This window comes from Gossypium hirsutum, chromosome A08, assembly GCF_007990345.1.
Source record: "Gossypium hirsutum isolate 1008001.06 chromosome A08, Gossypium_hirsutum_v2.1, whole genome shotgun sequence".
NCBI lineage: Eukaryota > Viridiplantae > Streptophyta > Magnoliopsida > Malvales > Malvaceae > Gossypium > Gossypium hirsutum.
The window spans coordinates 8,030,395-8,102,483 of NC_053431.1; the positions used below are offsets into that span (position 1 = coordinate 8,030,395).

At 34.0% G+C, this 72,089-nt stretch overlaps 1 protein-coding gene, 1 long non-coding RNA gene and 3 other non-coding genes across 5 annotated transcripts; 1 reads left to right on the forward strand and 4 right to left on the reverse strand.

The window, feature by feature from the left end:
- Positions 1-10,275: 10,275 nt before the first annotated feature.
- LOC107888737 (interactor of constitutive active ROPs 2, chloroplastic) lies at positions 10,276-11,494 on the reverse strand. Its single transcript, XM_041075912.1, has 2 exons — positions 11,149-11,494; positions 10,276-10,889 (listed from the first exon to the last, which is right to left on the reverse strand). Exons 1-2 carry the CDS (start codon positions 11,492-11,494, stop codon positions 10,276-10,278), a joined length of 960 nt encoding a protein of 319 aa, XP_040931846.1.
- A 17,244-nt stretch (positions 11,495-28,738) lies between these two features.
- On the reverse strand, positions 28,739-30,379 carry LOC121204944 (uncharacterized). The gene is made up of 4 exons (XR_005900088.1): positions 30,232-30,379; positions 29,389-29,456; positions 29,004-29,187; positions 28,739-28,919 (listed from the first exon to the last, which is right to left on the reverse strand). It is a non-coding gene; the product is annotated as an uncharacterized lncRNA (long non-coding RNA).
- A 9,010-nt stretch (positions 30,380-39,389) lies between these two features.
- On the reverse strand, positions 39,390-39,496 carry LOC121205868 (small nucleolar RNA R71). Its single transcript, XR_005900941.1, has one exon. It is a non-coding gene; the product is annotated as a small nucleolar RNA R71 (small nucleolar RNA).
- Positions 39,497-50,225: 10,729 nt separating this feature from the next.
- On the forward strand, positions 50,226-50,332 carry LOC121205830 (small nucleolar RNA R71). The gene has a single exon (XR_005900903.1). It is a non-coding gene; the product is annotated as a small nucleolar RNA R71 (small nucleolar RNA).
- Positions 50,333-58,997: 8,665 nt separating this feature from the next.
- On the reverse strand, positions 58,998-59,103 carry LOC121205430 (small nucleolar RNA R71). Its single transcript, XR_005900508.1, has one exon. It is a non-coding gene; the product is annotated as a small nucleolar RNA R71 (small nucleolar RNA).
- Positions 59,104-72,089: the final 12,986 nt, after the last annotated feature.

Genomic DNA, 72,089 nt, shown 5'->3' on the forward strand with positions numbered 1-72,089 from the left:
CTAATGATGGGATATTAGAAAAGATATCTTGTGTATAATTTGGGGACCATAACTCTAATATTTATAACTGTGGTATATTAATTCTAATCAAATTCTAATTAGCCCATCATTAATTAGAATTTGATTAGAACTGAATTACTAGAGTATCTACACATATTTGACCCATACTTTATTTAATAATTAAAGCCCAATAAAATTTTAACCAAATTATATCACTTTTAATTTGGGCTAACCTATCATGATAGTAAATAATAACATGTAATTACCCTTATTATATATGTGATGTCCATATTTTCTAACAATCTCCCACTTGGACCACATATATATACTAATTACTTTATAATTACATGTCATTATATAACCTTATGAGCTCAAAATTTTACTATCATATCCAAAAGGCATTCCGTACAATCTCGTCCATTAATTATGTTAACATAGAACCAAGGCGACTTTCGTTACATATATCGTAACTAAAGCCATCCATGATTACGTATATTAACACAACCAAATGACATAGATCAAGTATGGATGTGTAGCATGGAAATTACATGCAATATGATCTAAACATGTCTATTTCCAACTGGTCCTCCTTAGTGAGATCAAACCTTACCAGAATCAGAGTGTGAATAAACCAAATAAACTTTATTTCTGCAGAAAATAAACTTATTATCTTTAAACTAAAATAACTGAAAATGTGTCTATAACATAAAAGCATTTAAAAATACAAACTCCCACTAAAACAAAATATCCTTTAAATGACATTACACCCATATGAGCAATGTGCTCCTATAAAACCTTAGGTGTAGTTCCTTAGTAAGCGGATCCGCAATCATGGAGTTTGTCCTAATATGCTTTGTAAGTACCTAACCACTTTGAACTTTTACTTTAACAACTAGGAATTTAAAGTCTATGTGTTTTGACTTTAATGTGCTCCTATTGCTATTGGAATAAAAGACTGCAATTTGGTTTCACAATTTGCACCTTAGTGACAAAATCTTGCATCCATATTCCATCAAAATCGGAGTTTATATACCTGATGATCTCTAACAAATTAGATCTCTGATATGTGAGCCTGTAATCTTTTGTTCTCTAAAAATACCTTATAACCCTTTTGGATGCTATCCAATGGTCCAAACCGGGGTTGCTTAAAATATCTGTCAATACCCCAATAATAACATTCATTCTTGAAGTTGTTGAGTTTGTTCTTCTTGAACAATTACCTCATCTTGAATAGGGAGTTGTTTAACATTTTCTTATTAAGGTTCTAGATTCACTTCTTAATCAATGATAGGTACGAGAACCTAAACATCATCAAAAGTGATAGTAGTAACTAAGTTAAAATTCAATTCCTTCTTAAAAACAATGTCTCCAACCTTATTTCTCCCTTCAAACTCAACATCCTAAAAGAATGTTGCAATTCCCGTCTCAAAAATATTCCTAATTGTGGGATCATAAAATTCATAGCCCTTAGATCGCTCAGTATTTCCTTGACCCTTATACTTTATAGACATCAAAGAAGTTAGAAATGATGTCATTTTAACTTTATCGTTTTTAGCCAAAGGTTTCTTAATTTCATCAAGGAAACCTTGGCCTGAGTAATCTTTTCAGATTCTATGCCCTTAAAGCCTTCTAAAATGCTGTGCTTCATTATCATTAGACTCATGCAATTTGAACGATTCCACCTCTCAAAATCCCTTATACCATAGGGGGTGCTTTCTGCAGTGAGAGGTGCAGGTTGTTCTTCCCTTAGTGCAAAGTCTATGTCCATATAGCCAAGCACTATAAGTAAGTGCCTTTTCCATTCATTGAAATTAGTCCCATTAAGCATGGGTATAGAATTTATATTAGCAGATATTGTGGCAGTAGAATATGAATTAGTTGAATATAGAACAAAAAATAAGTAAAACTATCACATCAATATTCATAAGTAAACAATAAATTCAGGATAATGGCTAATCCCATCTCAAGATACCAAACACTACATTAATATCAAGTCTTTGGACAAAGCGGTACTCTTGTTGTAGCAATCAAACATTGACAATAAACTATGTCAAGCAATGAATTAATATTTGGACTAACTTATTACTCACATAAAATACCTTATAATTGTCACACATTTATCACCATAGATGTCGTTGTAATTCTGTCAAATATTAACTTACCTTTGGGTCAATCAATAAACGCATGAATTACAAAAACATATAACCATCTTAATATTTCAAATAAACTAATCTACACAAAAGAGGTCACTTTAGCGGCATTTTGTTTCAACTAATTTATTTAAAATATTAGATATCCTTAATTAAAAGCCAAAATTTGAATTTATTTGTTTCAAAATTTATTTGTTCCAAAATATTTACCTTAATTTCATCTTTCAATCAAATTAAAAGATAATAATATATATTTATATATATATTTATCCCAAAACAACATATAGTGATGTTGGCAAATATAATAATAGCTGAATAAATCAAAATAATCTCAGATAAGACTTTAAATTTAAACTAAAATAATTTGAATAAAGGAAAACCTCATATCAAGATATTGGACACTCCATTAATATTTCATCTTTAATATTTCATCGTTGGACAAAATATTAACTTGTAAGTGATATCTTGGTCGAATAATTAAACATTGACAATAAGAACATGTCGAATAATAAATCTTCCTTTGGGCCAATTTATTACTCACATGTAAAACAGAATAGCCGTCACATGTTTATCACCATAATTGCACATGTAATATTATTAACCTTCATTTGGGCCAATCAATATTAACATAACTTAAGTTACATGCACACAAACTTTTATATTTTAAAACAAAATAATTTATACAAAAAAATCACTTTGGTGACTTTTTGCTTCAGTTAAGTTATATTGAAATATATATACCAATATTCAAATTTAAATTTCCCCAATAGTCAAATGTCAAAACTATTTTTTTATTACTTTATAGACTCTGAAATAACCCAAAATAAGGTTGTTTTAATAATGCAATAAAAAACCGAAAACTTTAAATTTTTTTTTGTTCCAAAATCATATATATCAAAACCAAACGAAAATAATGTAGTGGTTCAAAGCTAAATAATTAACAAGCACATGTATTCATAATTTTAGCTGGAGAAAAGCACCAAAGCAATTCATGCTTATACATGTATTCATAATCAAATAGAAAAACTTACCATGAATGTACCATGTAAATCCAAAGTTGTATTTATGATTAAACAGATATTCACATAAATACTTGAAAAATATTTTCAAGCCAATAAATCTCAAAAAACAAAATCATAATAGTTGACATATCCCACAATTCATACAATAAATCATATCACCATAATTTAACCAAATATTTGGAACCATAAGATGCCAAAACCTAAGATTATATAACTAAATTTAAAACCAAAATATTTAAATATGTATATAGTTGACATGAATTTTCACCAAACCCATAAAATTGAATATATAACCATAACAAAAAAATAAAAAAATAAAAAAATAATAACTTCAATGATATCCATCAAAACTTAATTTCACCAATTAAACTATAAAAGATATCTTATTGAATAATGGTAATAAACACTTGTTCACACAAACTATAATCATGCATTAATCCTCAAAATCATTGATATGCATTAATCCTCAAATTCAAGATAATAAAAAACTTTAGTATAGATCTTCAAAAAACAACATATATATCCGAAATATAAAACCCATGAAATTTCATGAATCAATTATTCAAATGAAGAACCTGAATCAATTCCCAATGATTTGATATGACGAGGCTTTGATACCACTTGTTAGATTTATAAAATAAATCTAAAATAAAACTTAATAAACCAGGATCTATCATGTCAAATTATCAAGAATAAATAAATAACAGAACTATATGCGGAAGTGTACCTGAATCCATGGATTCCTTGAAACTTTCTGGAACTTGGGGATTTGATCTTCCAAATTAGCACACAAGAAATTCAGAGAATATCTGTTCCCTCTTTCCTAATGATGGGATATTAGAAAAAATATCTTGTGTATAATTTGGGGACCATAACCCTAATATTTATAATTGTGGCATATTAATTCTAATCAAATTCTAATTAGCCCATCATTAATTACAATTTGATTAGAGCTGAATTACTAGAGTATCTACACATATTGACCCATACTTTATTTAATAATTAAAGCCCAATAAAATTTTAACCGAATTAGATCACTTTTAATTTGGGCTAACCTATCATGATAGTAAATAATAACATGTAATTACCCTTATTATATATGTGATGTCCATATTTTCTAACAAACAGTATTAGTGTTAAGTAGGGGGCAAATACAAGTACAGATAAACTACAGTTATAGTTTCGTAATCAGGAACATGATAGCTTGTTTAAAAGACAGTGGGTGATTAGAATCCCCCTCACGCTTCCACTCTCCCCGACCTTTAGTTAAATATGATGAAACGACATCCATGCCAACATTAATAAATTTTTTGAGGTCTAGATTGGATAACTCGTCCCTTCTATATTGAGGGACGCCATAATAATCACGAATGGAGTAAAAAAAAATTATTCCTAACAAACACATGATTTTTTTTAAAAAAATTTAAATTGGAGTAAAACTCTAAAACTACTGATATAACAACCGGTGTTGTCAAGAATAAAGAGAAACTCATCCAACCATGAAAGCATACAAGATCCCATATCTCTTCACAGTGCAATGAGGTCGAGTGGTTAAGAAAAAAGCTTCGGCCTCTTTTGTTTTGAATTTAACCGAAACATACTTCAGCGATGAAGGTGGTTCCGGTTGGTATCTCGCTCCCTTTATTGTTCTTGGAGGCATGTTTTCTATCTTTTAAATTTAAACTATCTATTAAATATACTAACCAACTAACCAAAATCCAATAACAACAAAATTAAACTACAATAAATTCAAATAAGCAAAATAAAAATAACAACAATAAAACTTAAACAAAAGTAAAAGAAGAAAGGAACTGTAAATCATTATTAATGGTGGTGGCAAAGTGGATTGAATCGATGAAGCACTATTTTTCCCAAGCTTCTTGAAGAATAGAAGAAAAACAAAAAACATTGGTTGAAGAAGATGGAAAAGAAATTTCTAACACTAAAGCAGTCATTGCTCTTTCCTCTAGTGCATCATCGAAGAAAGGTTTCCAAAAGTTTTCACTTATCTTCCTCTTTCTGTCTCTCTCTATATATAAATATTCAATGCTCTTTTGGTTAATTTATGTATTATATTTAGTAAATTTCTCATTCTCGGGTTCCTCTAGTTTACAAAGTGTTTCTAGTATTACTGATTGTAAACATTTCAATATGTATTATATCTTAGTTTTGATATGAGACGAATTATAATTTTACATATATAGATGTTGAAAAAAATGGTAAAGTATATTCCAAGCTATTGGAACCTATGCATGAAAATTTTTTACTAGCTGATTCTAAGGTAACATTTTGTTGTTTGAATAATGGTGCTTTAAGACTTTGTAGTTAGTAGAACAGATGTAATGTTGATGTCTTTTTTCATAGTTTTCCAAAAAAAAAAAAGAAGCATGGTAGATAAGATATTGTATGAACTTCTTCAAGGTGGTGATTCAGCTAAAAAATATTTGTAAGGATCTAGAAGTATTAAATTCAACAATCGAATCCTTCTTAATAATTTCGTGAAAGGTTGACTTATGTTTATTGGCCCTCAAATTAGGGCTTTGAAGAACCACTCGAAGCTCTCTAAAAGACATATGTCGATAAAGCAACTTAAGAAGTTTGGAGTATTTGAGTTGCCTTAAGCTATGCAAAAGTGAGTATTACAACAAGGATATAGTTGATGCTCTTTTCCCTTTTTCTATTGTTGTAGAATTATTATATGTCATTGTGTTGCATTGTTCTTCACTTCGCATTAAAAGAGTGAGGATATTAGCAAGTGTTTACATATGTGTATTTGGAAATAGATTACGGGGATATTTTTGTTCCAAATATGAAGAAGAATAAGGATAAAATAACAAATCAACTTGTTGATTGTTAAAATGAAAAGGAAAGGAGATTAAAACTAAAGGATTTTAGTTAGTATTTCTTTGTCAATGGTATACTTTATTTACTTTTTATACATTTGTGGTTTAGTGATGATGTTCATTTCTACCATTTATTTTGAAAATATTTGGCATGTCTTTGATATTCAGATTTGATACATTTAAACCAATGCCTGAAATGTGGAAAGGCTACATGAATCAACTTCTCAAAGCTATTGGGTGAGATATCATCTCATTTTACTTATTGTTGAGTGTTCATTTCTCTCTCCCTCCTTATAGAGGTTCATCTTTGTATTTATAAGGCATGGTACACTGATGTGACGTATTACGGCTAACTATGAGCCATGCTTGGGGACACGTTACAATAAAATGTATATAACAAGCCTCAACTGCAAGACTTGTTCGTGTAAGCTTGTCTCAGAAGAGTCATTTTATAATTCTCCTTCGACAAGGCGGGGGAAGAGTTGTTATATATAGGATATAGAGCATGCTATAAACTGACTGAATGTTTGACCCAAACCAACTTTTCTATCAAGGACACGTGTGCTCATCACTTATCCTAGTCCACAAGGTATAGTTCAGCTAGCCACTTTCGTGCTCGCTCTCCCCTATTCACCAACATTTTCTTGAGGGCACCTAAGGATATGTGTCACCCTTAAGGGGTAACGTGTTTCCACGCATGGCGCCTAATTACCCCTAGTATGTCACATCAGTGGACCATACCTTATAAACATGAAAATGAGCCTCTATGAGGAGGGAGAGAGAAATGAACACTCAACACTTATATTGGTTCCTCAATCATGTGGAGGTGAAGGGTATTATTTATTATTGAAGCATAAGATTGTTAAAATGTTTTTAGTTCAATGATACATCTATTCCTCACTCAATTACGGAAAAAAACACTTGGCTCAATGTCTTATCGGTGCAGATCTACATGTTGCTATAACACCCCTCACCCGTATTTGACGCCGTGATAGGGTTCGAGGCATTACCGGGGCTTTACACTTATAACACACTATTTGGGTCGCAAAATTTTTTTTGCTCAAGTTTAAAACCTTTCAACCATGAATATCTCATCCCTTATTAGGCCTTCGAGGCCTATAACATACCTAGAGGCAGTGCGGGACAAATTCGGGCACGTTCGATAAACCTTGGGATCCTCAGAAAAATTTTCCTTATCTTAAAGTGTTACACGCCCGTTTAGATGGGCCGTGTGGACTCACACGCCCGTGTGACTTGGGACACGTCCATGCCCTTCTGCCGTGGGAAACACTGATTTATCAACACGGCCGTGGCACACGCCCGTGCTGCCTACCCGTGGACAACACTGTCTTTTAGACACGGCAAGGACGCACGCCCGTGTGGCATACTCGTGTGCATTTTTTATTTAAAATTTTAAGTGCAGGGGACACACGGCCATAGCCCACACCCGTGGAAAAGAACCGTGTGTCACACACGGCCTAGACACACGCCAATGTGTCCAACCATGTGGACCCTAATAGGCTATTTTCCAAGCCTTAAGTCACCCCTTTCTACTCCTTATACCTAGTAGTTACCAAGTTCGAAGGAAAACATGATTATACACTTGTAAATAATCTTGATAAAACTAGTTATATGAAAACCTCATATCATTAGTTTCATACATGAAAAGTTATTTCCCATTTAGTGTTTATGGGTTTCTATGTCACTTTAATTCGTCCGAAATTTGCTCGTTCATGTAACTCATTGCAAATTGGTAACAACCCATCACTTGTAAATAAAACCATACAAAAATTCGTAGATCATAGCCTACTTTAATTAAGCCAATTTTCATGGCCATATACAAAAAGATAAACATATTTTTACATGCCTTCATTTGGCAAATCAAATGACACATATATAACAAAATACTCAAATATCCTATACATACCATTGAACAAAATAAAAATGTCTTTATAACAAAGCTTGACTAGTTGATAGTGTGTCGACTCTCCAATTGTCTTCCAGTCCTTATGAGTCCTCGAGCTCTGGGAGATAGGGAAAAAGACAGGGGTAAGCATTTACATACTTAGTAAGCTCGAATAACCGAAAAGTAAACTTACCGAATAATTATCATACATCCATATTTAAATCATGAAATCATCAATTATGAAATGATTCCCTATCACATGCACTTAATCAATGAGTTAGTCACATAACAAAGCATCACGCAATTTATGTAGATGAACTCATCATTCATCATCTTATTGACATATATCATATTAATCCTGATTAGTTTCTAGGAAATCTCGATGGAATACCCATTAACCGTCAATTCTTACGAATGATCATTTCACATATTTGCACTCCCGCGAACCTCACATTTTATGGCGGTATTACCAGTCCAGGCTAAATCCCCCATTTTATGAACTCATAAGGTGATGTCAGGATTACCAGTCCAGGCTAAATCCTTTAATATGACAAACACCCTTACTGAGCTCAGATCTGAATTACCAGTCCAGGCTAAATTCAGACCCTAATCAGATTACCCGTCCGGGCTAAATCCATAATGCACACATATTCTTTGGGAGGCTCGATCATTTAAGGAACACCTGTCCGGGCTAGATCCTTTTCAGAATTGAGATCAATGGATTACCCGTCTGGGCTAAATCCTTACTGCAACACATACAGGATCTCGTTACACATATCAATCAGGGTTTATCCATCGAATTCCCTTTTTCAACCTCAACCGAGACATTTTTCACATGTTACCATCAAATATGCATTTCTATGATATTTCATGCCAATAATAAATGCAATCATCATGCATTCATAAATCATATAATTATGCATATTAGGGGTTTACTTTAAATTATCCGAACTTACCTGGTATTTGTTTCAGAGTTGTGTTTCAGTTATTCCGAAACCTTGCGTTTACCTCGATCGACCTCCGGAATTTGTTCCTCAAGGTCTATAACAACAAAATTATATCATTAATACCCAAAATTATACATCACAAGTCTAATTCTCACCCCTGGTCCAAATGACCATTTTGCCCCTAACCTTTGATATTTTTACGATTTAGTCTTTAAGCTCGTATAATGAAACACATGCAATTTCTACCTTACCCAAGCCTAGACGAACACTTTTCCTTCTTATGGTAGCCCTCATTTTCCATTATTTTCACACTTCTACCACACATTTTACAACTTTTGCAAAATGGTCCCTACAAGGGTTTTTCATGAAAATCACCTTGGAAAAGATGTTTAACACATATTCATCTTTCATGTTCCTCCATAATCCATCAAAATACAAGTGACTCATACATGGGTAAATTTTTAAACATGAACCTTAGCATGAAATATAGGTAAAAATGGATAGAGCAAGCTACCGGGATTTCAAAAATATAAAGAATATTAAAAACGGGGCTTACGAGCACTTACTATTGAGCTTGGAAAGCTTGAAAACCCTAGATATGGTGACAAGAGAATTTTGGCAGCATGGAGAAGAAGAATGGCTGATTTTGGCTTGATTTTTCCCATTTTATTTCATTAAAAAGCCAAATGACCAAAATGCCCTCATGCCCTTTCTTTAAAATTTCATCCATGCAAGCCCATTTTTGTCTAAAAATTTAAAAATTGGGAAAATTCTCTCCAAGACCTTGTAATTCATAACCCAAAGCAATTTCATGCAAATTGCTTCTAGAATTCAAGTTTTGCAATTTATTCAATTTAGTCCCTAATTTCCAATTGAACACCTTACTCAAAGAATTTCTTCATGAAAGTTTAACATATGTATATAGTCATATTCTAAGCCTCATAATAATCATAAAATAAATAGTTTGATGTCGGATTTGTGGTCCCGAAACCACTATTCTGACTAGGTTCTATTTTGGGATGTTACAGTTGCTCTCATTCTAGGTTGTCTATACTTTACTTTTATAGCAATAATTCATATTATTTGTGCAATTTATCTTTTATGAAGTAGTAAATGCATTTAGACTCTACCCACTTCGATCAACTTACAACTACGTAAACTGTACCAATATATGTTAATTTGATAAGAACGATTAGGTATTTGAATGAATGCAATATATGTTTTCAATGTAAGAGGATGTGGGTTCAAGTGCCCTTAAAGTATTACCCTCCTATTTATGGGTTAAAAAGAAAAGCAAATATGATCAAAACTTATGATTTACATTGTTTTAAAATAAACATAATTTATACCAAAATTATATGCAAACTTGAAATGCAAATACAATAATCTTTATTTTTGACCTTTCTTCTATAACACACCAATCTTTCTCAACATATTGTTCTTCTCTTTCGATAAATAATCGCCATCATCGTCGTCACCATCGATGCTTTCCCATTTCGGTGATCTGATGGTTATATCGAAAGGTATTGTCTTGTCTGAATATTTCCCATTGTTAGACAACATAGCAGTAGCTGCTTCTCTCCATCGATTTGCTTGCACTTTAAGTCTCTTCAACTCGGCTTCCATTGATGTGTTTGCTGCTTGCGCTGATTCAAGCTCTTCAGTCAATCGAGCTGCTCCTCGGTTAAATTTATCGATTTTTTTAGTTAAATATCTGACTCTTATCAATGTTGCTTGCTCTACAACTTTTGATGCTTCTAACGACACAACAACCGATTCATCACTCTTCATTTTACTCTCGATTTCCCTTTTGAGCATTTTGTTTTGCTTGGTCATGGTCTTTAGTTCTGTTTCATTGACGATCAAGTTATCTTTCAGTTTTTTCAAATCGAACTCTAACTTCTTCAACTTCGCCGCAAGTTTGGATTCTCGAAGACCCTTATTTTTTTGTCTCAATTCTTTAACATTGGCTTTGGTTCTAGTTAATTCGGCCCTGAGTTTGGCTTCTTTTTGGGACAACTCTGTTTTTATACATTCCACTTGTTCATAAGCACTCCTAATTTGCAATGTGCTTTTGATATATTCTTCTAGGTATCTCACTTTAGCTTTATCCAATGCTGATCTCAATTGACTAATTTTAAGTTTCACAAAATTAAGCTCGGTTTTAACCCTTTTTATCTATTATTTTTTTCATTTTGTTGTTCTGGATCCTTAATGCAGCCATTACCAACCAGTTCTACTTGTAACTTCTAACAAGTCCTTCTAATGACTTAACTCTACCTTTTGATTGTTCCAACTCCAATAGTAACATGTTGTAAGCTTCAGTTTCTTTGGTTGCATCGGAATATAGATTTTCGATCATTTTATTTGCTACTTCAAGTTGCATTCGGGTTTTGCTAACAAGTTCAAGACCCTGTGCTTCAGATTCTTCACAATCAGTGAGCTTGGACTTGATTTTTTCGACCAAAAAAAGAGTTTTGGTCAATTCAATTTTCATATTCTGAATATTAGCATGTGCAGATTCAGTATGCTTCATTTGAGTAGATTCAGATTTATAGACCTTTTCAAGCTGAACTTTAAGCTTTTGAATTTCGTTCATAGCAGAAACCAATGCATCTGAATCCATTGAGTGTTGTTTCTGGATAGCCTTAAGTTCGGACTGCCATGCTATATCTCGATCTTTCGAGATTTTACAGATTTCTTCCACTCAATCATCCTCAAAAACAGAAACTTCCATCAATTGTCGTTTGGATTCTTCAAGCTTAGCCGACATTATCGATACCTCTTTCTTCACCTCCTCATCCTCCTGTAAGGCCAATCTCTTCTACGACTCAGATACAGTTAGCTTGTAGCACCCCTTACCAGTATCCGACGCTGGGATAGGGTTTGAAGCGTTACCAGACTTAAACACAAGCATTCGTACAAAGCCGAGACATAGATTTCAGTTCAAATTTAAAAATTTTCATTCACATGCATACCGTCCCTTATATGGGTCTTCGAGGCCCAAAACATACAATGGGTGTGGTTCGGGACTAAACCGAGAACTTTCGGAACTTTCATATTACTTAAAATTTTTTTCTTCAAAACAGGAGTCACACGCCCGTGTGGGTAGGCCGTGTGGTCACACACGCCTGTGTGGCTTGGGACACACCCGTGTCCTCAGTCCGTGTAACTCTCTGTTTATGATGTGATCAATTGAAATAGGGTCACACGGCCAAGTCACACGCCCATGTGCTAAGGCCGTGTCCTCTACACGACCATGTCTTTGCCCATGTGGCTAAGAAAATGGCTATTTACCAAGTCATTTGTCACCCTTATTTGCACATACTCAAACACAACTACAATAGTACATTTCATGGCATAAATAAACTACCACTAGGCAATAACGTATCATTTTCACACAATCATCTATCATGCATTACAACATCATGCTTTACCAAATCACTCCATGCTAAATTCACACTCAAAAGGCATTAACATATGAATAAATTCATATCCATTATATATATATATCAAGCAAATATAAATCACATCACAAAACAATGCCATATGCACATGCATAATTATATGGGCTTACAACCAATTAGCCAATAAAGCCAATTTGCATGGCTACAAATTACATCCAACCTTTAGCCTTCACAAGCCAATACATTTAACCAATTCAGAATGACTCATACAGCAAATAACCAAGTCCCTATACGTGCCATAAACTTAAAGGGATTTGGATTCACTTATACCCAACATGATAGCTTAATAGTGTGATAGCATATCCGACGATCTCCAACCCGAGCTAGCTAAATTAACCTATAAGAGATGGGAAAAGAAGGGGAGTAAGATTTAAAGCTAAGTAAGTCCGTATGCGTGCTTCTACAAATTCTCACAACATGATCTCAAGGTAACACAATCATATTTGCACTTTTTACTTATATTCATGACAAGCTATCCACTCGAGTCATAGTCACTCAATTCTTTATAACTTGAGCTAAAAAATTATAAATTAAGATCTGTTAAAAGAACTTAAAACTAGACTCATATATCTTTCTACCATGAAATTTTTAGAATTTATGGATTAGCCAATAAGTATATTTTATTCTTCAAAGTTACCCCTATTCTGCTATTTGACAGCTTTGACCTTTCTTTACTAAAAAATAATTATATCTTAATACGAGATTCAGATGATGTTCCTGTCTATTTCTCCTGAAAATAGACTCATTAATAATTTATTCATATAAATTCTAACCCATAATTATTTTTTTACAATTTTTAGTGATTTTCCAAAGTCAAAACAAGAGAATCTGGAATCATTCTGACCTTGTCTTACGAAAATTCAAATATCTCATAATATGAAATTATTTTGCTTACAAGGTTTCTTCTATGTAAGACTAGACTCAATAAGATTTAATTTAATATTTTATTTAGTCTCTAATTCGATTTCCACAATTTTTGGTGGATTTTCAAAGTCAAATTACTGCTGTTGTCTAAAACTATTTTAATGCAATATAATGATAACTATCATAAGTTCATTTTCAACTAATCATGAACCCACCATATTAGGATTCCATGTTCAATTACAATGTAATTTAGCATGATATTGCAACAAAACTCATAATCATAATTCATACATCTTAGCTCACCAATGTCTTGACATTTAAAAATCTCAATAACCATAAACTTAGCGTACATACCTATACCCTTTCAACATTTTTCACATTTTCATTCTTGTCTTTGACATACCCTTTTTGGGACTATCATCAAATCATTATTTGAACTACCCGTTGAACATTTGGAATGCTATTAGATACACGGAAAACTTGCACATAAGTGCCATACATATACACATAGCTAAAGCTACCTCATAACATGTAACGCTCACAATGGAGCTACTCACGGGCCTGCTAGCATAAGCTATAGGTCAGGGTGTAATTACGCGGGCTGCTCCCACAAGCTGTCATGTATCCGAACCACTCAGGACTACCTAGCCACCGGTAAGACACATAATGTAATGGCCTAAATTCAAAGTTATCGGAACAGTGGTTTCGTAACCACAAATACGATTTAAAGAGAAATTTATTTAAATATTTTTGCATGAAAATTGATATGATAGGAAAATCGTATGAAAATATTGATAGAAAAATTTTACCGATTTAGTGGTTAGTTAGAAAAAGAAATTATTGAAGAAATTGGGTAAAAACAAGGTATCGGGACCTCTATCTCGTAAAATTGAGTCAAAAATAATTTTATAAATATTTATGAAATGTTAGTAATGTGGTATTAAAATTTCGTTAGGAAATTTTAATGTTTGGGTAGTCAATTAAATGAAAAGGACTAAATTGTAATAGGTGTAAAAATTGTTAGAATGATTAAATAGCTTAAGAGTCTAATGAGAAAGGATTTAAAATGCAATTAGACCCAAAATTTATTTGGGCTGGACGGCAAGGGCATGAAATCAGCAGGAAAATTGATAAATTAAGGGCAAAATTGGAATATTGCAAAATTAACTAAATAAAACTAGGAATAGGAAATATCTAGATTTCTCTTCATTTCTCTTCAATTCCAGTAGCTAAAAACGCCATAGGAGGGTTCTCTAAGCTGGTATTTCATAATTTTTGTACCAAGTGAGTTAATCCTTGCCTTTATCTTGTAATTTTTGTGTTTCTAAGACTTTTACAACTACGTCCAACTATTAAATTCATTAGTTTTTGATTTCATGGATAAAATTGAAAGTCACCATGGTTGAGTGCTGTAATTTTATGATGAAATAGAATGAAACTAAAGCTTTAATTTGTTTATTAGATGATTTTATTAGGTAATTTCAATAGAAATTGATTTTTAGGACCTAATTGTGAAAATGCTTAGAATTAAAGTCTATTGCTGAAATTCTGATTCCTAAAGGTTTTTAAACTAGTTTAAGGTGATAGAATAAAATGTTAATTGAGAAAAATCATCTCAATTGAGAGACTAATTGAGTAGGGACGAAATTATCATTTATTAAAAGCTTAGGGGAAAAATGGTAATAAATAGCTTGCACAAAAACAGTTTGGACAGCAGCAGTAGACTAACTTTGAAAAATCACCATAAATTTTAGAAATCGAATTAGAAGATGAAAAAAATATTTAATTAAAGCTTATTGAGTCTAGTTTCTCATAGAAGAAATAGAATAAGAAATGGATTTGTAAATTTTGAGATATAATGAATTTTATTAGACAATGTCAGAATGAATTTGGGTTCCCCTTTTCTGACTTTGAAAAATCATAAAAAATTGAATAAAACTAATTAGGGGCTTAAATTTATATGTATAAAATCCTGAATGAGTCTATTTTTAATAGAAACAAACAAGAATATCATTTGAATCCTGTATGAAGAAATAATTAATTTTTAGTGAAGAAGGATCAGAATTGTCAGATAGCAGAATAGGGGTGACTTTAAAGAATAAACTGTACTTATTGGCTAAACTAAAAATTCTGAAAATTGTATGGTAAGAAGATATATGAGTCTAGTTTCAGAAAAAATTAACTGATATTAATTTAGAGTTCTGTAGCTCGAGTTATAAATAATTTAGTTACTATGACTCAAATAGACAGCTTTGAATAAACTATAAATAATAATAGTTGAATTATAGAGAATGTTGCATATGAACATGAAATGTATTAAATTGATAATTAAATTTATTTATTTAGATCCAGAAGATTCAAATACGAAGCTAGATCGAAGAAAGGAAAAAGTTCAGGATTAGTATATTTTTGCACACGAACAAGTATCAAGGTAAGTTCGTGTAACTTGAATTATATTCTTAAATTGCTTGAGATTGTATGTTATTGATGTGAATATGATTTGAATGTTCATTGTATGAAAATTAATGAAACATTGATATATTTGATAAAATGGGAAGAAATCTCGTTTGAATGAAAGGAAAATTCGATGGATCTTTGAAAAGGAATTGACGGTAAAAAGGATCTAGCCCGGACGGATGATCTTATCCTGATATAGCCCTCCCGAAGAATATATGTAAAATGGATTTAGCCCGGACGGCTAATCCGAATTAGGGTCTGAATTTAGCCTGGACTGGTAATTCAGATCCTCATTAGAGTAATTGTCGTTGGAGGGGATTTAGCCTGGACTGGTAATCCCGACAATACTCTATGAGTTTATATTGCAGGGGATTTAGCCTGGACTGGTAATCCCACTGCAAGGTTGAGGTTCGCGGGAGTGTGCTCTCTGAAATGGAAATGTGGGCACATGAATATGAATTGACGGACCCGGAATTGTACACTAAAAGTGTACCTCTGAAAAATCCATCGAAATTCCAATAAATTCAACGGGATAAATATGGAAAAATAACAAGGAAATGGAAATCATGGTATTGATGAGCTCATCAATCATGGTAAATATTATTGGTACATGGAAATTATTATACTAACTGGAATATTGAGTTTGTGCATATTAGGGTAATAATGCATTGAATGGATATATGAATGTTTATTGTATTGTATTGAAAATATTAGGTAAGTATAATTCTTGTTACAAGAGCTTACTAAGCACAAAGTGCTTACCCCGTTTCCTTTTTCCCTGTTTTGTAGTGTTAAGAGCTCGGAGGTCGGATTTGGTCGGAGACACATCACACTATCAACATCAGGATTTCGGTATATAAAGAAACTTTATTTTGGAAATCAATGGCATGTATAAGCTAATAAAGTAAATGATTCTGTGAAATGAATGTAGAATTAGTCATTGGTATAGCTAACAAATCTTGGTTTTGGGTATGTGATGACGTTATTTTATAAATATGCATGAATTTATCTTGAAAATATGTTGAATTGGATTGGTTGATGTGGATTGTTTTTGGTTTAAAATTTCAGGGAAGATTAGGTATCTATAAAGGGGTTATATTGAGTTAAAAAAAATTTAATTCGTAAACTCCGGTAATACATCGTACCCTATTTCGGCATTGAATACGGGTAGGGGTATTACATTTATTGGTATTAGAGCTATGGTTTAGCCGATTCTAGGACCGATGTAGCAAATACGGGATTAGCTATACATGCCATTTAAATTATTATTGATAGTGTGATATCTCCTGACCATTTAAGATGTGTTTTTCTTATAGTAAATGTCTACTGACCGAGCTCAATCTGAGGAAGCTGGGAGTCATGCTCCGGCTTCAGTACAAAGAGAAGAAACTAGCAGTAGAAGGCCCGAGACAGAAGGTCGAGGGGGGGAGGCAAAAACAACCTTCTTTCAAATGATGAATGAATGGTTTAGTCAATACTTAAGAACTAACCCTGTAGTGCAGCAAGTTCAAGCTCCCCCTCCTGCTCCTCCACCGGTTCCCGAAATCCCACAAGGTACAGCTACTGAATCTATCAGAAAAGGGAAAGCTCCAGTAGATAAAATTCGAAAATATGGGGCCAAAGAATTTCAAGCAGCAGTTGATGATGATTTCGAACGGGCTAAATTCTGGTTAGAAAATCCTACTCGGGTTGTGGAGGAATTATCTTGTACACCAGAAGAATGTCTGAAATGTGCCGTCTCACTGCTAAAAGACACAGCTTATCATTGGTGGAATACTAAAGCTTCAGTTGTTCCGAAAGAAGAAATTACATGGGAGTTCTTTCAGAATGAATTTAAAAAGAAATATATCAGCCAAAAGTTCCTTGACCAGAAAAGAAAAGAATTTCTTGAGCTGAAACAAGGCAATAGATCGGTATCTAAGTATGAAAGAGAATTTGTTCGATTAAGTAAATATGCTCGAGAATGGGTACAGTCAGAAGCTGAAATGTGAAAAAGATTCGAAGAAGGGTTGAATGAAGACATTAAGCTATTGATCGGAATTCTTGAAATTCGAAAGTTTGCTACATTGGCAGAGAGAGCTTATAAAGTATAAGATTGAGCAAAGAAAAGAAACAGGCTGAGAGGGAAGCTCAAATTTTTAGTAAAAGACCGATGGGAAAATCCTAGTTTTCTGCTTTAAAGAAATTGAAGAAGTACCAGGATCACTCTACCTCAGCCACTAGGTATTCAGGTAGAGAGCCAGGTTCTCAATGCATTAATCCAAGACCTTCCACTCCATTAGTGACCAGTGTTGGTAGTGTTGGTACTCCTAAGCCGAGATGCCAGTACTGTAATAAAGCTCATTTTGGTGAATGTCGATTAAAGAGCGGGGCTTGTTACCGATGTGGTTCTTTTGATCATTTCCTCAGAGATTGTCCAGAAAGGGGTGAAAAAGAAGCTGAACAGATATCGAAGCCGAGTAATCTAGTTTCGAGAGGTAGACCACCTCGACCATCTGGTAATGTCAGTGGTAGTCGAGGAGCTACGAAAGATATTGCAGGTAGGTCTGAAGCATGAGCACCTGCTAGGACATATGCCATCCGTGCCAGAGAAGATGCCTCAGCACCTGATATTATTACTGGTACATTTTCTTTACTTGATATTGATATTACTGCATTGATTGATCCTGGTTCTACGCATTCATATATATATATATGTGTTAAACTTGCAATTGTTAAAAAATTATCTATTGAACCTACTGAATTGTGGTTAAAGTCTCGAACCCCCTGGGCCAGTCTGTGTTGGTGGATAAAATTTGTAAAAATTCTCCACTGATGGTAAGAGGTTATTGTTTTCCGGCTGATTTGATGTTACTACCATTTGATGAATTTGACGTGATATTCGGCATGGATTGGTTAACCCAGCATGATGCAGTAGTAAATTGTAGACAGAAATATATTGTGCTAAAATGTCAGAATGGAGAGTTGCTCCGGGTTAAATCTGATCAGACAGAGGGGTTATCTGATGTGATTTCAGTAATGACAGCACAGAGGTATGTCAAAAAGGGTATGATGCTTACTTGGCTTATGTACTTGACACCAAGGTATCTGAGTCAAAGATACAGGCAGTGCCAATAGTATGTGAATTTTCCAATGTGTTTCTAGAGGAATTACCAGGGTTGCCACCAGAAAGAGAAGTGGAATTTTTTATAGATTTGTAACACCTTCTACCCGTATTCATTGCCGGAATAGGGTACGAGGCATTACCGGAGTTTACTGAACATTTTCAGATAATTTTGAGTCATTTATTATTCATATTTTGAAATAATCATAACATTGGGCCCTCGAAGCCCAAACCATACATTCGAAACCAACTGGAATAAAATCGAGATCATAAAAAAATTTCGCAAAATCTTAAATTATATTTTCATCTAAGTACTTACCATTTCAATGCTCCTTATAATTAAACATGTTACCATTCAATCAATAGTTTGGCACTTGTCTAAGCGTCAAACAACAACATTGTTAGTATACTTGCACATATTTCATATAAATTCAACATTGATATACCTATTTTCTCAACAGATCACACTTGAGTTTAATAATAGTCTTAACTTACATAATTTCCTTGTATCAACATATCAAAGATAATTATATATGTACATGTCACAAAATATATTATTCTCTTACTGAATCTTCATAAGCATATATCATTCATTTTGTTATATCAATATTTCATGCACCATCATTTCCTTATATCTTGTATATATTTATTTCAGTAATAGTTCGTATTAAAATTAACATAAATTAAATTCCATGTACCTATACTTATTTCATTTATCTATGTTCTTAATTATTTCATACAACTATTTTGTACATATATTTCCATATGACCAATTCCTGTAAACATTTCACCCAACCATTTCATATAACCATTCCATCTGATACATATTACCTGAATATCGATTGTTCAATAGATATCTTGGCGTTTCTCTTCCTCGATCTTATTTATCTTCGACATGATGTCATAGTATCTTTCAACTATGGTTTTACTCGTTTTCTGTCATGTTGCCATGGTATCTTTCAACCATGATCTTATTCATTTTCCCGTCATGTTGCCATGGTATCTTTCAACCATGGTCTTACTCAGTTCATGTCAGGTTGCCATGGTATCTTTCAACCATGGTCTTACACATTTCATATCACGTTGCCATGGTATCTTTCAACCATGGTCTTATTCATTTTCCCGTCATGTTGCCATGGTATCTTTCAACCATGGTTTTACACATTTCATATCACGTTGCCATGGTATCTTTCAACCATGGTCTTACACAATTCATATCAGGTTGCCATGGTATCTTTCAACCATGGTCTTACACATTCCATATCAGAGAGCACACTCCCGCGAACCTCATCCTTATAGTGGGATTACCAGTCCAGGCTAAATCCCCTGTAATATAAACTCATAGAGTATTGTCGGGATTACCGGTCCAGGCTAAATCCCCTGCAACGACAATTACTCTAATGAGCTTGGATCTGAATTACCAGCCCAGGCTAAATTCAGACCTTAATTCAGATTACCCGTCTGGGCTAAATCCATTTTCCACATATTCTTCGGGAGGGCTATATCAGGATAGGATCACCCGTTCGGGCTAGATCCTTTTTACCGTTAATTCCTTTTCAGATATCCATCGAATTTTCCTTCCATTCAACCGGGATTTTTTTCCCCCTTTTTTTTTTCAAATATATCAATGTTTCATAAATTTCCATATAATGAACATTCAAATCATATTCATATAAAAAACATACAATCTCAAGCATTTAAGAATATAATTCAAGTTACACGAACTTACTTGGCGAAATTGTAGAAATATCAAGATTAAGGGGCATTTTGGTAATTTACCATTTTCCCAATTTTCACCCAATCTTAAATTGAAAATTTCATTCAATTTATTAATTTAGATAATAAAAAAAATTCATTCCCTTCAATTTGGTCATTTTTGACATTTTTACAAAATTACCCCCTGAAGTTTTACTTTTGTTCAATTCAGTCCTTAAGCCTAGAACATGCAAATTAGCCATGCTAGCTGGATATTCATATATATTTTTCCTCCTCCTCCTCTCTATTCCACATCCTTAATGTGTATAACACACTTGTAAGCAACATTATCTATAATCTTTATTATTTACTTTTATGAATATTCAAGCTGTCCATCTGTGCCATAGTCACTAAATTATTTATATCTAGAGCTATATAACTCCAAATTAAGATCCTATAATTATCCCTGAAACTAGACTCATATATCTTCTTACCATAAAATTTTCATAATTTTTGGTTTAGCAAATAAGTACAGTTTATTCTTTAAAGTTACCCCTGTTCTGCTGTCTAACAGTTCCGACTCTTCTTCACTAAAAATTAATTATATCCTCGTACAAGATTCAAATGATGTTTTCGTTTGTTTCTATGGACAATAGGCTCATTAGGATTCTAAAAATATAAATTTAACCCCCTAATTATTTTTCTCCAATTTTTTATGATTTTCCTAAGTCAAAACAGGGGAACCCGAAATTATTCTGACCTTGTCTCATAAAATTTATTATATCTCATGATTCACAATTCCATTGCTTACATTGTTTCTTTTATAAGAAACTAGACTCAATAAGCTTTAATTTCATGTTTTATTCATCTTCTAATTCGATTTATACAATTTTTGGTGATTTTTCAAAGTTACACTACTGCTACTATCCAAAACAGTTTTAGTGAAAAATGTTGATTTCCATTTTGCCCCAAATTTCACAGTTTATACAATTCAGTCCTTGCTCAATTAACCCTCAATTGAGCTAATTTTTCTAAATTAATACTTTAGTATATCATTTTAAACTTCTTCATAACCCCTAAAAATCAGAACTTTAGCATTAGACATTAATTCCAAACTCTTTCTTAATTAGGTCCTAAAATGAATTTCCATCAATTTTACTTGATAAAATCATCATATACCAAAAGTAAAGCTTCAATTCTATGATTATTCATCATATTATTTCAGCACTCATCCATAAAAACTTTAAAAATTAGCCATGGAATCAAAAACTAATGAAATAGTAAGTTGGACCCAATTGTAAAATTCCAAAAAATAGAAATTTCAAGGAGAAAGCAAGAATTAAACTTACATGAAGCTTGAGCATGAAAACCAGCTTGAACCCCCTTCTATGGCTGTTTTTCAGCTGATGAATATGAAGAGAAATGAAGGGAATTCTAGATATTCCAATTTAGTCCCATTTTTATTTAGCTAATTTTGGCAATTTTCCAATTTTGCCCTTATTTCACCCATTTCCTGATTTTTCTCAGCTATTGCCGCTCAAAATATCTCATTTGGGCTTATTTTCACTTTAGGTCCTTCCTCATTTGACAATTGAGCTATTTAATCCTTTTAGCAACTTTTACACATTTTCCAATTTAATCCTTTTTATTTAATTGACCACCCAAACGTCAAAATTTTCTAACGAAATTTTAATACTACCTTATTGAAATTCTGTAAATATTTATGAAAATATTTATGACTCGGTTTATAACATCAAGATCTCGATACCTCTTTTTCTCATTTTCTTGACCAAATAAATCTTTATAAAACACAATTTACTATTCCAAAAATCTTTTAAAAACTACATTTGGCTCGTAAATATTAAATAATATAATTTACGAGTTCATTTTTCAGATTTGATGGTCTCGAACCACTATTTTCGACATCGTTGAAATTCAGGCTATTACAAGATTTGATTCCGGGAACTACTCCGATCTCCATAGCTCCGTATTGGATGGCTCCTACAGAATTAAATGAGCTAAAGACACAGTTGCAAGAACTTGTTGACAAGGGTTTTGTCCGACTGAGTCATTCACCTTAGGGTGCTCCGGTTCTGTTTGTGAAAAAGAAAGACGGGTCTTTGAGATTGTGTATCGATTACCGGTAGCTTAATAAAGTAACCATAAAGAATAAGTACCCGTTACCCCAGATTGATGATTTATTGGATCAACTGAAAGGTGCTACTATGTTTTCAAAGATTGATCTTCGATCAGATTATTATCAGTTACGAGTAAAAGAGTCAGATGTGCCAAAAACAGCCTATAGAACCAGGTACGGGCATTATGAGTTTCTGGTTATGCCGTTTGGGCAAGTAATGCACCTGCAGTATTCATGGATTTGATGAACCAGACATTCAGACCGTACTTAGATAGATTTGTAGTAGTATTCATTGATGATATTTTGGTTTATTCTCGGGATGAAGAAGAACATGCAGAACATTTGAGAATTGTGTTGCAAATTTTGCGAGAGAAGTAGTTATATGCTAAATTCAGTAAATGTGAATTTTAGCTCCGAGAAGTGGGTTTTCTTGGACACATTGTATCTGCCGAAGGCATCAGGGTAGATCCAAGTAAAATCTCAGCTGTTGTCAATTGGAATCCACCAAAGAATGTATTTGAAGTTAGAAGTTTCTTGAGTTTAGCTGGTTATTATTGGAGATTTGTACAGGGATTCTCTATGATAGCTTCTCCGATGACTCAATTATTGCAGAAAGATATAAAGTTCGAGTGGACTGATGAATGTCAGCAGAGTTTCAACCGATTGAAAGATCTACTAACGAAAGCACCTGTATTAGTGTAGCCTGAACCGGGTAAGGAATTTGTTATTTATAGTGATGCCTCATTAAATGGTTTAGGTTGTGTCTTAATGCAAGAAGGTAAAGTAATAGCCTATGCTTCAAGACAACTTAAACCACATGAAAGAAATTACCCAGTACATGATCTTGAATTAGCTGCTATTGTATTTGCGCTGAAGATATGGAGGCATTACTTGTACGGTGAGAAATGTTATATTTTTACTGATCATAAAAGCTTGAAATATTTGATGACATAGAAAGATTTGAATTTGAGACAGTGCAGGTGGCTTGAACTGATAAAGGACTATGATTTGATTATTGATTACCATTTGGGTAAAGCTAATGTTGTAGCTGATGTTTTGAGCCGGAAATCTTTGTTTGTTTTACGAGCTATGAATACCCGGTTGTCACTGACTAATGATGGTTCAATCATAGCTGAATTGAAAGCTAAACTGACATTTTTACAGCAAATATGTGAAGCTCAGAAGAATGATGAGAAGTTACAGGTTAAACGGGCACAGTGTGAGTCAGGTAATGATTCTGAATTTCAGATTGGTTCTGATGGTTGTTTATTATTCAGAGGTAGGGTATGTGTACCTCAGAATTCAGAGCTTATACAAAAGATTCTATGCGAGGCTCACAGCGGTACTATGGCTGTACATCCGGGGAGTAATAAAAATGTATAATGATCTGAAAAAGATGTACTGGTGGTCGGGAATGAAACGTGATATATCTGAGTTTGTATCAAGGTGTTTAATATGTCAGCAAGTTAAAGCTGAACATCAAGTACCTTCGGGATTACTTCAGCCAATTACTATACCAGAATGGAAATGGGAAAGAATTACTATGGATTTTGTATCGGGGTTACCTTTGTCTCCGAGGAAAAAAGATGCTATTTGGGTGATTGTTGACCGATTGACAAAGTCAGCTCACTTTATTCCGGTACGTATGGATTATTCTTTAGATAAACTAGCTGAACTGTACATATTTGAGATTGTCAGGCTACATTGAGTGCCTGTCTCCATTATATCAGATAGAGATCCCCGATTTATGTCTTATTTCTGGGACAAATTGCAAGAAGCCTTGGGTACTCAGTTGTATTTCAGCACTGCATTTCATCCTCAGACAGATGGTCAATCTGAGCGTGTAATTCAAGTATTGAAAGATATGCTCTGATGTTGTATACTAGAGTTTGAAGGTAATTGGGAGAGGTATCTACCTTTGATTGAATTGCTTACAACAATAGTTATCAGTCGAGTATTAAAATGGCTCCATATGAAGCTTTGTATGGTAGAAAATGTAGAACACCGTTATATTGGACAGAGCTCAGTGAAAGGAAGATACATGGGGTTGATTTGATCCGGGAAACAGAAGAAAAAGTAAAGGATATTCGAGATAGTCTAAAAGTAGCTTTCGATCGTCAAAAATCATATGCCGACCTTAAACGAAAAGAGATTGAATTTCAAGTTGGTGACAAGGTATTCCTGAAAGTATCTCCTTGGAAGAAATTTCTCCGATTCAGTCGAAAGGGTAAACTGAGTCCAAGGTTTATCGGGCCATATGAAATTATAGAAAGAATTGGACCAGTCGCTTATCGATTGGCATTACCACCGGAACTTGATAGAATCCATAATGTTTTTCATGTATCTATGTTACGACGATATCGATCAGATCCTTCACATGTTATTTCTTCGACAGAAGTGGAGATTCAACCGGATATGACTTACAGTGAAGAACCAGTCAAGATATTGGCACGGGAGACAAAAGAGCTTAGAAATAAGAAGATAAATTTGGTGAAAGTATCGTGGCAAAAGCACGGGATTGAGTAAGCGACATGGGAACCGGAGGAGGCAATGAGGAAACAATACCCAAATCTCTTTACTGGTAAGATTTTCGAGGACGAAAATCCTTAAAGGGGGGGAGAGTTGTAATGGCCTAAATTCAAAGTTATCGGAATAGTGGTTTAGTAACCACAAATCTGATTTAAAGAGAAATTTATTTTAATATTTTTGTATGAAAATTGATATGATAGGAAAATCGTATGAAAATATTGATAGAAAAATTTTACCGATTTAGTGGTTAGTTAGAAAAAGAAATTATTGAAGAAATTGGGTAAAAACAAGGTATCGGGACCTCTATCTCGTAAAACTGAGTCGAAAATAATTTTATAAATATTTATGAAATGTTAGTAATGTGGTATTAAAATTTCGTTAGGAAATTTTAATGTTTGGGTAGTCAATTAAATGAAAAGGACTAAATTGTAATAGGTGTAAAATTGTTAGAATGATTAAATAGCTTAAGAGTCTAATGAGAAAGGATTTAAAATGCAATTAGACCCAAAATTTATTTGGCCTGGATGGCAAGGGCATGAAATCAACAGGAAAATTGATAAATTAAGGGGAAAATTGGAATATTGCAAAATTAACTAAATAAAACTAGGAATAGGAAATATCTAGATTTCTCTTCATTTCTCTTCAATTCCAGCAGCTAAAAACGCCATGGGAGGGTTCTATAAGCTGTAATTTCATAATTTTTGCACCAAGTGAGTTAATCCTTGCCTTTATCTTGTAATTTTTGTGTTTCTAAGACTTTTACAACTAGGTCCAACTATTAAATTCATTAGTTTTTGATTTCATAGATGAAATTGAAAGTCACCATGGTTGAGTGCTGTAATTTTATGATGAAATAGAATGAAATTAAAGCTTTAATTTGTTTATTAGATGATTTTATTAGGTAATTTCAATAGAAATTGATTTTTAGGACCTAATTGTGAAAATGCTTAGAATTAAAGTCTATTGCTGAAATTCTGATTCCTAAAGGTTTTAAACTAGTTTAAGGTGATAGAATAAAATGTTAATTGAGAAAAATCAGCTCAATTGAGAGACTAATTGAGTAGGGACATAATTATCATTTATTAAAAGCCTAGGGGAAAAATGGTAATAAACAGCTTGCACAAAAACAGCTTGGACAGCAGCAGTAGACTAACTTTGAAAAATCACCATAAATTTTACAAAATTGAATTAGAAGATGAAAAAAATATGAAATTAAATATTATTGAGTCTAGTTTCTCATAGAAGAAATAATGTAAGCAGTGGATTTGTAAATTTTGAGATATAATGAATTTTGTGAGACAGGGTCAGAATGAATTTGGGTTCCCCTGTTCTGACTTTGAAAATTCATAAAAAATTTAATAAAAGCAATTAGGGGCTTAAATTTATATGTCTAAAATCCTGAATGAGTCTATTTTTAAGAGAAACAAACAAGAACATCATTTGAATTCTGTATGAAGAGATAATTAATTTTTAGTAAAGAAGGGTCAGAACTGTCAGACAGCAGAACATGGACGACTTTAAAGAATAAACTGTATTTATTGGTTAAACTAAAAATTCTTAAAATTTTATGGTAATAAGATATATGAGTCTAGTTTCAGGGAAAATGAACGGATCTTAATTTAGAGTTCTGTATCTCGAGTTATAAATAATTTAGTGACTATGACTCAAATAGACATCTTTGAATAAACTATAAATAATAATAGTTGAATTATAGAGAATGTTGCATATGAACATGAAATGTATTAAATTGATAATTAAATTTATTTATTTAGATCCAGAAGATTCAAATACGAAGCTAGATCGAGGAAAGGAAAAAGTTCAGGATTAGTAGATTTTTGTACACGAACAAGTATCAAGGTAAGTTCGTGTAACTTGAATTATATTCTTAAATTGCTTGAGATTGTATGTTATTGATGTGAATATGATTTGAATGTTCATTGTATGAAAATTAATGAAACATTGATATATTTGATAAAATGGGAAGAAATCCCGTTTGAATGAAAGGAAAATTTGATGGATCTCTGAAAAGGAATTGACGGTAAAAAGGATCTAGCCCAGACGGGTGATCCTATCCTGATATAGCCCTCCTGAAGAATATGTGTAAAATGGATTTAGCCCGGACGGGTAGGGGTATTACATCGTAATTCAAAGTAGCCCGAAGAATATGTGTAAAATGGATTTAGCCCGAAGAATATGCGTAAAATGAATTCGTAAACTCCGGTAATACATCGTACCCTATTCCGACAATGAATATGGGTAGGGGTATTACACACAAGACCAGTACCTGGAACCAAATTACATGTATATCATACATCATGAACTCAGACCACTCAATGAGCTCAAATGTCACATATATATCACGAACCCAGACCGCTCAATGAGTTCGGATTCCTTAATTCCTAGTGACATGTCACTTGTATCTTAAACTATTCCTAAGGTTCAAACGAGATTTTCTTCACTTGCACATAGCACCTCTATCACACTTGCTCGTGACATCGTGGATAGCAACCATAATATTATTCATAATTTCATAACCACTATTAAGCATGACATACATAATAATGGTAAAATATTTATCACATAGTATCAACACATCAAAACATGCTATAATGTCACATTATTTACACATGTACTTACAATTCTTGTAATATCAAGCATTAACATTCGAGTGTAACATTGCATTATTATTATCGTATGAACTTACATCAATACCAAAAATGGTGAAAAAAGTACTTAACAGTCAAATACTTGTTTTTCCCTGATCTAAGTCCGATTCTCGTTTTCCTTGATCTATAATATCACATTAGCTTACTAATTAGTCACATTATTCATTGTGACCCAAAAATTATATTATAAAAAAATTACGTTTTTTCCTTTAAACTTTGTCATATTTACATTTTGCCCCTAGGCTCGTAAAATGAAATTTATTCATTTTCTTTGTACTTTAAGCCTAGCCGAATCATTTTCACAACTATAGCAGCCCACAATTTCTATTAAATCACAATTATATGACAAATTTTATAACTTTTACAAATCAATCCTTTTTAGCGTTTTCACCGAAAACTACTTAGTAAAAGTCGTTTAACACACAAAAAACATTCATATTCCTCCCTTAAACATCAAGATACACACATGTAGCACATGGGTAAATTTTTAAACATCAACCCTTGTTCAAATAAATGGTAGAAATACCTAGATCTTGTTACGAGGATTTCAAAAACGTAAAAATCATTAAAAACGATGCAAGAACGGACTTACTATTGAGCTTGTAAAGCTTGAACAAAACCCTATCCATGGCGTCCATGCAAATTTCAGCCAAAGGTTAAATATGAGCATAAATTTGGCTTTTATTTTTCCTTTTTATTATTTTAATTACCAAATGACCAAAATGCCCCTAACTTAAAAATATTCTATTTCACCCATTTCATGTCCATTTTTGTCTAAAAAATTAACCAATGGTCTAATTACTATATAATGACCTCCAATTTAAAATTTCATAGCAATTAGACACATCTAGCTTCTAGAACTCAAGTTTTGCACTTTTACAATTTAGTCCTTTTGACCAAATTAAGTGCCCAAACGTCAAAATTTTCGAACGAAATTTTCACCCCATGAAATTGAAGGTCATAAAAATATAATAAAAATAAATTTTCTCAAGTCAGATTTGTGATCTCGAAACCACTGTTCCGACTAGACCTTAAATCGGGATGTTACATAGCTGATCATTTGTCTTCTTCAAATCACCTTGGAGTTGATCAAGCTATGCTTCAAGTTTAGTCACTCAGCTTGGTTCATTCTTCTAGAACACATACAACAAATGGTAATCACATAAGCTTGTGAAGAAATAACCAAATGTTTTATAATATAAGTGACTAAAGAATACCTCAGACACCGGACTTTTCAATGCTTTATGCTTAGTAACCTTAGGACTTCGGAATTTCAACGCCTTACTTTCCGTATTTGGCGATGAAACAGAACCCGAATTGGCTTCGGGTATCTTCAATTGTCGAGCAGTTTGTGGTGTCATAGGAGATTTTTTCCGAGGCACTACCACCGAGCTTATTCTACTGTCATAACATGAAAACCAATGAAGCCTATGGCTAAAAGCCTAAAACAACACAGTGCATCATATGGCTCGACCATCAGTTAAAACGGCTGGTCAAGCCAAGAAGCCGATGGTTGCACCATTTCTAACAATATGACATATAAATCTTTACAATCTAAATCATCAAAATGCAATAATTAGATCAACTGACAATTGATCGTACCTTGCTTTCGGAATTTGCATGAATCCCCCCAGTCGAATAAAAAAAAAGGAAGGATTAATATATGTCCTCTGCTTCAAAAACATGAAAATAGTTCAATCAACTAAGAAACTATATATATACATATATGCATGTATGAAGGACCTAACTAACAAACAAATAATGCAAATAATTCCTTCAAAGAAACTCAATGAGAAACACATCCACTACCACCAACCATAACCAATTGAGACAAAATTTAAAAACAAAGGAACAAAATAAGGTTGCCATCAAATGAATTCAATTAAATATCATTACACAAAACAAAGCAAAACAAAAGAAACATGTTTCCACTTTGTATTATCTTTTTTGGGTCCTTCCATTATTGAAACCAGAAATGAAAATCATGATTTTGGACCAAAAAGTGAATCATTTTGTCTTTAATGAAAATTATGTTTTATTCATTGAATCCAATCAAAGAAAACTACTCTTTTTTTCGCAATTTTTTAATGTAAAAATTTAAGATGAACTTGAAGAAAACAGAGTTTCAAGGATCAAAGAGCAAAAAAAGTTATCAGAGAAAACTAAACTCCGGGTAGTAGAGAGCTAGCTGTAAACAAGCTTTGCAGAAAAAAATAAAAAAAGAAAAAGGAAGCCATGAATTTTCTTTCTCGAGAAAATGGAATTTTCTTGGAAAATGAAACAGAAAAAAGGAGATAAGCAAAACCCAGAGAGAAAATCATACTGAAAGTATTGAAAACATTACCAAAAACATCAAATACTAAGAAAAGTACAATGCTCAATAATGAAATGTAACATGAAACAACACAAATATCAAGCAAAAAGAAAAAAAGACTTGACTTTTACCTGAAAGAATGGCTTAGCTTGAAAAAGAAAACGACTTGGAAAAAACAAAAAACAGACAATGTTAAGTTCTATTTGAGAATTCAACTGTTTGTCTCATTTTCCCTAAAACAAAAGTGTAATAAAAATCTTTCCTTCTTTATTTCCCTGTTTCACTTTTTCTTTTTTGGTAAGCAATGGCAACAATGGCTCTCATTGGGACGTTTTCATATACAGAAAAGCTTGTGAATTTTTTATTAAAAGAAAGGTGAATATACCTAATAGGTCCCTCTATTATAGGAATCTAATTAAATTAGTCCCTATAATATTATATGGATCAATTTAATATTTGTATTGTTAAAAAGAATCAAAAAAGATTAAATTGGAATAGATCTAACCTTTTACTATTTAATAGAGTTAATATTTTTAAAATTTTTATAGTTCTATAAATGAAATTTTTTATTTGAAATTTAATTGCAATTAAAAATAATAATTTTCAAGATAGTTTTTATACAATAAATATTAATTCTGTTATAATTTGGATTTATTTAGTTATTTTTAATAATAAAAGAATTAAATTGATATATTTAATAATAAATTAACTAATTTGATAAAGTTTTTATAACACAAGAACCTATAAGATACTTTAACATTAAAAGAAACTGTACACTACACTCTCTCACGATCCTCATCCACGTGCCATATTCCTTATTTTAGAACTCTTATTACAACCATTTCAAATGACATCTTACTCTTTGTCGTCTTTCCTCCTAATATTGCCAACATCAAAGATAAAACGACATTTAGGATATATATCTTCATAGAATGCAAGAAATTTAACCATAAAATTCTTATGTATTTATATATATTATATCCGTTTAGCATTATGATGAAAACTCCATTTTAAACTGTAGATGGTAATATTATTGAAAAGAGTAATCACAGACTTTAAAAGAATTAATATTCATGAATCGTATAATAGATATAAAAGATATCATAATTATTTTATTAAAACTCAGAATCTAATTCAAAACTTTTGATACAAAATTAGTGTAAAAAATCGAAAGACTCGAACAAAATGTTGAAAGATGTTAATAATGGTTAAAAGTGTTGGCGAATCATGAAAGTTGTTTGAGTAAAGTTTCGATAGCGAATTCATATAAAGATTGGACTTTGACACAAACCCTTCCAAACATGTGTCATTCAATGAGAGGCTAATAGTAAAGCCATAGAAATTTGGATGCGATCCGATTAAACTTTTATAAATCAATGATAAAGCTATTGAGAGCTTTATAAGATACGATGAAGAAATTTCTAAATAAATTTTGATGTAATTTAGTGACGATTCATGTGATAAGTATATAAGAATTTTTTAATTCGTTTAAACGAACTATTCTATGAATAAATTACTCTTTGATCAAATGATTAACTCAATAAAAATTTTCAAAATACAACAAGAAAAAAGTATCCATCATAAATGTAAAATTGACCTCACGATTATATTAGACCATGCCTTTTATAATCACTTGATTACATTTGAATTAGTTTCCTATCTTTCTTTCTTTGTCTTTCTTTCATCTATACGTTTATAATCTATTTCTTTTGTCTTCAAAGTATAGTTTTGGTACTTTTATTATGCTCAATTTCAAGATTTGATGTTTTTAATTTGATATATTTTGGTTGATTTATTTTGAGGGTAAATTATATTTATAATCATTTTAAAATAGGGTCTATTCTATTTTTATCACTTCAATTTTTTTTTCTTAATTTAGTCACTCTAAATAAGATAATTGTGTGAATTAGTCACCGTTGTTAAAATTTTTGTTTTCTTTTAACGGATTGTTAATATGACACATTAGCTCATTGAGTAATTGACATATAATATTCTTTTTGTTGACCTTTGACTCTAGCTTAGGGACCTTTCTATAAAGTCTAGGGGGAAAAGTTTTGGACTAATTCTAAACATGTCCCTAAACTTTAGTCAAAAGTCAACCAAAAATGCCACCCACCAATCACTCAATGTGCCATGTCAGCAATCCATTAAAAGAAAACGAAAATTAAACAATAGTGACTAATTTGCACAATTATCTTATTTAGAGTGACTAAATTAAAAAAAATAGAGTGACCAAAATAGGACAGACTCTATTTTAGAGTGATCATGTGTGTAATTTATCTGTGACTAATTCACACAATTATCTTATTTAGAGCGACTAAATGAAGAAAAAATGGAGTGGCCAAAATAGGACAAATCTTATTTAATTTAGAGTGATCATGGATGTAATTTATCCTTATTTTTATAATGTTATCAGTTAATTCAAATAACTAATACTTTTGACTATTCAATTAAAATATTGACATACTTTTTTTCAAAACATCTCTTTTAATTCATTATATTGAATAGAATTTTTTAAGAAAAAGATCGTAACTATTATAACCATAATACTATCGATGTTAACTATTAAACTAATTAATAACATTATAAAAGAGATACCAAATTATGCCAAGCTAAAGTATAAGAACTAAATCCTAAGTTTGAGTATAATAAAGGGACCAAATTCAAAATTTGACCTTTTCCCTTTATTATTATGTAGAATTTAGCTGTCTGACTAACGCTTGCATGAATTTATTTATACATTTTCCTAGAAAATTCAAAATTTTCCTTTTTGGAACTTTCCTTTTGCATTGACAATGGTGAAATTTGAGACACCCTAATGAGCCAATCCAACCTATATATATATTAACATGAAATTAATTAAAATTGTGGGGGCGTTGGATCCTAATTTCAAGTTTCAACCAAGCAATTCACTTGCGAAAAGCTTTGTGCTTCATGGCATCATTTTGTTTTGGTTGGATCCCTAGAAAATAAAAGGTTAAATTGCCCAACAGGTCCTCGTATTGTAATCTTCAAGCAAACTAGTCCCTAACTATAAAAGTGAGTAATTTAATTGTTAATATTATAATATATATAATTTTAAAGCTAATATGTAATCTTAAACTTTAAAAAATGCTACCTTACCAAGAACTCATCTCTATCTCTTAATACGAAAAAGCACTCTCAGCGTAAGGTCGATCAAGGGCAAAACGAGGAATTTTTTTAGGATAGGCAAAAATTAAGTTATAGATTTTTAAAAGAGTAAAATTGTAATTTCACTATTGTATTAACCTATATGTTTCAAAAGGACTAAATCAAAATTCTAACATTTTTGGAGTCAAACTATAATTTTAATATATATTAGCTTAATATTTTATGAATTTTGGGTCTAAAACAACAATTTTCCATTTTATAGGGGTCAAGGTACATAGGTGTGTTGTTTCAAAAAATGTTGAATTTCGGGCTTTTTAGTAATTTTAAAACACCAAAAGTTAACTTTTTAATGTTTAAAGTTACTACCATTTAAAATATTTACTCTTTTTTTTTTACTTCTCCTCAACCTATAATACAAAGACATGTCAGTCTCAATGGCTAATCGGTCAATATAAATATCACAAAGTAATTAAGAATTTTTTTATGAACCATTCTCACCAAATCATTCATGGTCCCTTTCTAATTATTTAATAACATTTCAACAATTTTTCAATGTCAATGATATGTAATTTCGATAATTTTTTGCCCTAAATCCCAAACCTAATCCCCCAACTCAAACCCCAAACCTCCAACCTCAAACTCAAACCTTAAATCTCGAACCCCAAACCTTAAAGATTAGGGTTTGAGATTCAAAATTTGAGTTTGATTTTGATGTTTAGGGTTTCAGGTTAGTTTAGGATTTGAGATTCTAGATTTAAAGTTTTGGATTTGGGGTTTAAAGTTCAGGATTCGGGATTTAGGGTAAAAAACTACTGAAATTATGTATATGACATAAAAAATTTATTGAAATGTCATTAAATAATTGAAAGAGACTATGGTTGATATGGTGAGAAGGATCCATAAAATAAATTTTCCAAAGTAATCAAACAATGACATTGAAATGGGATTAAAAAAAACTAATTTTTTAAGGTTCCAATTATTAGAAAGCAATCATATTTTTATGTCTTGAATTGTAATAAAAACTTTTTTTTTCCTTTTGTATATCAAAGGAAAAACTTGCAAAAAAAAAGAGTGATAGGAAAGAGGTGTTTTCATGTGTTTTAGACCTTCGCTTTGTTTGCAATGAAAGCAACAACTAATAATGTAATACTTGTCATCTTCGAGAAAAGAATTTTCAAATTGGACAATTAAGAGACTAAAACAAATAACATGAAAACTTAGTTATATATATATGTATAAAAAGTGAGATAATAATTATTGACACTAGTCTAAAGGAAATAATTAGTTATATATATATGAGATAAAAAGTAAGTCCAACAAAAAATTGTTTTTAAAGAGTTTGAATTTGATTTTTCAAGGTGCACCAAGCTTTGTGATTCATAGCATTTTATTTTTGTGGATCTCTAGAAAATAAAAGGTTAAACTATCTAGAAGGTCCTTGTACTGTAAGCTTCGAGCAAATTAGTCCTTAAATTTTAAAGTGAGGAATTTAATCGTTATACATTCAAATTTGAAGCAAGTAGGTAATATCATGAACAACAATAAGATTAAGGGCGGGCTTGGTTGAGAGAAAAAGTGAAGGGATGGGAGGAGGGAGTAGAAAAGTGAAAAGAAAATAAATTTTGAGTGTGCTTGATTGGAAAGAAAAATGAGAGGAAAGAAAATAGGAAACAACTTATATTTTACTTGAACACTGACATGCCTAACATTTCTTTGTTTGGTGTTGATACATTGTTTTTAAAGGAGACGTCCATGATCGAAGCTAATTTGAATGATCGAAATAATGTCTTTGATCCTAGAGATAGTTTTGGTGTCCAAGAAATCATAGGTAATTATTTTTTTCATTTTATTGTTAATTATAATATCTTTTTGATGTGCGTGATAAGTCTTATATTTATGATTGATCGTACATGAAAACTAACTATTATCACGATAAAGGCAAGCGCACCTATCGAACAGTAGTATAGCTTATAGCAAGATAGGAATGTCGAACCCATAGGAACTAAAAGTACTAGTATTAACCTTCTTTTTATTATCTAGCCTAAAAATAAGAGGATTTGTTTTATCTAAACTAATTAACTAAGCTAAGAATGCACAGGAAGTAAATTGGGGAAATACTTTTAGGAAAACTGATTGATTTGGACAATACCCAAGGGAAAATCCACCTAGACTGCACTTGTTATTTGAATCTGAACTAGACGATTTATTCACTTGACTCGATCCGTAAAAATCCCTAATTTATATTATTATCTCTCTCGAGACTAACAACGTCTAACCCTAGGTTGATTAATTGAAATCTCTTTCTAATTAAAACCCCTAGTGTTGCATTAACTCGATTTATGGATTCCCTTATTAGGTTTGACCCTAATCCGGCAGATTTATGTCGCCCTATGTCTAGGGGTGCAATAAAATCCGCTTAATTATGCTAGATCTACTCTTAGACAGGGACTTTTGCTCATCTGAATAAGCACATCAATACTTGACTCAATATCCTGGAATAGTAAAGTAAGAATTAAGAACACATAATTAAGAACAAATCAAGTATTTATCATATAATTCAGAAAATAATAACAAGATCCGTCTTAGGTTTCATCCCCCTTAGGTATTTAGGGTATTTAGTTCATATTTGTAAAAGAAAACATATCAGAAGAATAATAATAACAAAACATAAAGAATCCCAGAAAAACCCTAAAGGAAATTGAAGGGAGATATTTAGTCTTGAAGAAGAATCCGGCTTCTGAGATGGATCAATCGGCTTTCTTCGAGTAATTCCTTACCTCCTACTCCGTCTCCCTTTGTAATCTTCCTCTAGGGTGTTTATATATGCTTTAGAATGCCTAAGAACCCTCCAAAGTGGCCTTTTTTGAGTAAAACTAGACTTAGGCTCGACAGGGACACGCCCGTGTAGGGTGGCTTAGGCCATGTTAGAGTCTACTAAATAGACACGGGCATGTGGTCTACCCGTGTGAGGAAGTCCAGGCCGTGTTGATTTCCCACGTTGACCCATTTTCTACTTTTTGGCCCGTTTCTCGCTCTTTTTACTCTCCTATGCTCACCTAAGTATAAAACATGAAATTAAAGGATTAGGAGCATCAAATTCCACAAATCTAATGATAATTCATCCAAAAATGTGCTTAAGCATAGGATAAAATATGTATAAATTACGACTTATCAAATATCCCCACACTTAAGCGTTTGCTTGTCCTCAAGCAAAGTCCTCAATTCACAATTAAGAATTTATTTTTCTCAACTTATAATTCCTATCAATAATATCTTAAAATAATCCATAAGTAATCATACATTGAGAATTCAACTAGAAGAACATCAAAGTTTCAAACATTCCAAGTTGAGCATTTTATCACGAAAACATAGGTGTCTCCCCTCATCTAAGTAATCACCTTTGATTCAAAATATCACAGAATTTAACATCCTCACTAAAGATTCACTCAAATCACTCGAGCTGTTTAAGGACAACAAATTTAGCACTCATCAGTCAATATGAAAAGTTATTACTATAGGTTTGCGTAAAAATCAAATCTCCACCACTATATATTGAGATGATACATCAATCAAAAGGTCTTTCGATGGTTGTAACGTGGCTTTGGTTAGAGGGTGTGGTCACAAGCTGAAAGAGAAAGTTAGAATCGAGATTGAATTGAAAAACTACCTAACTAGAAAAATACTAAAACTGACAAATTACATCCCTAATTAGATGATCCTAGGATTGAGCTTTTCTTCATGGATAACATCGTTTTAATCCAAACATTACATAATTTCGTCATATGCTAGACGACAATCTCAATTGCAGCACTTCATTTTTTTTAAGAACATAGAACTTTGCTAACTATTAAAAATAAAACATAGCTAAGCAATTTTTTCAAATCAAATCTCGACAAAAATAAGGATCAAATTAATTGAGGGGATTTCAACAATAATGGGTTATGGGTTAATATTGAAGGTAAATCAATGAATGGCTTGTTAGGCTCAAGGGGGTTCACTAAAGGTTAATTATGAAGGTAGACTTTTATGGAGTGAGTGGGTTAAACCTAAGTGCCTTTATCATCTCGACATATCAAATCAATGGTGTGGTCTTGACATGCATAATCGAAGCAAGTTCTAGAATAACGAATCAATATTGACGCGTGATAAACCGTAATTTATACATATTTTTACCCCATGTTTGACGCATTTTATGGATGATTTCCCATTAGAATTGGTGAATTCGATGCTCCTAATGCTTTAATTTCATGTTTTATACTTAAGAGAGCATAGGAGAGCGAAAGGAATGAGAAACGGGCCAAAAACAGAGAAAAATGGGCCAAAGTACAAATTCAACACGGCATGCACCTCCTCACACGGACAGACTACACGGGCGTGTCCCTGCCGAGCCCAAGTTGAGTCCAATTCAGAAAATGCCAATTTTGAGGGCTTCTAGGCATTCTAAAACCTATAAATACACACTAGAGGAGGAAAGTAATGGGACACAGAGAGGGAGGAAGGAATTACTCGAAGAAAGCCGATTGATCCATCTCAGAAACCGGATTCATCATCAAGACTGAAGATCTCCCCTCAATTTCCCTTCAGGAGTTTTGGGTTTTCTTTATGTTTTGTATTCATTATTCTTCTGAGATGTTTTCATTTTTAGTTATGAACTAAATCCCCTAAATACCTAAGGGGAATGAAACCTAAGACGAATCTTGTTATTATTTTCTGAATTGTATGATAAATATTTAACTTGTTCTTAATTATGTGTTCTTAACTCTTGTTTTGATATCCCAGAATACTGATTCAAGATAAGCTCTTATTCAGAGGAGGAATAGACCCTGTCAAGAGTACATTTGTTATAATTAAGCGGATTTGTTTGCACGCCTAGAGATAGGGTGACAAGATTTTGCCGAATTAGGGTGAAACCTAATAGGGGGATCCATAAATCGAGTTAATGCAACCCTAGAGTGTTAATTAGAGAAAAGTCTCAATTATTCAATCTAGGGATTAGACGTTATTAGTCTTGAATAGGGATAATAACATAACTTAGGGATCTTTACGGAACAAGTTAAATGAATAAATCGTCCGATTCGGAGCCAGAATAACAAGTACAGTCTAGGTGGATTTTTCCTTAGGTATTGTCTTAATTCAATCATTTTCAAAAAGTAATCCCTAATTCCATTCTCTGTGAATTCTTAGATTAGTTAATTAGTTAGTTAAAACAAAACCACCTTATTTTTAGGCTAGATAATAAAAAGACAGTCATTACTAGTACTTTTAGTTCCTTTGGGTTCGACAATTCGGTCTTGCTAAAACTATACTACTGTTCGATAGGTACACTTGCCTACATCGCGATAATAGTTAGTTTCAAGAACGATTAATTATAAATATATAAAACTTATCACACAAAATCACGCGATCAAGTTTTTAGCGCCGTTGCCGGGGAACTAAGATATTAGGAACGCTCAGTTTTTATTACTTTAGCCATTTATTTTTCTTGCAATTTAATTTAATTTAATTTATTATATTTATTAATTTAATTTATTATTATTATTTATTAATATACTTTTTCTTTCATTTGGCAGGTTTTTATAGTTTATGACTAGAAGAAACCCGTCAGGACCACTACTCTTTGACGAAGAAATCGATCGCACAGTTCGCAGAAACCAAAGAGAAATAAGGCGAAGCTTAAGATACACAGAGAAAGATCAAGAGAACGATACTCAACCCCCCAACCGAAGAGATGGCTGAAAACTAAGACAATTAGCTACCTCATGTAATTACGGTTAATCAAAATCCTGCTCCACGCACTATGTATGATTATACTAAACGTTCTTTAACAGGAACTGAATCGAGCATAGTTAGACCTGCTGTAGCAGCAAATTCTTTTGAACTAAAACCTAACACTATTCAAATGATACAACAATTTGTTCAGTTTGATGGTTTGCAGGATGAGGATCCCAACGCTAATTTAGCAAACTTTTTGGAACTATGCCATACATTTAAAATTAATGGTGTTTCTGATGATGCCATTCATCTTCGGTTATTCCCTTTTTTGCCGAGGAACAAAGTTAAATAGTGGTTGAACTTGTTACCATGAGGGTCAATTACTACTTGGGAACAAATGATCAAAAATTTTTTACTAAAATATTCTCCGTCGGCTAAAACGGCTATATTACGTAATGATATCTCTTCGTTTGTACAGATAGACTTAGAAACTCTTTACGATGCATGGGAAAGATACAAGGACTTACTAAGAAGGTGCCCTCACCATAGGTTATCGCTTTGGCTTTAGGTTCAAACATTCCATAATGCCTGAATCCTTCGACTCGACAAATGGTTGACGCAGCTGCTAGCGGAACCATCAATAATAAAACACCTGAAGATGCTTATGAGTTTATAGAGGAGAAGTCACTGAATAACTATCAATGGCAAGTCATGAGGATTAAGCCAACTAAAACAGTAGGCATTTATAACGTCGATTCGGTTACTATGCTGTCAAACTAGGTAGAACTTCTAAATAAAAAGATTGATGGTTTTCTTAGTTCTTCACAGGTTCACCCAGTAATGCAGTGCGAAGCAAGTGGAGGTGGATCAAACAATTCAGAATACCAACCTTATGGCCACAACATGGATAATGAGCGTTAAATTACATGGGTAATAATTATCGATCTCAAAATAATCCATATAATAACACTTACAATGTAGGTTGGAGGAACCACCCAAATTTCTTATGGGGAGATCAAGGAAATCAGAGACCACTTCCAGGCTACCAAAAACCACCCTACCAACAGGAAAAGAAGTCGAACCTTGAAGAGATGCTCTCAAAGTTTATGTCGGTGTCAGAAACTCATTTTTAGAATACCAAGACAGCACTTAAAAATCAACAAGCATCGATCCAAGGGCTCAAAAATCAGATAGGTCAGCTGTCCAAACTAATCTCCGAACGACCACAAGGTAGCTTGCCAAGTAATACTGAACCTAACCCAAGGGAACAACTCAATGCAATTAATATTCAAGATGAAGAAGGAGTCGTTGAGCCTGAGCCAGAACTGAGACAAGAAACTGTGGTAAGTAGAGGTCAAGGTGAGGTAGGTCATAATAAAAAAAAATAGTGAATGTCGAATATAAACCTCGTGTGCCATACCCCAACGCGACAAGGAAAGACCGCTCAGATGAATAATTTGGTAAATTCCTTAAACTCTTGAAAAAATTACATATTAACTTACCGTTTATTGAAGCTCTATCGCAGATGCCAAATGCAATGAAATTTTTAATGGAGCTTTTAGCAAATAAACGGAAGTTGGACGAGGCATCGTATATGGAGCTAAACGCAGTTTTCTTAGCTATTCTCCAAAATAAACCACCCAACAAAGTAAAAGATCCAAGGGGTTTTACGATTCCTTGCTTAATTGGTAGTTTAGATGTTAATAATGCATTAGCTGATTTAGGGGCTAGTATTAACATCATGCCCTACAAAATGTTCAAACAATTAGATCACAGGAAACCCAAACAGACTAGGATGAGCATTCAATTAGCAGACAAAACTATAAGATTTCCTAGGGGTATTATTGAAGATGTGCTAGTTAAAATCGATAAATTTATATTTCCCGTTGACTTCATTGTTTTAGACATAGAGGAAGATAGCAACACTCCTTTGATATTAGGAAGGCCCTTTTTAGCTGCTGCTAAAACGATTATTGATGTTGGCACAGGTGAACTTACACTTCGTGTGGGAGACGAAACAATCACTCTTCAAACTAACAATTCTGGCAACACATCAGAAATTGAAGGTGATCGTTTAACCCATTCTACAAAAACTGACAATATGGTATAACTTACTTTGTAGGAAATGAGTTTGAAAGAAGCACATGAGTCATTCTCAAGCAATAGTAGAGGACCTATTCATGAAGATCGAAGGTTACAAATCGAGGAGCTAGATGAATGGCGGACGTATAAACGGAGAACACACGATAAACCAAAACTATGCCAGAACGAGCTCAATACCTTTCCAAATCAACTTAATGTTGGAGATAAAGTCTTATTAGATGCCGCAGGTCCTCACATTGTCACTACCACACTGAATAAAGAATCCCTCTTACGGTACTTAGCATTTTCCCATTCGGTATAGTCGAGGTGAGTCATCCCAAGTTCGGCACTTTTAAGGTAAAAAACACTCATCTAAAACCTTATTTTGATGAGAATGATAGCAAGAATGAGGAGTATAAACTCCTCAAACCACCATGATCATTCAATGGAGAGGTAAGTCAAGCTTAGACTATAAATAAGCGCTTCTCGGGAGGCAACCCGAGCACTAACTGTATTAACTTCTTTAAAATTTAGTCTTCAACACCTAACTTACTAACGGAGCTCTTGAATACAGGTTTTCCATAGAGACACGACCAAGCACACGGGCTTGCTTAGGGCCATGTGAAAGTAGGGCAATGATTTTCCCAAACATGGGCTATGATAAATCGCTACGATTGTGCGACATGGCCGTGGTCGAACCTGCCAAAACAACAAGGGCGTGCGACGCGCCCATGTGGAAGAACCGTGGGTGAACCTGTTAAAATAGCACGGGCGTGCTACACGCCCGTGTCTAGTACCCGTGGTCGAACCTATTAGATTGACACGAGCGTAGGTTTACATACACAGGCATGGGAGAAGCGAACAACGCCAGACACAGCCGTACGACATGACCGTGTGCACCCATATGCCCAAGGAACACGGGCGTGTACTAAATGTCAGACGCACCCAAATTCATAATTCGCGAATCACACGGGCTGAAATTAGGGAACACGGGCGTGTTACCTGGCCGTGTGCCCCAAAATCTATAAATAGGCTACACTATTCATTGTCTTCTTCACCCAAAAACCCTAACCTTAGCCGTTGCAAGTCCACACGCCCTTCCCTCCACGCCTGTGCGCCGCTTCCGACTTCATTCCTAACGCTTATTCTTCTATTTTTTAGCGTTTGTTCACTCTTTTACCTTTAACTCCACGCATTTTTAATGCTATAATCTTCATGTATCTCACACTATGCTATCATTCAAGTTTCATTTCTTTTAAGATTAGTTATTATTCATTCCCCATGACGTATTTTTATGAAACTCTCATGCCTTATTCACCTATTCTAAATCAATATTCATAGTTTTCAATTGCTTTTTGTTATTTACCATTACAACTCATGTCATGTGCCAAATTTATGCTCTTTATATTTCCATGAAATTCGATGCCTATTCTCATGCCAATGTCACAAAATTATGCTATCAAAATTATTATGTTGGCTGAGATTGGTTCGTATTAGTAATTTTGGTTGAAATTTTTAGTTCAAATTCATGGCTTTTCAAAGTCGTTTACCTACTATTATCCTCCTTTATAATTACAGGTATCATGTCATCCTTACGTGGTAAAAAGGCTGCTGTCCCTGCTTCAAAGAAAAGGAAGGGAGCATCATCTTCCTCGGGTCCTACAGCGAAAGTTTGTCACCCTTTCCTGAGATTCCCAATTGGGCCCCAAGAAGAACTATTTCAAATACTCCAGGCTCGACCTTTAATTACGGGCCGCTGCATCGACTGGACTGCAATAGAACAAGTTCAGTTGGCTGATGTGATTCGGGCCCTCCTAACCACCGACCCTTGGGAGCTTTTCTTTGGGATCATCAAGCCGACGTATCTTGAGCTTATGATGGAATTATGCTCCACATTTCATCTTCAGACCGTGATGACGAACTACGATGATCCCGACACGGTGCAATTTCGCCTAGGCAGATTAATTCGCCAGCTCAGCGTACTAGAATTCGGTACTGCACTGGGTTTATATACAGAGGATTTCAAGGAGGAGAATGACTTACATGCTCTCAACCGCCACATCCATCGTTCTCCTTCACGATGCTGGGATGCACTAGTACCAGGTGGGGCCACCTACAATCCTAGCCGCTCCAAGGCATCGACTCTTCCTCCATCTCTAAGATACCTACACGCCATGTTGGCTCACACAATTACAGGACAGCAAGAGAGCACTAGCGTCATCAACACTCACGACGCCTACTTTTTATGGTGTATGTCGTACGGACATGTCATTGACCTTGCCTATTTCATCGCCCTCGCGATTCAGCACCAGACGGAGCGGCATAGGAAGGGGGTCATCTCTATTGGCCCCTATGTTACTCGGTTGGCTCGACACTTTAGGCTCCTCAGCACCGTAGCCCAAGAATCATCCTTAACCCTCATTGGCCAGATGTCTCCACAAGGCATCTCGAGCATGCTTAGCATGGGGATGACCGAAAAGCGCCGAGAAACCTACCCTCCTCAATATCATCTCGCCCAATATACCGAGGAGGAGGCCTACGAAGACATTCATGATAATGTCCCTCCACAGCACGAGGACCCACCGACTCAGCCACCACCACCCTCTCGTCCAGTTCATGCGGCGGCTTCATATGCTGACATCTCTGAGTGCCTCACTCGATTCTAGCAGCAGTGTTTTCAATGATTTGACAACATTGATGCTACTCTACAGCAGATTTGTCAGCACCTCCACATCTCATCGCCAGTCCTACCTCGTGAACCATCCATCGATGAAGATGTTTAAAAACATTTATTTATTATTTTATGTTTTTAATTTTTATTAAAACCACTTTTTATTTTTATTAAGATTTTAGAATTTTATTTAATTATCAATTTCAGTTATTTCATTAAGAGTAATTATTCTTACTAATATCCCCTAAAAAGTTCCTGATTTTATCACAGTTATATAGAGCTCCTAAGCTCATCATCGCATAAGAACTAAAAACTCCACCGGGAAAGGTTCTCCACGACTACCATGTTCTGATCGACCATGACCATAGCTACCACTAGATATAATATTCTTTTGGTGCAGGACTTATGGACTAATGAACCTCTACCGCCGCTGGAGTATCCTCCTCCACTCTCACACCGATTACTCTCTTAAACTCTAGTTCGAGGAATTCATCAATACAGGAAGTTTCACTTCTCCCCCTATCTTATGTGTACAAATTTATCTTTTCCTATCTATCTTTGTACATTGAGGGCAATGTACATCTTAAGTGTGGCGGGTATTTATTTCATTATCAGAAAAATCCCTGAATGACTGCCTTGTTCTCTTGAAAACCTCTCACATCGTATTTAGGATAAATTTTGATTGATTTATGATTTTGATTGATATATATTGAATTAAAACATAGACATTTATGCATTGATTGTTTAAACCTTAAGACATTAGAGAATCAAACATGATAAGTTGATTTTTAAGAATTTAAAATTTTAGATTGTTTTCCCAAAGTTTAGGTATTACTTTGAGTTGGAATTCACAAGTTTTAAACATCAAAAAGCCATAATTTTTGTGAGATTTTTTAGCCTTTTGAGCATCTATTAATTCTTTCATGCTTACTTTTATTATTGCTTTGAGCGCGTCAGTATTGAACTGTTATTCTAGAACTTGCTTGATTATGCATGTCAAGACCACACCATTTGATTTGATATGTCAAAATGAGAAAGGCACTTAGGATTAACCCACTCATGCCATGAAAAACCTACCTCCACGATTAACCCATAGTAAACCCCATTGAGCTAACAAGCCATTTCTTGTATTACCCTTAATATTAACCCTTAACCCATTATTGTTGAAATCCCTTAAATTAATTTGATCCCCAATTTTTTGTCAAGATTGGAATTGAAATAGTTGCTTAGCTAAGTTTTATTCTACTTTGTATTTAACTTGTTCTTAAAAAAAGTGTATACATCTTAATAGTAGTAATCTTCTGAGCTAAAGAAGTTAAATTCTATATTCTGAGAAAAGCTCTGTTCGCAATTGATGACTAGCTATTTTTCTAGTTAGAAAAACTTTTCACGTCAATCTCGATTCTAACCTTTTCTTTCAGCTTGTGACCACACCCCCTAACCAAGCCCCATTACAACCCTCTAAAGACCTTTTGATTGATGTATCATCTCAAATTATAGTGGTGGAAATTTGATTTTCATGCAAGCCTATGGTAATGACTTTTCATTTTTGACTATTGAGTGCTTCATTTATTATCCTTAAACACCTTGAGTGATTTGAGTGAATCTTTAGTAAGGATGTAAAACTCTGTGACATTTTGAATATAAGGTAATTACCTAGACGAGGGGAGACACCTATGTTTTCAGAATAAAATGCTCAACTTGGAATGATTGAAACTGTAGTGTTCTTTTAGTTGAATTCTTAATGTATGATTACCTATAGATTATTTTGAGATATTATCAATAGAAATTATAAATTTAGAAGAATTTATTTTGATTATGAGTTGAGAATTTTGCTTGAGGACAAGCAAATGCTTAAGTGTGGGGGTATTTGATAAACCGTAATTTATACATATTTTTACCCCATGTTTAACACATTTTATGGATGATTTCCTATTATAATTGGTGAATTCGATGCTCCTAATGCTTTAATTTCATGTTTCATACTTAAGAGAGCATAGGAGAATGAAAGGAACGAGAAATGGGCCAACAACAGAGAAAAATGGGCCAAAGTACGAATTCAACACGACCTGGACCTCCTCACACGGGCAGACCATATGGCCGTGTCAATTTGACAGGTTCGAAGCACAATTCATACAAGCGTGTCCCTGTTGAGCCCAAGTTGAGTCCAATTCAGAAAAGGCTAATTTTGAGGGCTTCTAGGCATTCTAAAGCCTATAAATACACCCTAGAGGAGGAAAGTAAGGGGACACAGAGAGGGAGGAAGGAATTACACGAAGAAAGCCGATTGATCCATCTCAGAAGTCGGATTCATCATCAAGCCTGAAGATCTCCCCTTAATTTCCCTTTAGGAGTTTTGGGTTTTCTTTATATTTTGTATTCATTATTCTTCTAAGATGTTTTCCTTTTTAGTTATGAACTAAATCCCCTAAATACCTAAGGGGAATGAAACCTAAGATGAATCTTGTTATTATTTTCTGAATTGTATGATAAATATTTAACTTGTTCTTAATTATGTGTTCTTAACTCTTGTTTTGATATCCCAGGATACTGATTCAAGATAAGCTCTTATTCAGAGGAGGAATAGACCGTGTCTAAGAGTACATTTGACATAATTAAGCGGATTTGTTTGCGCGCCTAGAGATAGGTGACAAGATTTTGTTGCATTAGGGTAAAACCTAATAGGGGGATCCATTGATCGAGTTAATGCAACCCTAGAGTGTTAATTAGAGAAAAGTCTCAATTATTCAATCTAGGGATTAGACGTTATTACTCTTGAATAAGGATAATAACATAACTTAAGGATCTCTACGGAACAAGTTAAATGAATAAATCGTCTGATTCGGAGCCAGAATAACAAGTACAGTCTAGGTGGATTTTTCCTTAGGTATTGTCTTAATTCAATTGTTTTCCAAAAGTAATCCCCCAATTTCATTCTCTGTGAATTCTTAGATTATTTAATTAGTTAGTTAAAACAAAACCACCTTATTTTTAGGCTAGATAATAAAAAGACAGTCATTTTAGTTCTTTTGGGTTCGACAATCCGGTCTTGCTAAAACTATACTACTGTTCGATAGGTACACTTGCCTATATCGCGATAATAGTTAGTTTCAAGAACGATTAATTATAAATATATAAAACTTATCATACAAAACCACGGTGGAAATTGGAAGAATGGGTGCCGTATCGCGGTGATAGGACCCGAGGAGGATGCTGCTCCTTTTCGTTTCTTCGAGGCAGGAACCGTAGTTTTCTTGCATTTTAAGTTTGTCATGATATCTGCAAATATGGGTTTAATCATTAAGATAATCCCTAAATCAACCAATCATCATAATAGTCTAAAATAATCACTTGCTCGTACGATAATATGAACAAATTATGCAAGCATGTCAAAACCAAGTGGTAATACTGCCTCTGGAACAATAAAGAAGCTGACTAATAAATCACTCAATAAAAGCTATTATAAATTCTATTCAAAACAAACAGTCCTAATATCTATATAGTATATTCCTAAGTTCTATTTGAAGCAATGACACATAATGAACCTTAAAAATGTTAAAGCAAGAATAGTAGTAATATTAAGAATATAATCATATAGAACATCAAATAAGGAATTTCTAAATAAACTGAGAAAGTCATCATTCATATGTAAAATTAAAATAGTAAAATGGAGTGAAAGATGCAAGAAACAAAACTGAGAGTGGTGATCGAAGGAGGTGCAGTGGTGCGTGGCAGTCGGAGGAAGTGAGAGGGAAGGGGAGAAAAGAAGAGAGGAAGAATGTATAGGGAAGGGAGTACAAGAGAAGGTTTTGATGTGTATGGAGGAAAAGGGAGGAGAAAGGGTAGATTTTGGGGTGATGATCGGAGCTTAGGTGGCGACGACGGCGGTGGGAGGAGCGGCTAGAGTTAGGGTATTAGGGAAGGGGATGATGAATAGTGTGGGTATATAGATTTTGGGGCACACGGGCGTGGGGCACGCCCGTGTGTTTCTTGGTTTTCAAATTTGGGCACGTTCGGATTTCGACCACGCCCATGTTCTTTGGGCGTGTTGGTTCACACGGCCTTGTCGTACGGACATGTCCTGCTTTGTTCGCTTCTCCCACGCCTGTGTATATATGCACACGCCCGTTTTATTTTGATAGCTTCGACCACGGATGGTGGCCATGGGCGTATCGCACGTCCGTGTTAATTTCTCAATTTCTACCACGGCTTATAGACATGGGCGTGTCGTACGCCTATGTTGATTTGGCACGATTGCCCACGGCTATGTCACACGGCTGTGGCAACTTATCGAACCTGAGTTTGGGGAAAATTTTACTCTTTTTTCACACGGCCGTATCGCATGGCCGTCACCACTTGTGTTCTAAGTACGGCTTAAGGTACACCCGTGTGCCTGGCCGTGTGGATTTTAGAAAACCTGTGTTCAAGGACTCAGTTAGTAATTTAGATGTTAAAAACTTAAATTTAAAGAAATCAATACCGTTAGTGCTCGGGTTGCCTCCTGAGAAGCGTTTATTTAGAGTTTAAGCTTGACTTACCTCTCTGTTGCATGGTCATGGTGGTGCGAGGGGTTTACACTCCTCATTCCTACTAGCAATTTTATCAAAATAAGGTTTTAGACGAGTACTATTTACCTTAAATGTGTCAAATTTGGAGTGAGTTACCTCGACTATACCGTATGGGAAAATGTTAAGTACCGTAAAAGAGATTGCTCTATTAGGTTCAGAAGTGGTGATACGAGGGTCTGCTGCATCTAATAGTACTTTGTCTCCAACCTTAAGTTGATTTGGTGAAACATTGAGTCCGTCATGGCGTGGTTTTGGTTTATCATGTGTTCTCAGTTTCTATGTCCGCCATTCATCTAGTTCCTCGATCTGAAGTCTTCGTTCTTCATAGATGGGTCCTTTGTTGTTACTTGAACATGGCTCATATATGCTCTTTGAACGTGTTTCCTGTAAAGAAGGTTGTACCACATGATAAGTATTAGTAGCATGATTTATACAACCACCTTCAATATTTGATGTGTTACTCGAATTACGAGCTTGAAGAGTGGTTGTTTCATCACCCACACGAAGTGTGAGTTCACCTGTACCAACATCAGTAATAGTTCTAGCAGGTTCTAAAAAGGCATTCCTAAAATTAAAAGCACGTCACTATCCTTTTCCATGTCTAGAACAACAAAATCAATTGGGAATATGAATTTATCAATTTTAACAATTACATCTTCAATAATACCCCTAGGAAATCTGATTGTTTTATCTGCCAATTGAACGCTCATCCTAGTTTGTTTTGGTTTCCCAAGACCTAGTTGTTTAAACATTTTATAGGGCATGACATTAATACTAGCCCTTAAATTAGCCAAAGCATCGTTAACGTTTAAACTACCAATTAAACAAGGAATCGTAAAACTTCCTGGATCTTTCAACTTATTGGGTAGCTTATTCTGTAAAATTGCTGAGCAAACTACGTTCAACTCTACAAGCGATGCCTTATCCAACTTCTGTTTATTTGCTAAAAGCTCCTTTAAAAATTTAATTGCATTCGGCATCTGCGAAAGAGCTTCAATAAACGGTAAGTTAATATGTAATTTCTTTAATAGTTTAAGGAATTTACCAAATTGTTTGTCTGTGTGGTCTTTCCTTGTCGCAATGGGGTATGGCACACGAGATTTGTATTCTTTACTTACCGATTTTTGCTCACTGTGGTCCACCTTACTTTTACCTTTACTTACCACAATTCCTTGCCTCGGTTCTGGTTCAGGTTCAACTAACCCTTCCTCATCTTGAACGGTAATCGCATTAAGCTGCTCCTTTGGGTTAGTTTCTGTATTACTCGGTAAATTTCCTTATGGTCGTTCAGAAATCAGTTTAGCAAGCTAGCCTATCTGAGTTTTGAGCCCTTGGATCGATGCTTGTTGATTCTTAAGTGCTGTCTCAGTATTCTAAAAACGAGTTTTTGACACCGAGATAAATTTCGTTAGCATCTCTTCAAGGTTTGGCTTCTTTTCCTGCTGGTAAGGTGGTTGTTGAAAACCTGAGGGATGTTGTGGCCTTTTATTTCCTTGGCCACCCCACGAGAAGTTGGGATGGTTCCTCCAACCTACATTATAAGTGTTACTATATGAGTTATTTTGAGGTCTAGAATTATTGTTACCCATATATTGAACTTGTTCCTCCTTGGTGCTAGGGTTAAGGGTGGAAAATCTGGGTTGTGCATTCCTCTATTTGAATCACACCTCATCACTAGATGCACCTGAATAGAACCATATAAACCATCAATCTTTTTATTTAAAAGTTCTACCTAGTTTGACAGCATAGTGACTGCGTCGATGTTGAAAACACCAGCTACTTTTGTCGGTTTTGTTCTCATAACTTGCCACTGATAGTTATTCAGTGACATCTCTTCAATAAATTCATAAGCCTCTTCAGGTGTTTGTTGTTTAAAGTTCCACCGGCGGCTGCGTCGATGAGCTATCTTGTTGAGGGGTTCACACTATTGTAAAAAGTCTGAACCTGCAGCCATAGAGGTAACCCATGGTGAGGGCACCTTCTTAATAGGTCCTTGTATCTCTCCCATGCATCATACAGGGTTTCTAGATCCATCTGCACAAAAGAAGAGATATCATTCCTTAGTTTAGCCGTTTTAGCCGGTGGAAAATATTTTAGTAAAAATTTTTCGGTCATTTGTTCCCAAGTTGTGATTGACCTCGTGGTAACGAGTTCAACCATTGTTTAGCTTTGTTCCTAAATAAGAATGGAAACAACCGAAGGCATATGACATCGTCAGAAACGCCATTGATCTTAAAAGTGTCACAGAATTCTAGAAAATTTTCCAAATGAGTGTTTGGATCCTCGTTCTGGAAACCATCAAACTGAACAAACTGTTGTATTATTTGAATCGTGTTAGGTTTCAGTTTAAAATTATTTGTAACAATAGCAGGTCTAACTATACTTAATTCAGCTCCTGTTAAACTAAGTTTAGCATAATCATACATAGTACGAGGAGCAGGATCTTGATTTACTAGGTTCGCAACAGCCACAGGAGGTAGCGGATTATTATGATTATCAGTCATCTCCTCGGTTGTGGTTTGAATATCGTCTTCTTGCCCTTCCTTTATGTATTGTAGACTTCGCCTTATCTCTCTTCGGTTTCTGCGAGTTGTGCTTTCGATCTCTCTATCAAAAAGTAGAGGTCCTGATGGGTTTCTTCTAGCCATAAACTACAAAAACTTGCTAGAAGTAAATAAAAAAATTTTAGTGATATAAACAAAATTAAAATAAAAATTAAATTGCAATAAAATAAATGGCTAAAGTAATAAAAATTAAGCGTTCCTAATATCTTAGTTCCCCGGGAACGGCGCAAAAAACTTGATGTGCATGATAAGTCTTATATTTATGATTGATCGTACTTGAAAACTAACTATTATCACGATAAAGGCAAGCGCACCTATCGAGCAGTAGTATAGCTTATAGCAAGACAGGAATGTCGAACCCACAGGAACTAAAAGTATTAGTATTAACCTTCTTTTATTATCTAGCCTAAAAATAAGAGGATTTGTTTTATCTAAACTAATTAACTAAGCTAAGAATGCACAGGAAGTAAATTGGGGAAATACTTTTAGGAAAACTGATTGATTTGGACAATACGCAAGGGAAAATCCACCTAGACTTCACTTGTTATTTGACTCTGAACTAAACGATTTATTCACTTGACTCGATCCGTAGAAATCCCTAATTTATATTATTATCTCTCTTGAGACTAACAACGTCTAACCCTAGGTTGATTAATTGAAATCTCTTTCTAATTAAAACCCCTAGTGTTGCATTAACTCGATCTATTGATTCCCTTATTAGGTTTGACCCTAATCCGGCAGATTTATGTTGCCCTATGTCTAAGGTGCAATAAACTCCGCTTAATTATGCTAGATCTACTCTTAGACAGGGACTTTTGCTCCTCTGAATAAGAACATCAATACTTGAATCAATATCCTGGAATATTAAAGCAAGAATTAAGAACACATAATTAAGAACAAATCAAGTATTTATCATATAATTCAGAAAATAATAACAAGATCCGTCTTAGGTTTCATCCCCCTTAGGTATTTAGGAGATTTAGTTCATATGTGTAAAAGAAAACATCCCAGAAGAATAATAATAACAAAACATAAAGAATCCCAAAAAAACCTCTGAAGGAAATTGAAGGGAGATCTTCAGTCTTGAAGAAGAATCTAGCTTTTGAGATGGATCATGTAATATCCTGAATTAGGACTTAATCGGTATAGTGGTTTTGTGACCACAAATCCGAGATAAAAATAATTATTTCTAAACTATGAGAAACCAATACCCACACCTGTTTACCGGTAAGATTTTCGAGGACGAAAATCCTTAAAAGGGGGGAGAGTTGTAATATCCTGAATTAGGACTTAATCAGAATAGTGGTTTCGTGACCACAAATCCGAGATAGAAATAATTATTTTACAATGATTTTGATGTTTATGATATGATTGCATGATTGTGTGAAAATTTCATGATGAAATTCTATGCCTAAAGTGCTTAAATTGAAAGTAGGGACTAAATCGAATAAGTTGCAAAACTTGCATTCTAGAAGTTTTTAGTATGAAATTGTTTTGGAATATTAATGAGGAGGTCTTAAATAGAAATTTGACCAATTTTAAGTTCATGGACAAAATTAGGACATGGAAAGAATTTTTGGAAAGTTTAGTAGTAAGGGTATTTTGGTCATTTAGTTATTAAAATGAATTAAAAACAAAATTAAAAGCCATTTTTTGTCCATCTTCTTCATTAGGCCAAAATTTCAAGGGTTCTCCATAGCTAGGGTTTGTTTCAAGCTTCCAAGCTCCATAGTAAGTGATTCCAAGCCCTGTTTTTAATGTTCTTTACGTTTTTGGAATCCCGGAAGCTCGATTAAGCTTATGCTAGCAATAATTCAACCTAGGGTTTATATTTGGAAAAATACCCATAGGTGAAATTTGTGTATTTTGATGTTTTATAATAGAATATGGGGTTTTAAATTATGTTAGACAACTTGTGCTACTCGGTTTTTAGTGAAAACGAGTAAAAGGGCTTAATCGGCAAAAATACCTAATAGTCACAAGTATATGTTAGAGAGAGAATTTGATGTTGCCATAGAAGGGAAAAGTGATCAGCGTGTTATAAAACATAAGAATAAGGAATAAAGTTTAATTCCCGAGCCTAGGGGCAAAAGTGTAATTATGCAAAAGTTTAGGGGCAAAAGTGTAATTTTTTTGAAGTTCGTATTAAATGCTGTTTTGATAAATGTATGTATTAAATAAGATTAATTTGGTATCATAGATCAAGAAAAATGAGATTCAAGTCATGATCGAGGAAAAGAAAAGATTGTGGACTAAATTGCAAAATCTTTATATTTTGGTACCAAGGTAAGTTCATGTGTAAATAATGTAGCATAAATGTTATTTTTAAGTTATTAATGTTAATTATATGATATGCTGATTTTTAATCGTGAAATATTATGCTTTGTGGTTAATGTTGAGTAATATGCAAATTATGTTTACTACTTGATAAATATGAATTGCTACCGAGTATCGGTTCCGATATCGGAAAATGTGAGATCGAGGGAAAAAGCCCGTTTGAACCTTAGGAATAGATTAGGATACAAGTGGCATGTCACTAGGATGGTTGAGCATCCGAACTCGTTGAGTTGAGTCCGAGTTCACTTATGGATGCAAATGTCCGAACTCGTTGAGTTGAGTCCGAGTTCGTGAGATGTAACTAGGCATCCGAACTCGTTGAGTTGAGTCCGAGTTCATTTATGGATGCGAACGCCCGAGCTCGTTGAGTTGAGTCCGAGTTCACTTAGGGGCGGGTTACATGATTTCTTGATTACATATGTGGCACTTATGTGCAAATTATCCATGTATCCGAGTTATATTCCGATGTGTTCAACGGGTGAAATTTCTAGTTTAATGGAAGAGCACTTAAGATATAAGTGACGTTTTGGGTAAGTGTTGTGAAATGGACACTTTGGACAGGTATGTTCTTAACCCTCGGGTTGAAAATAGATACAACAACGATAAGGTGGTAAGATGATGAATGATGTTTAAAGATGTGATATATGTTTTGGTGGTACCATGCTAAAGTTGTTTGGTATATTTGTATTGTTATGTTACTTGTTATTTACATATGAACTTACTAAGCATTTATGCTTACTCCTTCCTTTTCATTCACTGTAGTTTTGAACAAGCCGGCTCAAGAATCGGGACAGGTCGAAAGCTCGATCACACTATCCAAAGGACTTTTATCTTGGTAAATGACTTGTACAACTACTTAAGTATGGCATGTATAGCAATATACCTATTTTGTGTAAATAATTTTATGATATGGCCATGTTTGGTTGAGAAAATGTTTGATATTGATAAGTCATGGTGATGGCTAATTTAGATCATGTTTGATATCATGGAAGTTTAACAGGTTATCTAGTTCATAAAAATTCATGGAAAGATGAAACTTGCATTAAAACAGAATATTGCTGCAGCAATGACATGAATTTGAAAAATCGCTAAAAATATTATAAATATAACTAAATGATGAGTAAGTTATGAAATTGAAGCTTAATGCGTCTATTTTCATATGGATTGAACAAAACAGGAATATAAATTATATTTTATGAGATATTTAAACTTTTGCGAAACAGGGCCAGAGTGATTTCTGGATCCCCTATTCTGACTTTAAAAATTCATAATAAATTTTACTAAAATAATTAGAAGTTTTTATTTATATGTACAGATTCCTTATTGAGTCTAGTTTTAATAGAAACAAACCTTATAGTCATTGAAATTTTGTATAGAGATATATCTGATTCGTAATACACAGAGGTCAGAGCAGTCGAACCCTGAAACAGGGGATACTTTAATTAATAAACTGTACTAATTGGCCCAATAAAAAATTCTAGAAAAAAATTAGTAAATAGATATATGAGTCTAGATTTATGGAAAATTTACGGATCTTGATTTTGAGTTTCTTAACTCAAGATATGATTTTTCTTGTAACTGTGACGCGAGTAGCTAGAAAGCTGTGAATGTAGAAACAAATGATTTGAAGTTCTTAAATTGATAAATTATGTTCGGTAACCCCTCAAGCTCGACTCCGGTGATGGTCTCGGGCGTGGGGGCATTACAGATCAATCGGCTTTCTTCGAGTAATTCCTTGCCTCATACTCTGTCTCCCCTTGTAATCCTCCTCTAAGGTGTTTATATATGATTTAGAATACCTAAGAACCCTCCAAAGTGGCCTTTTCTGAGTAGAACTAGACTTGGGCTCGATAGGGACACGCTCGTGTGGGGTGGCTTAGGTCGTGTTAGATTCTGCTAAATAGACACAGGCGTGTGGTCTACCCGTGTGAGGAAGTCCAGGCCGTGTTGATTTCCCACGTTGACCCATTTTCTCCATTTTTGGCCTGTTTCTTGCTCTTTTTACTTTCCTATGCTCACCTAAGTATAAAATATAAAATTAAAAGATTAGGAGTATCAAATTCCACAAATCTAATGATAATTCATCCAAAAATGTGCTTAAGCATGGGATAAAATATGTATAAATTACGACTTATCACTTTTCTTTTTATGCAGCTAAAGATTTGAGGACGAATCTTCTTGAGGAAAGGGGAATGATACTAGTGTCAAGGCCCAATTTCAGACCCATGGATGTAATGGACTTACACTACCTTAAGGTCCAACAATAAGATCAAAGGCCAAGCAAATCAAACCAAGATTCAATCAAAGGCAATATGTGAGGATGAACATTTATGAGGAAACGAGGAATGATATATGCATGAAATGGGTAAAATTTATTAAATTCAATTCACCAAAGTTGCCAGTTTTTAAGTTTAGGGAATCAACAGACTTGTGACGACTTTTTGGATGGGATCCAAGCGTTTCTTGGTTAATATGTTTGCATGGTGTTCTAAGATCTATCTCTTAGCTTCAAAACGCACATTGAATCACTCGATTCTAAGTTCAGGATCTCAAGTTATGACTATTTTAATGAAGACTGCATGAATATAATTTTTGTATGGGATTATGACGAAAATTACGAGTTTGAGCTCTTAATTCGAGCTTAAATCATATTGGGTTCAATTTTTAGGCTTAATTTTTATTATATATGAGCCCAATATTTTATTTATCAGCTCTTATTATTTTGTTATTTTTTATTCCAAATTTTTTATAATTATTAAATATTTTGAGTTATGTAGGAGTTTTATGTCAGTAAGAAAGTTTAGTTTTAAACTATTTCTTATTTAAGTTAATTAGAGCTCTAGTATACTTAAGAGCTTTATTTAAATTTATTTAGCTAGCCTATATAAAGGCTTTCGTATTGTGCACAATTTAATCAATTCATTATTATTCAACTTCTCTTTTGAGTTAATAAATTTTCTTTGAGTTTTTATTTTTAAATTTTTTTCTTGAGTTTTCTTTTAGAAGAGTTTTAACAATCTTTTCAAATTGTGGGAATCATCTTCAAATTTTTTCTTACCAAGTTTTCTTTCTTGGAGGGGAAATTAAGATCGCTTAAAGGGGGTTATGGATTCTTCTTGTTCCCAAGGCTCTTTAAGATTTCTACACACCACGTTTCATCTTGTTTATTATCTTTTTTATTGTCTAATCTTCGATTTATTGTTCTATTTTATTTATCTTAATTATTTATTTTAATTGCTTCCTTTAATTTTTTTTATCTGACTTGGATTTGTTTGAGTTTCAAGTTGTGTCAAAATCCAAGTTTCTTTTCGAACGTCTAGAGCCCTAAGTCAAATTTTCGAATTGGACAAACTTTACGATCTTGTTCCATTCATCTGTATCACTTGCTAGTTAGGGTTTTCGACATGCATAGTTGCACCAGCTTCAACCATAATCCAAAGGCTTTCTTCTCCTTCAATATGTCATTTAGAATTTCATTTGACAATTGCAGATGTAATTGTGATAGGGCCTTTCGATCCTTACGCTGCTTTTCTTCAAGCGTCAATCTTGAAAGCATTTTATCTAACCTAGCAAGGTGATGGTCACTAAACTAACTAAAATTACGACAAAGGCAAGCGCACTTATCAAATAAAATTATAACTATGGTGAGTCGGGAATATCGTATACACGAGGACTAAAAGTACTAGTAATGATTGTTTTTCTATTATTTAGCCGACAAATTAATGGGGTAGATTTTAATCTAAAATTTACTAACTACTTACTAAGAACATAATAGAGAATGAATTAAGAAAATTGATAAATCGTAATTTATACATATTTTTTCCCCATGTTTAACGCATTTTATGGATGATTTCCCATTAGAATTGATGAATTTGATGCTCCTAATGCTTTAATTTCATGTTTTATACTTAGGAGAGCATAGGAGAGCAAAAGGAACGAGAAACGGGCCAAAAATGGAGAAAATGGGCCAAAGTACGAAATCAACACGGCTTGGACCTCCTAACACAGGCATACCAGACGGCCGTGTCAATTTGGTGGGCTCGAGCACGGCCTGAAGTAATTGCACACGGGCATGTCCCTGCCGAGCCCAAGTTGAGTTCAATTCGAAAAAGGCTAACTTAGAGGGCTCTTAGGCATTCCAAAGCCTATAAATACACCCTAAAGGAGGAAGAAAAGGGACACACAGAATAGGGAGTAAGAAATTACTCCAAGGAAGCCGATTGATCCATCTTAGAAGCCGGATTCATTATCAAGACTGAAGATCTCTCCTCAATTTCCCTTTCAGGAGTTTTGGGTTTTCTTTATGTTTTGTATTCTTTATTCTTCTGAGATTTTTTCTTATTTAGTTATGAACTAAAACCCCTAAATACCTAAGGGGAATGAAACCTAAGACGAATCTTGTTATTATTTTCTGAATTGTATAATAAATATTTAACTTGTTCTTAATTATGTGTTCTTAATTCTTGTTTTGATATCCTAGGATACTGATTCAAGATAAGCTCTTATTCAGAGGAGGAATAGACCCTGTATAAGATTACATTTGTCATAATCAAGCAGAGTTGATTGCGCGCCTAGACATAGGGTGACAAGATTTTGCCGGATTAGGGTGAAACCTAATAAGGGGATCCATAGATTGAGTTAATGCAACCCTAAGGTGTTAATTAGAGAAAGGTCTCAATTATTCAATCTAGGGATTAAACGTTATTAGTCTTGAATAGGGATAATAACATAACTTAGGGATCTCTACGGAACAAGTTAAATGAATAAATCGTCCGATTCGGAGCTAGAATAACAAGTATAGTCTAGGTGGATTTTTCCTTAGGTATTGTCTTAATTCAATCGATTTTCCCAAAAGCAATTCCCCAATTCTATTCTCTGTGAGTTCTTAGTTTAGATAATTAGTTAGTTAAAACAAAACCTCTTTATTCTTAGGCTAGATAATAAAAAGACAGTCATTACTAGTACTTTTAGTTCCTTTGGGTTCGACAATCCGGTCTTGCTAAAACTATACTACTGTTCGATAGGTACACTTGCCTACATCGTGATAATAGTTAGTTTTAAGAACGATTAATTATAAATATTTAAAACCTATCACGAAATCACGCAATCAAGTTTTTGGCACCATTGCGGGGAACTAAGATATTAGGAACGCTCAATTTTTATTACTTTAGCCATTATTTTTCTTGCAAATTAATTTAATTTTATTATTATTATTTATTAATTTACTTTTTATTTCTCTTGGCAGGTTTTTATAGTTTATGGCTAGAAGAAACTCGTCAGGACCACTACTTTTTTATGAAGAAATCGATCGCACAATTTGCAGACACCAAAGAGAAATAAGGCGAAGCTTAAGATACACAGAGAACGAGCAAGAGGACGATACTCAACCCCCAACCGAAGAGATGGCTGAAAACCAAGACAATCAGCTACCTCCTGCAATTGCGGTTAATCAAAATCCTACTCCACGCACTATATATGATTTTGCTAAACCTTCTTTAACAGGAACTGAATCGAGCATAGTTAGACCTGCTGTAGCTGCCAATACTTTTGAACTAAAACCTAACACTATTCAAATGATACAAAAATTTGTTCAGTTTGATGATTTGCAGGATGAAGATCCCAACGCTCACTTAGCAAACTTTTTGGAACTATGTGATACATTTAAAATCAATGGCGTTTTTGATGATGCCATACGTCTTCGGTTGTTTCCCTTTTCATTGAGGAACAAAGCTAAACAGTGGTTGAACTCGTTACCACGAGGGTCAATCACTACTTGGGAACAAATGACCAAAAAATTTCTATTAAAATATTTTCTTCCGGCTAAAATGGCTAAATTACGTAATGATATCTCTTCGTTTGTGCAGATGGGTTAGAAACTCTTTACGCTGCGTGGGAGAGATACAAAGGCTTACTGAAAAGGTGCCCTCACCATGGGTTACCACTTTGGCTACAGGTTCAAATGTTCCATAATGGCCTGAATCCTTTGACTCGACAAATGGCTGACGCAGCTGCTTGCGGAACCATCAATAATAAAACATCTAAAGATGCCTATGAGTTTATAGAGGAGCTGTCATTGAATATATATATCTGTGGCAAGTCATGAGGACTAAGCCAACTAAAACAGCAGGCGTTTATAACGTTGATTTGGTTACTATGTTGTCAAACCAGGTGGAACTTCTAAATAAAAAGATTGATGGTTTACTTGGTTCTATTCAGGAACATCCATTAATGAAGTGCGAGACGAATGGATGAGGAGCATGCACAGAGTATCAACCCTTCAACCCTAACATCGAGGAGGAACAAGTCCAATATACGAGTAACAATAACTCTCAATCCCAAAATAACCCATATAGTAACACTTACAATGCAGGTTGGAGGAACCATCCCAATTTCTCGTGGGGTGGTCAAGGAAATCAAAGACCACAAAATCCTCCGGGTTTTCAACAACCACCCTATCAACAGGAAAAGAAGCCGAACCTTGAAGAGATGCTCTCAAAGTTTATATCAGTGTCAAAAACCCGTTTTTAGAACATCGAGACAGCACTTAAAAATCAACAAGCGTCAATCTAAGGGCTCGAAACTCAGATAGGCCACCTGTCCAAACTAATCTCTGAAAGACCACTAGGAAGTTTACCTAGTAACACCAAATCAAAAGAGCATGTAAAAGCGGTTACACTAAGGAGTGGAAAAATGCTAGCGGGATCTGAAAAGAAGCTAACACAAGAAGCCGTGATGAGCAAAAGAGGGGAAGAAAAACTCGAAAATAGTGACAAATGTAACGCCCCGTACCCGATACCGTTGCCGGAGTCGAACACGAGGTGTTAACGGACTTAATTCATTACTTAAACAGCTCATACAATTCATTTTAAAATTTCCAGACAAGCTGGCTAACTGCATCACATTCGCTTTAAAAATCATATCTTGAGTTTCGAAACTCAAAATCCAATTCCGTAAATTTTTCCTGAAACTAGACTCATATATCCATCTACTAATTTTTTTCTAGAATTTTTGGTCAGGCCAATTAGTACGGTTTATTAGTTAAAGACTCCCCTATTTCAGGGTTCGACTACTCTGACCTCTGTGTATTTCGAATCAGATATCCCCTTTTACAGATCTTCAATGACTATGCCATTTGTCTATAATAAAACTAGACTCAATAATGAATCTGTACATATAAAGTGTGACTTCTAATTATCTTTGTAAAATTTATGGTGAATTTCCAAAATCAAAACAGGGGATCTAGAAATCGCTCTGGCCCTGTTTCACAAAAATTTAAACATCTCATAAAATATAGCTCATATACCTGTTTCGCTTCTTCCATATGAAAATAGACTCATCAAGCTTCGATTCCATAACTTATTCATTATTTAATTCTATTTCTACTATTTTTAGTTATTTTATAAATTCACGTCACTACTGTTGTCTGAATCTATTTTATGGTAAATTTTACCTATTTCATGGTTTCCATGGATTAGCTAGTAATTTGACATACATAACACCAAATATGATCATGATTAGCCATTCCAATGGCTACTCATTACCAAGCATTTCCATACCACTCAATAACCATATTATGAGACCATATATACAAAATGATTATAATGCTATACATGCCATACTCAAAATATACAAGCCATTATGCCAAGATGGTATACGGATAGTGTGAGCGAGCCTCCGACCGTTCCCGATTTCCGAGTTGGCTTGTCAAAACTACAAGGAATGAAAAGGAGGGAGTAAGCATAAATGCTTAATAAGTTCACATGCAAATAGCAAGTAACATAACCATATAAGCAAACATAAAACATCATTTGCATAATCATCACCAAGACATTCATATCACATTTTCATTTATCATCTTACCATATTGTTGTTATATCGATTTTTCAACCCGAGGGTTAAGTACATACCTGTTCAAAGTACCCATTTCACAACACTTACCAATACGTCCCTTTCATCTTGAGTATTCCTCCATTTTAGTAGAACTTTACCCGTTGAACACATCGGAATATAATTTGGATACATGGAAAGTTTGCACATAAGTGCCACATATGTAGCCAAGCTACCATGTAACCCGCCCATAAGTGAACTCAGACTCAACTCAACGAGCTCAGGCGTTTAACATCCATAGGTGAACTCGGACTCAACTCAACGAGTTCGTATGCCTAGTTACATTTCACGAACTCGGACTCAACTTAACGAGTTCGGATGCCTAGTTACATTTCACGAACTCGGACTCAACTCAACGAGTTCGGATGCCCAAATATCCCAGTGACATGTCACTTGTATCCTAATCCATTCCTAAGGTTCAACGGGACATTTTTCCCAATCATATGTCTCAACCATCTTCTATGGAATGTCGATACCGATACTCGGTAGTATTTCACATTTTCCAAGTATATCACATAATTTGACATATTATCAAACAATTGTCACAAGTATGATATTTCATAATAATTATCATATCATTTAAATAACATTAAAACATTAAAAACAATAACTATGTTACCAACATTTACATATGAACTTACCTCGTATGCGAAAATGGCTACTTTTACCATTTCGTTCACAACTTGGTATTTTCCCCATTTTAGCCCGAATTTCAGTTTTCCTTGCTCTATCATTTAAAATATAGTCTAATTAGGACTCACATTATTCAAATTGACCCAAAATCATATTTTTGAAAAATTACAATTTTGCCCCTAAACTTTTGCATATTTACACTTTTGCCCCAAAGCTCGTAAATTAAACTTAAGCCTATTTTCTTGTGTTTTATGACATGCTGATCATTTTTCCCTTCTATGGTAACATCAAATTCTCACTCTAACATGTACTTATGACTATTAGGTATTTTTACCGATTAAGCCATTTTGCTCGTTTTCACTTAAAACCGAGTAGCACAAGTTGTCTAACATAATTTAAAACCTCATATTTTATCATAAAACACCAAAATACACAAATTTCACCTATGGGTATTTTTCCAAATATAAACCCTAGGTTAAATTATTGCTAGCATAAGCTAAATTGAGCTACCGGGACTCCAAAAACGTAAAAATCATTAAAAACGAGGCTAGAACGGACTTACAATCGAGCTTGGAAGCTTGAAAAACCCTAGCCATGGTTTCTCCTTGCTATATTCGGCCATGGGGTTGAAGATGAGCAAAATTGGCTTTTAATTTTGTATTTTAATTCATTTTACCCCTAAATAACCAAAATGCCCTTACTACTAAACTTTCCAAAAATTCCATCCATGTCCAATTTTTGTCCATAGACTTATAAATTGGTAAAATTATATTTAAGACCTCCTAATTAATATTTCAAAACAATTTCATACTAGAAACTTCTAGAATGCAAGTTTTGCAAATTATTCGATTTAGTCCCTAATTTCAATTTAAGCACTTTATGCATAAAATTTCTTCACGAAATTTTCACACAATCATGCAATCATATCATAGACCTTAAAATAATCATAAAATAATTATTTCTATCTCAGATTTTGTGGTCACGAAACCACTATTCCGATTAGGCCCAAAATCAGGATATTACAACTCTCCCCCCCTTTAGGGATTTTCGTCCCCGAAAATCTTACCAGAAAAGTGGTCTTCACTTTTAATATCATATTCGGTCCTGAAGAACTTGCACTTAGACTGTACCTCCAATACATCTCTTCAATTTCTCATATGATCTAAAAGCTTACAGTCTCAACTCTCAACTGTTCTTAAATTTTCAACCCTTCTCAGTTTCCCATGATATCATGACATAAAACCCGGATCTCAACTTGATTTAATGGAGACTGGAATTCCAAGAAATCCAACAACAAAAGAGACCTGAAATTTCATGAATCTGATGAGTAGGAATTCATTCAATATAGATATGATTTATAGATCTCGCCAAACATTTCACAATAGGATACATCACATTTTCCTCTTTCCGCCATAGAAATAATTCTGATATGGCCTCAAGAATAATCCTTCTCATTTCCATCCCAATATCAACACTGACAAGGATAATTTTGATAGATCCCAATGCTCAGCTTTAACCCCTTTAACAACTCCGATTTTATGTAACATCGGATGCTCTAAACTATCACATTACCTCACTGTCTTGAAACACGTCACAATTCATACAACAATACATTACTGAAAGTCAGGAAGTCTTTGCTCAATGTAGACTAGTCTAGTTCAGACGCTTCGGTTACCAATATTCTCATCTATCTGAACTCTGTCAACATGTAATAAACTTTTCAGCTTTCACAAGATGGAAACCTTATAATTCGTAGTGACTTAAACTAATATCCAACTCTTTCTAATAAATATACACTTCTAGTTCAAACTATTTACTCTTTTATCCGTACAAAATGAAATTCTATTATCAGACTTGGGAAAAATAATCCTGACATAATTGTCACATGAAATCTTTCAAATAAATAATTTACCATACCGACTGAAACTCGCACTTTTATCACCTATGCCTTTACTGATGTCAAATCCTTACATAGAAATTAGAAAAAAATCCCAATACTAAAATCACCACATTACCAAGATCAAATTAGAAGTATAGTCATTTTTGACATGATTATCATGAGCTGAAGAATCCACTTCGAACATGAGTCATAATTGACAAATTATGGAACAAAGATAACAAGAAAAAATAACAAGAAAACCGAATAAAGAAATCCAAGATAGAGAAACTCGGAATAAAGAAATCCAGAATAAAGAGATCTAGGATAAAGAAACCCAAGATACGATACTATGCCGGAGAATCGAAAACCAAACTCATAGAGAAAATACGGAATACCCCGATAATTCTTCAAAGAAAGAAAGTCCAGAAGAAAACATAATTTAGTCCCACTGAAATCAAATATAACAAGATCAATATATCTTCCCATACATATATATCAGATGAAGCATCAAGTAGAAAAAAAAACAGAATCATTATATCATACGTATTCTTTCATCAATTCTTATCAGACGAAATGAAATAGAATACCCGATGAAATAGAGCAATATAAATTATAAGCCAGTCAGATTACCAATGCTTTCATCCAACACTAGAATTAGAAGACATTCCCATATAACAAGAATTTCTTCAGAAGATCAATAGCCATAGAAATATTTCTGAGAACGGGTAAACACATAGAACATCTCAAAAGAGACAGTTAAATCTGTCCAGTCATAACTGTCACACTCAGATAGTTCACATTTCAATTATCATTTCCCCAACTAGTTCTGCCATCACAAATTTCATATTAAACCATTCACTAAAGAAGGCCAGTTCTGAATAAATTTTGATTTACACTTTTCTCGACCTTGCACCTGAATAATTCGGTTTACCAAGGAGAATTCCTTTTCTAACTGGGACAGTGCATAACTCCAATAATTTTTATGTCAATCCGATACTTTACTGGCTCTGACTTTACTTATCAGCTCATTTTCAATCTCTAATCATACTTATAATTATTCTATCACTGTACTCTTTAGGTTCTCAACCGGAAACTTATTCAATACAAATCTCATGAAATTCCATTATAAGTACCACTTCGGTAAGGGGGAGGGGTTGTAGGACCTCTGACTCGACTTTCTTATACATACACATATGACACAACTTCCATCATCATAGTAACACCATCAAAATCATGTTATTCATTCATGTTGGCTTACACCAATTTTCCTATTGTCCCATTTAGACAATATACTTATGCATACATTCTATGTTTTCTAGACAGCTTTACTTATCCATTCATTTAATTAAATTAATTCATGCTCATGACATCATATAAGACCAAACAAACATAGATATTTGCATCACAATCACAACTTTCATTTCGTGCATCATCATGTACATATCATTACAATCATATAATTCAGTCCAACAATTTAACATAGATAAGTTCATTTCATTATAATCCTTTATCTCATAAAAATTATATATCATTAACATTTATCAACATTCGACGTCCAAATCAAGACAAGGACATTTTCACTCGTATCATAATATTATGACTTTTATTCATACCTCTACTACTTTCTATTTATTTCGTTCATCTTATCAAGTAAGCCATATACACTACATCATATGAGCATTAAGCAAGTATGGATATTTATCACATATGTATCATAAACTTTTATTCATACTTTTCTGAATCGAGACTTATCATAATCATAATTTTACTCAAATACCTTCACATAACATTGAACATGGTCGGCGCAGCTCGGTTGGAGAGTACCCTGTCTAAATAAGACGGTACTCATACGCGTCGGAAGACATCACACTATCACAGATCAGTGGCATGTATAGCTAAACTTTTACACATGCTAAGTTAGTCCGAGAACCGACTAAACCTGCTCTATTACCACTAAATGTAACGCCGTACCCGAGACCGTTGCCGGATTCGAACACGAGGTGTTAACGGACTTAATTCATTACTTAAACAGCTCATACAATTCATTTTAAAATTTCCAGACAACCTGGCTAACTGCATCACAGTCGCTTTAAAAATCATATCTCGAGTTCCAAAACTCAAAATCCAATTCCGTAAATTTTTCCTGAAACTAGACTCATATATCCATCTACTAATTTTTTTCTAGAATTTTTGTTCAGGCCAATGAGTACAGTTTATTAGTTAAAGACTCCCCTGTTTCAGGGTTTGACTACTCTGACCTCTGTGTATTTCAAATAAGATATCTCCTTGTACAGATCTTCAATGACTATGCCATTTGTCTCTAATAAAACTAGACTCAATAATGAATCTGTACATATAAAGTATGACTTCTAAATATCTTTGTAAAATTTATGGTGAATTTATAAAGCCATAACAAGGGATCCAGAAATCGCTCTGGCCCTGTTTCACAAAAATTTAAACATCTCATAAAATATAGCTCATATACCTGTTTCGCTTCTCCCATATGAAAATAGACTCATCAAGCTTCGATTCCATAACTTATTCATTATTTAATTCCATTTCTAATATTTTTAGTTATTTTATAAATTCACGTCACTACTGTTGTCTGAATCTATTTTATGGTAAATTTTACCTATTTCATGGTTTCCATGGATTAGCTAGTAATTTGACATACATAACACCAAATATGATCATGATTAGCCATTCCAATGGCTACTCATTACCAAGCATTTCCATACCACTCAATAACCATATTATGAGACCATATATACAAAATGATTATAATGCTATACATGCCATACTCAAAATATACAAGCCATTATGCCAAGATGGTATACGGATAGTGTGAGCGAGCCTCCGACCGTTCCCGATTTCCGAGCTGGCTTATCAAAACTACAAGGAATGAAAAGGAGGGAGTAAGCATAAATGCTTAATAAGTTCACATGCAAATAGCAAGTAACATAACCATATAAGCAAACATAAAACATCATTTGCATAATCATCACCAAGACATTCATATCACATTTTCATTTATCATCTTACCATATTGTTGTTATATCGATTTTTCAACCCGAGGGTTAAGTACATACCTGTTCAAAGTACCCATTTCACAACACTTACCAATACGTCCCTTTCATCTTGAGTATTCCTCCATTTCAGTAGAACTTTACCCGTTGAACACATCGGAATATAATTTGGATACATGGAAAGTTTGCACATAAGTGCCACATATGTAGCCAAGCTACCATGTAACCCGCCCATAAGTGAACTCGGACTCAACTTAACGAGCTCAGGCGTTCGCATCCATAGGTGAACTCGGACTCAACTCAACGAGTTCGTATGCCTAGTTACATTTCACGAACTCGGACTCAACTTAACGAGTTCGGATGCCTAGTTACATTTCACGAACTCGGACTCAACTCAACGAGTTCGGATGCCCAAATATCCCAGTGACATGTCACTTGTATCCTAATCCATTCCTAAGGTTCAACGGGACATTTTTCCCAATCATATGTCTCAACCATCTTCTATGGAATGTCGATACCGATACTCGGTAGTATTTCACATTTTCCAAGTATATCACATAATTTGACATATTATCAAACAATTGTCACAAGTATGATATTTCATAATAATTATCATATCATTTAAATAACATTAAAACATTTAAAACAATAACTATGTTACCAACATTTACATATGAACTTACCTCGTATGCGAAAATGGCTACTTTTACCATTTCGTCCACAACTTGGTATTTTCCCCATTTTAGCCCGAATTTTAGTTTTCCTTGCTCTATCATTTAAAATATAGTCTAATTAGGACTCACATTATTCAAATTGACCCAAAATCATATTTTTGAAAAATTACAATTTTGCCCCTAAACTTTTGCATATTTACACTTTTGCCCCAAAGCTCGTAAATTAAACTTCAGCCTATTTTCTTATGTTTTATGACATGCTGATCATTTTTCCCTTCTATGGCAACATCAAATTCTCACTCTAACATGTACTTATGACTATTAGGTATTTTTACCGATTAAGCCCTTTTGCTCGTTTTTACTTAAAACCGAGTAGCACAAGTTGTCTAACATAATTTAAAACCTCATATTCTATCATAAAACACCAAAATACACAAATTTCACCTATGGGTATTTTTCCAAATATAAACCCTAGGTTAAATTATTGCTAGCATAAGCTAAATCGAGCTACCGAGACTCCAAAAACGTAAAAATCATTAAAAACGAGGCTAGAACGGACTTAAAATCGAGCTTGGAGGCTTCAAAAACCCTAGCCATGGTTTATCCTTGCTATATTCGGCCATGGGGTTGAAGATGAGCAAAATTGGCTTTTAATTTTGTATTTTAATTCATTTTACTCCTAAATGACCAAAATGCCCTTACGACTAAACTTTCCAAAAATTCCATCCATGTCCAATTTTTGTCCATAGACTTATAAATTGGTAAAATTATATTTAAGACCTAATTAATATTTCAAAACAATTTCATACTAGAAACTTCTAGAATGCAAGTTTTGCAAATTATTTGATTTAGTCCCTAATTTCAATTTAAGCACTTTATGCATAAAATTTCTTCACGAAATTTTCACACAATCATGCAATCATATCATAGACCTTAAAATAATCATAAAATAATTATTTCTATCTCAAATTTTGTGGTCACGAAATCATTATTCCGATTAGGCCCAAAATCAGGATATTACAACAAACTAGTGCCGAAGGAATATAAACCACCAGTTCTATACCTAGCAAAATTGAAAAAAGATAGTATTGATGCACAATTCGGTAAGTTTCTTGAACATTTTAAATAATTACATATCAACTTACCTTTTGTTGAAGCCATCTCGCAGATGCCTACATATGCAAAATTTTTGAAAGAGCTTTTAACAAATACAAAGAAGTTCGAAGATGTATCTACAGTAGAACTCAACGAGGAGTGCTCAGCCATACTCCAAAACAAACTGCAAACCAAACTGAAAGATCCAGGAAGTTTTACTATACCTTGCTTAATTGGTAGTATGAATGTTGAGAAAGCACTAGCTGATTTAGGAGCTAGCATTAATCTGATGCCATATAAAATATTCAAACAACTTGGTATTGGGGAACCTAAACCCACTAGGATGAGTATTCAATTAGCCGATAGATCTGTTAAATATTCTAGGGGTATTATAGAAGATGTACTTGTGAAAATAGATAAATTCATATTTCCTGTTGACTTTGTTGTGCTTGACATGGACGAAGATGTGGAAGTGCCTTTATCTTAGGGCGCCCATTTTTAGCCACTGCTAGGGCTGTAATCAATGTGGGTGACAGTAACTTGGTACTTAGAGTAGGTGACGAGGAGATTATCTTTAAAATTTATGATGCTGTGAGGTTTTCTAGGGAACATGATGATTCATGTTATTTTATTGACTCTATTGATCATACTACTTAAGACTCTTTTCAGGAAATTATATAGAAGGACACGATGGAACTGTATCTAGCTCAAGAAGAGGAAATAGGTGATGAACCTAATGAGCATTCTTCAAGACAAGTAGAATATGAAGGCATTAAGATAAATGATGAACTTAAGCAAAAACCCTCTATTGAAGAGCCTCCCAAACTGGAACTTAAACAATTACCAAACCACTTGGAGTACGCATTCCTTGGAAATAATTCTACATTACCAGTTATTATTGCTTCTAACTTGCAACCCAAGGAGAAAGAGGAATTGATCCAAGTATTAAAAGAACATAAAATTGCCATAGCTTGGAAAATTTCTGACATTAAAGGAATCAGCCCTTCTTTTTGCACCCATAAAATTTTGATGGAAGATGAATACAAACTGTGTGTGCAAGCTCAAAGACGACTGAACCCCAACATGAAGGAAGTTGTAAAAGCCGAGGTAATTAAACTTCTAGATGCTGGGATTATTTATCCTATTTTTAACAGTTCTTGGGTACGTCTAGTGCAGGTTGTCCCTAAGAAAGGCGACATGATGGTTGTGACCAATGAGAAGAATGAATTGATCCCAACAAGGACAGTCACAGGATGGGGAGTTTGCATCGATTATAGGAAACTTAATGATGCCACAAGAAAAGATCATTTCCCCTTGCCATTCTTTGGTCAAATGTTAGAAAGATTATCCGGGCACATGTACTACTACTTTTTAGACGGACTCTCTGGCTACTTTGAAATCCCAATAACTCTTGAATATCAAGAAAAGACGACATTCACATGCCCATATGGTACGTTCGCTTATCGTAGAATGCCTTTTGGATTATGTAATGCTCCTGCCACCTTTCAGCGCTGTATGATGGCTATCTTTGATGAACTTTAGGAAGATATCATGGAAGTATTTATGGATGATTTCTCGGTATTTGGTAACTTTTTCCATCTCTGCCTTAAAAATTTAAAACGAGTTTTAATAAGATGTGAGGAAAAGAAACTTGTGCTTAACTGGGAGAAATGTCACTTCATGGTTCAAGAAGGTATTGTATTAGGGCATAAAATTTCTAGTAAAGGGTTTGAAGTAGACAAATCTAAAATAGAAACAATCGAAAAATTACCCCCTCCTAGTTTGGTTAAGGCTATTAGAAGCTTTTTAGGATATGTTGGTTTTTATAGGAGATTTATTAAGGATTTTTCTAAAATAGCTAAGCCTTTGACTAAATTGCTAGAGAAAGATATACCTTTTAATTTCGATCAGGAGTGTTTAGAAGCATTTAATACATTAAAGGATAAATTACTTAATGCTCCAATCATAATTGCACCTGATTGGAACTTACCATTTGAATTAATGTGTGATGTAAGTGATTTTGCAGTAGGTGCAGTATTGAGACCGCGAAGAGACAAGCATTTTCAACCTATCTATTATGCTAGCAAAATTTTAACAGTTGCATAAGAGAATTATACTACTACGGAAAAAGAATTGCTAGAGTGGTTTTTGCATTTGATAAATTTCGATTGTATCTCATATTTTCTAAAGTTGTTGTTTACACTGACCATTCCACCCTTCGCTACTTTTTAACTAAAACTGATGTAAAACCTCGACTGATTCGATGGATTCTCCTATTACAGGAATTTGACTTGGAAATTTAGGATAAGAAAGGAGCTGAAAATCTTGTGGTTGATCAACTGTCCAGGCTTGAGAACTCCAATACCAAAGAACTAGATGAAGTTGAAATAAATGAATCGTTTCCTGAGGAACAATTTTTCACTATATCTGACTCTGAGGTACCGTGGTTTGCAAACATCGTGAATTTTTTAGCCGCTAACATTATCCCAAAAGGGTTAACACACCAAAAAAAGATGCAATTCTTTAATGATGTGAAAATCTACTTTTAGAACGACCCCTTTCTTTTCTGCAGATGTGCAGATAAAGTCATTAGAAGATGCGTTACAAGATCAGACACATCAAAAATATTGGAACATTGTCATTCAAGGCCAACTAGAGGACACTATAATGGAACTAAAACCGCACATAAAATCTTTGAATCAGGTTTTTATTGGCCCTCGTTATTCAAAGACGCTAACAGGTACGTTACTTCATGTGACAAATGCCAACGGACAGGTAACATATCTAAACGTGATGCAATGCCTCAAAACTCTATACTTTCATGTGAAATATTTGACGTTTGGGGTATCAATTTTATGGGCCCATTCCCCAGTTCATTTGGGAATAAATACATCTTAGTAGCAGTTGATTATATGTACAAATGGGTGGAAACCCAAGCTCTACCTACTAATGATGCTAGAGTGGTAGTACGTTTCCTGAAAAACTCTTCTCAAGATTTGGAACACCTAGAGCAATTATCAATGATAGGGGCACTCATTTTTGTAATACTCAATTTGAAAAAACGCTTAAGAAATACGGAGTTCATTAGAGAACAGCCACCCCATATCATCCTTAAACTAATGGACAAGTTGAGGTGGAAAATCGAGAAATCAAACGGATCCTTGAAAAAACAGTAGAATCAAACAGAAAAGATTGGGCAATGAAAGTAGATGATGCCTTATGGGCTTACAGAACTGTTTTTAAGACCCCCATAGAGACATCACCTTACAGACTTGTTTATGGAAAAAGTTGTCATCACCATACAAACTAGAGCATAAAGCTTTTTGGGCTATTAAATTTTTAAACCTTGATCTCGAACTTGCAGGAAAAAATAGGTGATGTAGCTGAACAAACTTGATGAGTGGCAAGCCAATGCATATGAAACTCACGCTTATTGATCACGTGATTTCATGATAGGTTTTAAATATTTATAATTAACCATTCTCGAAACTAACTATTATCGCGATGTAGGCAAGTGTACCTATCGAACAGTAGTATAGTTTTAGCAAGACCGGAAAGGAACTAAAAGTACTAGTAATGACTATCTTTTTATTATCTAGCCTAAGAATAAAGAGGTTTTTTTTAACTAACTAATTATCTAAACTAAGAACTCACAGAGAATAGAATTGGGGAATTACTTTTGGGAAAATTGATTGAATTAAAACAATACCTAAGGAAAAATCTACCTAG

Excerpts from the sequence above, each read along its gene's own strand:
- LOC107888737 (XM_041075912.1), bottom strand. The coding sequence starts at position 11,494 with ATGGATTCAGATGCATTGGTTTCTGCTATGAACGAAATTCAAAAGCTT. Across the intron at positions 10,890-11,148 it reads GGAGTTGGAACAATCAAAAG|AGTTGTCCCAAAAAGAAGCC; the intron begins GTAGAGTTAAGT and ends GTATAAAAACAG.